The sequence below is a fragment of the Acinonyx jubatus genome, chromosome A3, assembly GCF_027475565.1.
Source record: "Acinonyx jubatus isolate Ajub_Pintada_27869175 chromosome A3, VMU_Ajub_asm_v1.0, whole genome shotgun sequence".
In the NCBI taxonomy this organism is placed as follows: Eukaryota; Metazoa; Chordata; class Mammalia; order Carnivora; family Felidae; genus Acinonyx; species Acinonyx jubatus.
The window spans coordinates 46,891,773-46,952,720 of NC_069388.1; the positions used below are offsets into that span (position 1 = coordinate 46,891,773).

At 45.4% G+C, this 60,948-nt stretch overlaps 2 protein-coding genes across 3 annotated transcripts; one reads left to right on the forward strand and one right to left on the reverse strand.

The window, feature by feature from the left end:
- Positions 1-42,661: 42,661 nt before the first annotated feature.
- On the forward strand, positions 42,662-45,852 carry SSTR4 (somatostatin receptor 4). 2 transcript variants are annotated; one of them, XM_027069462.2, is made up of 2 exons: positions 42,662-43,140; positions 43,337-45,852. In XM_027069462.2, the coding sequence occupies exon 2, from the start codon at positions 43,421-43,423 to the stop codon at positions 44,579-44,581; it is 1,161 nt and encodes a 386-aa protein (XP_026925263.2). In that variant the 5' UTR covers positions 42,662-43,140; positions 43,337-43,420; the 3' UTR covers positions 44,582-45,852. The 2 variants fall into 2 exon arrangements, with proteins under 2 accessions (XP_026925263.2, XP_053057336.1); XM_053201361.1 differs by lacking the exon at positions 42,662-43,140 and having other exon boundaries at positions 43,179-45,852.
- A 9,675-nt stretch (positions 45,853-55,527) lies between these two features.
- Positions 55,528-59,634, reverse strand: THBD (thrombomodulin). Its single transcript, XM_015086628.2, has one exon. The coding sequence runs from the start codon at positions 59,476-59,478 to the stop codon at positions 57,460-57,462; it is 2,019 nt and encodes a 672-aa protein (XP_014942114.2). The 5' UTR covers positions 59,479-59,634; the 3' UTR covers positions 55,528-57,459.
- Positions 59,635-60,948: the final 1,314 nt, after the last annotated feature.

The following is a 60,948-nucleotide window of genomic DNA, read 5'->3' on the forward strand; positions in this document are numbered from 1 at the left end:
AGATCCACACACAGACCACTGAGCAGTGCATGTGGGTGCAGCTATATGCATATATGAGGGTAAAGTCACCAAAGGGCTGATAGCAATTAGCTGTAAGATTGTCGAGGAGGACAGCTGACCCAAGCAGAGTCACTCTCCTGGTATTCTGAGACTGGGTGTCCTTGGGTAGCAGGACACCACCATATGTAAATTTGGTTGCAGATGGGAGAGCTGTCTTCCTCCCACCATGTGATTAGCTGAGAAGTGAATCTCTGGAGCATAAAAAAAGGAAACAGAAACAGAGAAGGGAGGCCCAGGAGATGGAAGTGCTGTTGTGTGGGCACCAACTTTTCATCTAGCTTCCAACCTCTTCCAATGTGTAGCATATTCCCACCTTTGAGAGTCACTGCTCTGAGTCCCCTGGAAAACATGGGATAAATTACTTCCTCTGTGTGTGGAGATGCTTAATTCAACCCAAGTTGTTTCTATTACATGTAAACACATTTGCATCTTAGTATATGTTAGGGAGCTACTTCTATTGATTGGGGAGCTATTTCTAAGTCTCTTGCAAAGTATAGACTCATTGGTTATTCAGCGTACTATGCCCTTCTCTCTTGACCTTTACTTTTATTTTATCTTTTCCATCCATAGTACTTAATGTGGTGCTTGCTGCTCAGCTGGCATTTAATAAATGTTTTTGGTGAATGAAAAAGTAGACATATTCAAATGAATCAATGATAGACAAGGACAGCCAGTGGATTTATCATATTCTAACAACATCATCCAGTGACTACAAGCACCTTTAATTGCTGAAAGTCAACTATTTTCACCACAAAATGGAAATTCCACATGCTATTATATTTTACAGTCTGTAAGGCATTTTCACATCCTTTGTCCACCAGTTGATGGGGCCAGGCTGTAAAGGAAGGAGGGATTCTTCCCAACACACTGAGTGGGATGGATTCAACACTCGATTCCAGCCCCCATGGTAACTTTGGCAATATTCTCCTTTGTTAAAGAACAAGTAAAGAGTAGCTTGTGCTGTGTTGCAACTTGGCCCTACTTTGGCTGAGCACACTGAGGAGATGGGGCAGAATCCAATATCCCCAGAAGCCACACCCACCACATCCACTGTAATTCAAGAGACACTTGAATGGTGAAGTTGGCTCCCTCTGCCACCTCTCAGAAAATTCAGTGTTGCCCAAGCCCTTGGGGACTCATATTCAAAACTGAAAAGGAAGAGGGAGGCTTCTCTCTACGTACAGTGAGAAAGAACCCATTTCTCAGGGTCATAGATTCCGTTTCAAGATCTTGCCAGGAGCTTGGTTTATATAAACCAAGAGGCTTTTGATCAAAGTCAAGTTTTCCTGTTAAAGTTGCTAAATATGTCACATCACAATAACAGGCACATTTTAGCTCTGAATTGGGATGTTTGAGAAATAATTCTAATAGCTCTTTTCAAAGTTTGGATTCCCACCAGCTGAGCAATAAACCCAATCATTGCCACTTCTTTCCTTTCTCTCCGCTCCCTATCTCCGACTTGCATTTTCTGGCTGTTGCATGCTACACGTGTAAACAAGCAATTGCAGGCCAAGCTTAAATGCAATCACGTGGTAACCCTGATATTTAAGTCTTCCAACAAAAGATGACAAGTAAACGGCTTAGTAAACGGCTACCATGACTATACTGAGATGGTAAATATAACTTTTCTTGTATATCCAGGATGTTTACAATGAATGCTACACTTGAGTCATAAGCCTTAAAACTTTTATGAAGATTGAGAACCAACTATTAGTTACTTACACCCTTGATTCTTCATCCATTTTACCAGTTTTCTTTGTTACCTCCTATTCTTTCCAGGAAAAGACAACCCCAGCTTTCAGGAATGCCTGTAATATTTGGTTTCCGTACATGAGAAGCAGTATGCATTCTAGTTGGACTTTTCCGACTTGTAACAGGAATAAGACCTGTCACCTGGGCAGCACCAGCTCACCCATGTGAGCCACACTTGGCCCCATCACCTAAACCATAGCTTGTATTTGCATTTCTGTCATTATTCAGCTCTGAAACTTTCAAAATCCTTGGACGGCTGTCTTTCTAGTCACATACCGTTAACAAATAAAGTAAAAAAAATAGGTAAACAAAGGTAAAGATCAATAAGTAAGTACATAGATACACAGATGCAATACGTTTTGCTGTCTCAGAATAATGCAGGCACTCAAAATGCATATTAAATCTTTGATTACAGTCAAAGAATTAGAATGGACCTGAATGCCTGTTCAATTCATTAGTACATTTTTATTTCACTATGTCTTTTTCTGTGAGAGTTCTCTGTATTTTCTGGATATACATCCTTACAACAGTGAGCAGGCAGTACTAGGATAGACAAGAAAGTGAACAAGGTTAGAGAAACCAGAGCTAGACCCACCTGATTTACAACAAAGGGGCCTCTGAAATACAGTGAAGAAGGGTTTGTTTTTTTTTTTTTTTTCAATAAACCACTGGGTCAGTTGGTCTGCCATGGGAAAAAAGTTAACTTTGACCCCTACTTCACATCATACACAGAAATCAACATCAGATACATAGATCTTACACTGAAATATGAAAGGTAACATGATAAACGTTTTAGAAGCAAATGGGAATATTTTCATGACCTTGAGGTGGGCAATTTTCAGAACAAGTATATAAAAAGCAAGAACTTCAAAACAAAACATTAATAAAATAAACAATCTTGATGTTAATAATGTCTCATCAAAATGTATCAATACACAGATTTGGAAATAGGTTTACAATGCATGTAATATGTGTATTTTCAAAGTCAGTTCAAAACACCTTCACAGTAAAATGAAGTAAAATAAAGAATAAATACCATTTATTGAGCATGCATTCTTTGGGGCTGGCCTAAAGACTTTTCCCACCATGATCTAATTTAATCCCCATGAAAACCCCAGATGGTAGGTGCCACTAAATCCATGTTTCACAAGATAGGGGAGAGGGCTGTTTTAGGTTAAGTAAGCCCCCTAATCTCACCCAGGTAGCAAATGGCAAGGTTAGGAACCGAACACAACCCTCAGCCTCTGTGGAACTCTCAACCAGTGCACCCAACCTTCCATCTTTCTCTCCTCCTTCCATTTCTTCCGTTCATGCTCTCACCCATGTATCCATTATTACTTCTTTGCTTCTGTTCATCCATGGTAGTGTAAGGTTTTGAATGAATGTCCAACAATATGTGCTGTTTGGACATTTGATGAAATTGGGAGAGAAGAAATTGAAAGATTGACATGGAAGGATGATGAGTCAGACTTGGGCAGATGCTCTAACCTGTCCATTCCCTCTTCCCCTCCAAGCTGCTGGCTTCTCAGCTGTATGGATCCCCAGTTTTGCACCTTGAGAAAATTGTGTTGTTATTATTCCCTTAAGAAAGGTTTGAAGCCCCAACTTTGACTTTTCTACTTCAAGCAATGGGAAATATAGAGGGAAAACTCTCATGAGGAAATATGTCACTACCCTCAAAACTGTGAACATGAAAACTCTAATAAATTGGCCAAGTTTACAAGACCTCTAGTTCTATGGCAAGTTATAACAATTGTCATCAGGTCAGAGGTAAGAAGAGTTTCAATGATCATGCCATTCAAGTTTGTCAGCCCTGGAGGCATAGCAGAGGAAAATGCCAGAACCAGGCATCATGCTGTTTATAAAGTTCTCCATGTGATTCTAATATTGATGCAGGGTTGAGAACACAGAGGTACTCCAAACTTTCCTGACTACAGGAGAACCTAGGAGGACTCAGGGATCCCAACAAAATGTGGGTACAAAATGGCCCACAGTCATCTAGAAAGGAACTCATGATGAATTAACCAGGTCAGCATTTTCACTACTCTAGAGAATTCCATAGCTCTGCTCTAAGTGATTAATAAAGAACACCAATGGGGCCACCTGTGTGGCTCAATTGGTTAAACATCCATCAGCTCAGGTCATGATCTTGTGGTTTGCAAATTCCTGCCTCTCATCAGACTATCTGCTGTCAGCGTGGGACCTGCTTTGGATCCTCTGTTGCCCTCTCTCTCTGTCCCTCTCCTCTTGCTCTCTCTTTCAAAAATAAATAACCATTAAAAAATATAGAACACCAATGAAATTCATCTTCTTGCTCTCCAACTTCTTAGGAAACTGGCTGACTATCCATAGATTAAAACATAAATTTATACAAGATCTAAATATTCAGCAACAAAACCAGGGACAGCGCATGAGTCATGTGAAAGAAACTCAACTCTATCCCACTCCACTGAGGATGGCACAGTTTTGTTTTGTTTTGTTTTGCCTCTTCTCCATCTACAAAAAAAAAAAAAATCAGGATGGCTTACAACTAGGATACACACACACATTTATACACAATACATTAGGAAAGATGATGTGATGAAATGGAAATAGAGATATTGAATCAGGAACAGGAAAACATTTTTTTTAAAAAAATTTTTTTAACGTTTTATTTATTTTTGAGACAGAGAGAGACAGAGCATGAACGGGGAAGAGGCAGAGAGAGAGGGAGACACAGAATCAGAAGCAGGCTCCAGGCTCTGAGCCATCAGCCCAGAGCCTGACGCGGGGCTCGAACTCACAGGACCGCGAGATCGTGACCTGAGCCGAAGTCGGACGCTTAACCGACTGAGCCACCCAGGCGCCCCCAGGAAAACATTTTTGAGGACAAAAAATGCACATACAGAGACACTGAGTGAATAATGAGGCATTATTTGTGGATTCCTGAGACTGAAGAAATAGAATACCTAAATACTTATTAAAGGGATTTAATTAAATTATGAAAGGTCAATAAGATAAAAAATGAGGTGACTCTCTATGTTACGGTATGGAGGAATTTCCAAGACAAGCTGAAAAAACTAGAAGTTCGGTCCAGAGCACAGAACCTAATACCCCCTCCAGAAGAGGTGATGCCAGAAGCAGGGGCTTCCTCTGCCTCTGGGGAGGGTTTCAGGATGGGTGGAACAGGAGGGAGTTGACATTCATAATAGACCTTTTTGATCTACTGGAATCTTTTGTACTATACGCTTTCCATTTTCCCAAATAAAAAACTAACGGAACACTACTAACACTATCATTTAAAAGAAGTACATAATTTTTAGAGAAATAGAACTTTAAGACTAAGGAAAGGAAAAACCCAAGTTATTTAGAACTGTGAAGTCCTGAATACAGTATTTTAAATCTGTCTCCTGACCTGTGAAGAAAAGGAGAAGAAAAGAGATGAACTTACAAAAATCCATGTGAACATTAAGTAATGACTTTCCCAACCTGGGTCTGGGTTGCTCAGGCAAGAATGGACATTGTCACATTGTGTGGGCAGCAACCATTCTGCCCAGATCAGCCAGAACTCATGCTCCCAGTGTGACCTCCTACTTGGGACACTTTCCTTCAAACCAAGAACCCGAGTCCTTATGGAGCCCACCTCTGGGCCCAGCCAGATCCACCCAGACATACTCTCTTAGGGAAAGGCCACCACACAGTCCCATCCAGATGTTCCATCTCCCCATCCAGATGTCCTACCTCCTTCTAAGCTTTGCTGCATGATGAAGAGACTATCTCATCTTCTGTGGTGGTCACATGCTGTTATGCTGACTACAGATAATGCTGACTTGATGTATGAGCCCTTTCCTGGAGACAAAATACTGTTTGCATTTTCAGTGCTGGAAATTTTAGGCAGAATAACACTTTGAAAGATTCTAAGCTATAGAAACTTCCAGCAGCAACTCCTTGAATCATACCATATAAACAAAGTCTTTCATCTCCCCCTTGGGTCTGTTCTGTGAAACTATGAATGTCATGTTCATTTGGGGGATTTTGATTTCTGTATTTTCCTGATGCCTCTCCCCTTTACTTCCCTCACTTAAGCTGATGGACAAGCCCCCATACTTTCGTACATTGCAAGAGGTTTGTGGCACGAGAAAGAAGAATTTGTCTGCAAGAGACTTCAGTTGCCTGATTTTGTTTCCCAAGGCCTATCCTGGTTGGAGGTTGCACCCATTGCCAGAGACACAGGAGAGGAGCAGCAGAGACTGTGTCCAGGTGGGCCAGGAAGATGATGGGAAGTGTGGCCTCGGGTGGAAGGCTGACAATGCTTGGCAGTGGGACACCCAGCAGGTGGTAGGATAAGAGCAGTCCAGACACCCAAACACTGAGCTCCAGAATGAGAGGTTAGGGCCCCATGCCCCAGCTACCCCTGTCCCTTTCAAGCTCCCTGAAAGCCTCTGAGGGGAGGGGTCCCCAATAATGCCAGGGTGGTGTCTTTTAGACATTTAGTTGAGGGCAGCAGTTCTGAGTCAGAATGAAGTGATTTGAGGGACTAGAGATAATTTTACTTCTTGCATACCTGAGTATGTGGGTTGAAATCCTACCAGTTATTCATAGCTTTCAAGAACTGTTCCAGATCAAGCCTGATAACTTCTTGTACACTGACTCTAAGTAGAATCAGAGGGAAAGAGAGAGAGAAAAATTTTGAAAGTGAGTCCTCTTTTGCCTCATGGTATGTTTTCACTATGAAAAAGGTGGTAATGGGGCAAGTTCACATTCCTCCTGAAGCCCTCATTCCTGCTTTCCTTAGGGGGCTGCCTCCACTCTCCATTGCTTTATATTTTGTTTTGTTTTGTTTTGTTTTGTTTTTGAAAATAGGAGAGGCTCCAAGGCAGGGTTGGAAAAAACTCCATAAAAAGGTCTGTCTCCTGCCACATGCCCCCTGCTTGACATGACCCAGGTTTGGAGAATGGAAGGCTGTGTGCTTTCTGGCATTCCAACGACATGTTTTATCTTCAGGGACTACATCAATGCCCATGGAAGAAACCATGAGTCTTCCAGATAAATCCAGCTGCAGGAGGAAGCTGAGGACATACCAGGAGACTTGCAAAGTATACGTATATGAAGAGGTAAACCTGTGTTTCCCAATGGGAGCAACTGAAGCAGGTGGCTCTCACTGCTCATGAGGAAGGAGCTGGATAAGGTCACAGAGAATCATGTTCAAGGACCAGAAAAGGACTGTTCTCAAGAGAAACCATAAACTGCCTAGAGATGATAGTCGCAGATAAGATCAAGTGGTGTCATTGTCATCCCATCTTTGCAGAAGTAACATGACAAAAAGCAGACTGGCTGACAAATGCAGAGCTTAGATATGAACTGCAGCCCTTACCAGGGAAAACAGAAACTTTGCTGCCAACCCTAAGAATGACTGTACAGAAGTGAATGCTGCCCCATGCAGGATTGTACTGCAAGCGGGGGTGGGGAACTAGTACCTCTGTATATCTACCTTCCAGGCTAATGGGGTTAATGACCACCACTTTTCACTTTCCCTCCTAAAGACCTGTGGCTGGGAGCACTCCCTGGCCCCACAACCCCTCCTGTGCAGACCTAACATGCAGAACCAGGGGGACAGACAGCTAAGGATGCAGAGCAGACAGCACCTACCCCCTGCTGCCCTGGCCACCCGCACCCACCACGCAGCCTCTTTTTACCAAGGCATCAGGTGGACAAATCACATCCTATGGGCCAGATGCCACCTAAACACTTGTCTTGTTTAGTCTGCACATGTTTTTAAGTAATTGCCAAATCATTTCTTGTAAAACATGAACTGTGTAAAATTGGAGAATCTAGCAAAATGAGGCCCAATATCTCCACAAGCCCACAATCCTCTGGGGCTAAAGTGCACTTCCCTTTCTAGATGTGGACTAGCTCCCTAGTTGGCCATAGTCCCCTGCCACTCTCTATTTCACTGCTAGTTTGGTCCACTTCACTCACTTGTATTATTGCCTGGCCCATGTGGGTTTGGGGAACTGTGATCTCTGGGAGGATAGAATCAAAAGACCTGTAAAGCCCAGACTTCACTGTGACCTGGCTGGATGTTTCCTCCAGCATGCATGTAACCACTCTGAACTGGGGGCTTCTGGTCTCCAAAACAAGTCATGATATCTTCTACTGGTACCTCACAGAGCAGTGGTGAGACTAACTGAGATGGTACTTGAAACACTTTTTTTTTTTAGGGTTACAAATAGAAGATAAATCTGGAGTAGGGGGTCAACAATCTTCCATTACCTCCTATTAGGTGTTCCTATGGGTGAGTTGGGCCAGAGTCTTTTCTCCCAATAAAATGCCATCTTGTTTGTGTCTGTACACACAGTGGCTTAGAACATACCCAGATGGGCAACCAAAGCTCAAGTCTTTGGGAGATGCTGGAATAAAAAAAAAATAAAAATAAAAGGAAACACCTTGCTTGGTATCCTTGCTACAACTCTTCCTCCATCCCCTCCCCCACCTTTATGCCAATTACCACAGTTAGAGAATGAAATGCGATCATTTGAAGAAGCTTAGTGTCGAATCTATAATTTCCTTTGCTGTTTGGGTTTATAGACTATGACTGTCAGGCTCCTTGAAGGCTAGCCTGACACCCCCCAGGATTCTGAAGAATCTTAGCAAATTTGTTTTCTCAAAGGAAAATGCTGAAGCTCCCATGGAGGGGATTCTGAATTTCTCAAGCTGGGACAATGACAGGCCTGTAGTGACTGGGGCTGGCAAGCATCTGCACCCACGCCAGCTGTCAGCCTTTCAGCCTCATGTCACATAAACATAATTTGTCCAACCCCGCCATTTGATCACCACAAAATAAACACTGTGAGAAATGAATGTGTAACAGCCCTTCCCCCGACTCCCACCCAGGGCTAGGGGAAAGGTCAAAAGAAGTAGGAGGGAGATGACAGCTGATCATGTTCCTTTAGCTGACACTAGTAAAGAAGGTAGTAGGTTCCAGCAGTTGGTGGGGATGTCTTAAGTGGAGAGAGGCTTGGTCTCAAGTGCTTGGTGCTCCGTGAGGATGGGAAGATCAACTACTCACTTTTAAACCTACCCCAGGGATCTCTGTCTAGCAATCTCTATGTAGCTAGCATGATCTCTAGTAACAGACGTGTTAGCATATGTACCTAATACCCATGCAAATGTTGAGTCAGGCATTCATATACATTCCCAGGCCAGATGTGAGCTCTTGCTGCCCCTTGGCATCCAGAAAGATTTCATTCAACCTTCCCTTCCCTGATTTGTGGAAAGTCTTCATCAAGGCTTTTTGCAAATTTCTATGAATCAGGGTTCTCTCAAGCACTTCTATATTGGGGCATTGTTTTCCAATTCTCATTTTTTTTTTTTTTTTTTTTGGTTTGGTCTCCATTTCATTGTTCCTCAGGGGAACTCGACACTATACTTTAATTTCATCAACAGACACACACACACACACACATTTATGTCAGTGGAGGGAACACTTTAATAAATGTTTTGGGGATAAAAGGACTTGCATGAAGAACGGCAAACTATGGACAACTTACAATTTAATATCAGATGATTCTGCTCTTTAGATCTCTCCCATCACCTGCACAACTTGCTGGCCATACTGCTGAAGCTTCCTTTGTGCTTTGTCCATTCTCTTTCCCCTCACCCCCTCCATGTCTCCAGGGTCCTTTCTGTTTCTAATGTAAAGTGGGTTAATCCAACCACTGGTGCTGTAGCCCTGGCTAGCCCATTTCCTCCCTTTTGGTCCCCAGGAGCCCACCAAGACATTCTCTCCTAACAAAAGTAATTCTCTCCCCATCAGAAATTATGGTTCAGGCTCTTAGAATAACCAGAGCACTCACTCTCCCCCAATGAAGGCTCCCCTTTCCACTTCTTAATCCTACTCTTTGGGAGCTGCTGCTGGTTGTTATAAATTTTGGCTTTCAGTACAGAGAAAGACCTGAAATGACTATTTTGCCCATGAAAATTAAGTTTTTCTCTTCTACCTATGGGCACTGCCAGGCTTCTGTCTGAAACCTGAAACCAGGAAGTAGACTATGTAAATTTTTCACAAACATTGGGCAGCTTGTTCTATTAAAGAAAGTATTCTCATATTTTGAGAATTTTGATGGTCTATGTCTTAGTTTTGGTCCCCCCACACAGGCCCTAAGACAAGGGCTTGGATCCAAGTGGTTTATTAGGGAAGTGATCCTGAGAAGCACACTGATGACTTGCAGAAGCAAGATGGGAATAAGTGAAGGCTGTCAAAATGTGGGCTTAGGAGGGTGACCTCTGGAAGCCCCTGGAGGTCAGTCCCTAGTGACCTGAGAGTCTGTGGGAAGACATGCTCAGATCTATCTGTGGAAGGGCAAAGACAGAAGATATCAACCCCACACAGGATGGTCAGAAATGGAAGGTGACCTTATCAGAGGACCAGGGGTATGGGCTGGACACTGTCTCCATCTGCTACTGAGAACTAAGGTGACTTTTTCCAGTGTAACTAGCAGAGCGCCCATGACATGTACACTGTATATACCACTTCATTTGCTTCCTCCAGCAAATCTACGGAGTTAGTGTTCTCCCTATTTGAGAGCAAGATGCCTAGAGCATTGGGAGTTTAAGCACTATGCCCTGGCTATGCAGCTGGTCATCAACAGGATCAGGGATTGACTCTTACATCTGATGCTCTAGGACACGGTCCTCAAGAACGGCCACCACAAATTCCCTCCCCGTAAGCATATGCTGTTTCATTCATCACGACATGTGGTCTGTGTCCACCACGACCCTGAATTTATACTGGCCTGTGACTGCTTTGACCAAAACAATGTGGCAGGGTTAACACCATAACAGTCCTGAGACTAGGCCTTATGTGCTTCACAGCTTTTATTTTCTCTCTTAAAGTCAGCCACCATGAAGACGGTGGGCCACACTGAGACCGCCATGCTGTGAGGAAGCTCGATTTAGCCTCATGGAGAAATGGAGCAGCACCAAGACACCAGTGATGTGAGTGAGGACTTCCCTGACCCTCCAGACCAGTCCAGAGCCTAGAGACACATACAAAATGAATGCCTTCTACAAGTGTTATGAGGAGCAGAGCCACCCAGCTGAGTCAAGTCAGCACACAGCATCATGAAAAGTAACAAACCATTATTGTTTTAAGCCACAACATTCTGGCATGGTTTATTAACTGAATAATGCTATTTTTCCCATAGTCACTATCTACTTGTATATAACTTAGATAAGCAGAATCATTTTTTAAGATAAAAAAAACAATTACATAGAAAAGATTTGACAGGAAAATCTTAAGTTTCTCTCAGGCATCATGCAATTTTGAAGCCATTTCTAAGGGCATTGTAGCTATGGAACAGGCGGCAATCATGTGCAATGACCTTACAAATGAGAACACAGCAGAATTCGCAGGCCCAAGGCCTGCCCCTGCTCTGAGTCCAGGATGGTTCATTAGTGTGCCTTTGATGGTGGATTTGCCTTGCTCTGTCTCCATTTGAAAGTGATTTATCAGGCTCAAGAGGAGAAACCTTAAGCCCAGTTGCTCCAGGCCCCATCATTAACACACAGGGTAACTGAAGGAAGGCCAAAAAGCCCGAGGACCAGCCTCACTTGTGGCTCAGGACAGCTGTGACCATGCTCTCCAAGACAGAGTCACAGTCAATGAGCTGCCCAGGCAACAGCTCTCTGGGCACTAGTAGAGGTGAGGGGTAGAGGGAAGAAGGAGGAGGCAAAGCCCTGTCCTAAAGGCACCAACAGCCTAGCAGGAAAGATAAAACTCATGTGAGACAAAATTAGGGGGCTCAAGAAGAACAAGGTTGGAGAAATGACACTGCCAGACTTCAAGTCTTAGTAACCAAAACAGGTGGTATGGAAAAACAAAACAAAACAAAACAAAACATGTAGACGAGACCAATGGAACAGAATAGGGAGACCAAAAATAGACCTACTTAAAGATAGTCAACTGACCTTTAACAAAGGAGTAAATGTTGAGAAAAGACAGTCTTTTCCAACAAACAAATGGTACTAGAAAAACTAGATGTCTACATGTGGGGGGTGGGGGCCGGGAGAACCTAGACACAGACCTTAATACTCTTCACAAAAATTAACTCAAAATGGATTATAGGCTTAAATCTAAAATACAAATGTATAAAACTCTTAGAAGATAACACAGGAGAAAATCCAGATGACCTTGCATTTGGCCAGACCTTTTTAGATACACCCAAAGGATGACCCATGAAAGAAAAAAAAAAAAAACTGATAAGGTGAACTTCATTTGTATTAAAAACTTCTGCTTTGAGAAAGACATGGTTAAAGGAAGGAAAAGATAGGTCAAGGACTAGGAGAAAATATTTATAAAACAATTACCTGATAAAGGACTGGTTTCCAAAATACACACACACAAATCTCTTACTACTCGACAATAAGAAAAGAAAACAACCTGATTAAGAATGAGCAGAATAGCTGAGCAGACACATCACCAGAGCTGAAATACAAATGACAAATAAAGATAGGAAGAAGATGCTCCATGTGTCCTTACGGAATTGCACAAGAAGACACCACCGCTCACCTACTAGAGTGGCCATAAGTCCAAACACTGACAACACCACATACTGACAAGGATGTGGAGCCACAGGAGTGCTCGTTCATGGCTGGCAGTAACGCAAATGATCCAGGTACTTTGGAAGACAGTTTGGTGGTTTCTTATGAAGTCAAACATACTTTTACAATTCAGCAATCCCACTTCTTGGTATTTATGCAAAGGAGTTTAAAATGTTTGTCCACATAAAAACCTGTACATGAATGTTTACAGCAGCTTCATTTGTAATTGTCAAAATTGGAAGGAACCAAGCTGTCCTTCAATAAGTTAATGGATGAACAAAATGTGGTAGATGCAGACAATGTAATAGTAGTTGGTGATTTTACTTATTTTATTTTTTAATGTTTATTTATTTTTGAAAAAGAAGGAGAGCACAAGCCAGGTAGGGGCAGAGAGAGAGAGGAGGACAGAGGATCTGAAGCAGGCTCTGTGCTGACAGCAGAGAGCCTGATGCGGGGGTTGAACTCACAAACCTTGAGATCACGACCTGAGCAGAGGTCAGATGCTTTACCTACTGAGCCGCCCAGGCACCCCACTCAGTGATTTTAAAAATGAGTTATCGAGCAATGAAAAGACATGGAGGAACCTTAAATGCATATTGCTAGGTCAAAGAAGCCAATGTGAAAATGTTTACATACTGTACAATTGTAACATGACATTCTGGAAAAGATAAAACTATGGAGACAGTAAAAAATTATCAGTGGTTGCCAGGGATTTATGGGGGCAGAGTTGGGGAAGGAAGGGCTGATGAACACGTGGAGCACCAGGGGTATTTCAGGGCAGTGAAACTATTCCGTGTGATACTGTAATGATGGATACATGTCATTATATATTTGTCAAAATCCTAGAATGGGAATATCAAGAGTTAACCCTAATGGAAACTATGGACTTTATTTAATAATAATTTATTAATATTGGCTCATCAGTTGTAACAAGTGTATCACACTAATGTAAGATATTCATAACAGGGGAAGCCAGGGTGTGAAGAAGGAGAGAATATGTGGAAATTCTCAGAACCTTCTGTCCCTTTATCTGTAAACCAGAAACTATTTTTAAAAAAGAATAAAATAATAAGCTCTACTAATTTTAAACAAATAAATAAATGTAGATACGTAGATATGAATGTCGAGGTAAAGAATATACACCGAATTCTTTCTCTGGGTGGTGGGCTTATGGTGCTTATTTTCTTCTCTTTTCCCATCAGTATTGTCTATTTTCCTGCACTAAACATACAAAACAGAGACAGAGAACAAGAGAGCAGGTGTGAAAGTGCCTTTCCCTGACTTATGAAAGGGGAGAAGGGCCAGGACAGGTATACTGACTGAGTAGGTTTCCAGGAAAAATTGGGAGTCTTGAGGAGGGAAGTAAACAGAAGTCTTGTTTGTGGAAGAAAAACCTGGGTGATAAAGAGAGTGTGAAACACCCTAACAATCCATCCATAATGAGATTTTAATGTGTAGTGAGAATAATAAACACTGTGTTTATAGAAATACATATTCTAGAAATTATTTAAAACTTCAGAGCCTGAATATTTTGTATTGCACTATAAGTTCACACTGCTTCTTCCACATACCCATTTGAGCATCACAGAGCAGGTGCTGTAGTCCCTCTTCTTCCAAGAGCTGAACCAAGGCAAGAGAAGCTGAAATGCCCAAGGCCACATGGCACGCTGACCCCTCTTCCTATCACCCATCACTCTTGGACTTAACAGTGCTGCTCTTGAAGTGACCACCATGTAATTAATTGAGAACTCCAGATCAAGGGGCACAGATGGGCCCCATATAAGCAAACCATGTATAAACAAAATCTGAATTTAGCAAATGTATACGATTTTGTTCAATTTGCAAAATGATTTAGTTGAAAAGGATTTGTTTGGTCCTCAATTAACATATATAGTTTCACCAACTTCTTCTTAGAAATGATTTTGGAGAAGGATGTAGAAATTAAGAAAATAGCTAGAACACTGAAGGAACTAATAGCTGTTCCCTTGTTTGGCACACATTTATCCACTCTGTGCCCATCCCCAGGGACAGAGGAATGGACAAGTAGACAAAGTTTCTGCTGTCACAGAGCCAGGGAGACAGTCAGTAAACACAGAATTACATTATTATCTAGTGCTGAGTTATTCTAATGAAATAGGATAAAATGTGGGTCCAGCCTAGCCTGGGGGGTGGGAAAAAGCTTCTCAGACTAAGAAATACTTACACAGATGCTTGTCAAATCAGAAGGAATTGGCAGATAGTAGTGGATTTAGAGCCTTGGATATGAAGTCAAGAAAGTGTCAGGTGTAGGAAGCGGCATGTGCCCTGTTGGCAGGAAAGTGCTGGCTTGGTTGGACAAAGCTGACACTTATCAGTGAGTCTGAGACAGAGCTAGCAAGGAATCAGGTAAAAGAAAAGGCTTAGGAGATAGGCAAGATCTTACAGGTCAAGGTGAGGAGTTAGGACAATATTCTCAGAACCATGGAAAACCCTAAGGATTCTGAGCTCAGGGGTGGCATCTTCCAATCTATTGTAAAAGAGGATGGAGCTAGAGTATAAATATTACCAACGCGATATTTGTTTTAAATCTTTAATTATGATTCTTCTGAAGTTATAGTAAAAAATATTTTAAAAATAATGCTGGGGCACCTGGGTGGCTCAGTCAGTTGAGTGTCCAACTTCGGCTCAGGTCATGATTTGTGTTTTGTGAATTTGAGCCCCACATGGGTTCACTGCTGTCAGTGCAGAACCTGCTTCGGATCCTCTCTCCCTCTCTCTCTCTCTCTCTCTCTGACCCTCTCCCCCTCACACTCTGTCTCTCAAAAATAAATAAAACATAGAAAAAATAATAATGCTTGGTTTGCATCCATTATTAACCTGTTTCCAGGACTCTGGGGAACAGGAGAGAGGTGGTGGTTACTTCTGTGGTCCTTGCCTGCACCTGCCACATGGGGGCAGCACTTCACTATGGCCATCACGGCAGGGGCGTCCTGAGCACAGCAGATTGCTAAAGCTGTGGATGCTGGAGGTGCCTGGGAGACACCGTCTTCCAGAAGGCCACAGACACTCTGTGACACACTTTATTACCCAGGCCTACAGGATGTGTTCTTGCCCTCATACCTGTTTCTGACGAAGTCCATCCCCAAGATGACCCCTCCAGAATCTTCCTTTTGGCTCTTTCCCCAGGCCTCTGATAATGTGGCCATCAGTCTGAGACTGCTCACAGGAGGCCTTCTGCTCCAGGGCCCAGGCTGGTCCTGGTGCTCAAGCAAAGCTGATTTCGCAAAGAGGCCTGATGGTCACCCACCCTATCAGTCCCTCAGCGGTATTCCTGAGCCCCTGTGGGACCCAGCTAAGTCTATTGTTTTCACCTCTACAGAAACGGAGGAAGTGATGTTAGGCTCCAGGCTCATATCTGGAATGGGCATTCGTATTAAATCCTTATACCAAGTTTATAAGCACAACTGCACAAATACCTACTTTACAGATGAAAAACAGACAACAACAATAACATAGGCACGAAAATACAAGATGTCAGAGTCACAGAACAAGTAAAAGATGCCATTGGGATTTGAACCAGCACCTCCCTCCACCATGCTGCCACAAAAACCCAGGAACTATGGGCTAAATCACAACCCCCAGCCACTCACCTGCGCCGACACTTTGCAAGAGGCAGCAGGCCCCCCAAGGGCAGCTTAATGTGGTGCAGGTGCTAAAAGACCACCCTTCAAAAAAATAATTCATGGGGTGCCTGGCTGGCTCACTTGGTGGAACATGGGACTGTCTTGGTCTCAGGGCAGTAAGTTCAAGCCCCACGTAGAGGTTAATACGGCATAAAAATATAAAAATAAAATCTTAAAATAATAACAATAATAATAATAATTTAGGAAGAATTTACTTTCACAAAGAAGACAATCACAAAGAAGAAATCAATGATGTCTGAACAACACTTTTTGTCTAAAATTATACTATATTCTTCCATAGATCAGTTCTGAATAAACTGAGGATCTCTTGGGGCACCTGAGTGCTCAGTCAGTTAAGCATCTGACTTAGGTTCTGGTCATGATCTCACTGTTTGTGAGTTCGAGCCCCACGTTGGGCTCTGTGCTGACAGCTCAGAGCCTGGAGCCTGCTTTGGATTCTGTCTCCCTGTCTCTCTGCTCCTGCTCTGCTCATGCTCTCTCTCTCTCTCTTTCTCTCTCAAAAATAAATATCTTTAAAAAAATAAAAAACAAAAATAAACTGAGGATCTCTTTCATTCTGTGTTGCTTTAATATCTACCTATTTATTGAGTACCTGCCTTTATAATAAGCACTTTATTCTGTAAATTGTATTTTTTGTTTTCCTAATTTCCATTTTTTATAGGTTCCATTTGTTTACCAAAAAAAGTCTCTTTTCATTTATTATGAGCATGCTTTCTTTTACCTCACAGAGAATAGTTTCAACAGTTGCTTTAAAATCCTACTGATTCTAACATCTGGGTCATCTCCAGATTGGGTTTCTATTGTTGTTATTTTCCTGTTTCTTAATATATTGAGTGATTCTAGAGTCTTTTTTGGCATTGGGACCATATGCTTTGGAGTCAAGATTGCGAATGTTCATTTGTTTTTGCAAGAAGATAACTCATTTGAGCTCTAACTGAAAGGGAAACCCCCCTTTCCCTGACAGGAGAACATATCTGAGCTCAGCATCTTGACCCTTAGTTGGGCTGCTTGAGCTGCAGTTCAGACATCAGCTGAGAGGCAGGCAGAACCATACACAGAATGTGGGTCCCCTCCCCCAACCTCGACTCTCCTTCTTAAGACTCTCATGCTCCAGCAGCTTCAGTGACCTTAAGCTCTGACCCCAGCTCTTTAAGCCAGTAAAGAGGTAAATTGTCCATTGGAGAGTTAGCCTCCCAAAATGGTGCAGACTGGGGCCTGCCCTCAGCTAGAAGCCTGAACAATACTGTGCCATTCCCTTCTTTCAAGTATTGATTCCCTCCCAGAAGTTTCTGTGGGACTCTGCTGAGAACATATGCACCCCTCATATCAGCCTTAGAGCCACCCCTGAGGAGGGTGATGGTTTAGTAATCATCCCCATCTTACGGAATAAAAAACCCAGGCTCAAAGAGGGTAAACCATGGCTTCAAGATCAAGGTCACACAACTAGTAAATGTCACAGCCAGGAATTGAACCTCATTCAGCTGGGCTCTGAAGCCCCAATTCTTAGTCCTCAAGCTGTGACATGCTCTCTGGTTGGCACGGTTGCCTTGGCTCAGCAGTGGTTGCAAGACAGCCATCGGTATAAGCTGAGTTGTATGTGGCAGAGGGCCACAAAGTGAAGGGAGGTGCTTAGGGATGAGGATGGGACAAGGAGTGTCAGCAAGTCTCCTGGGAACAGAACTCAAGGACATGGGGCTGTGGTTCCTCCCCTTTAGTTCCAAGTGGAAGCACAACAGAGAGTCATCCCAGGGGCTGAAATAAGCTAAGTTGACAGGGAAAGTCAACCTATGACTTTACAAGATGTGCAGAGAATATTCTACAGAGTATTTAGAGGAAAGGTGTAAAACCTCCTTAACTGGACAGTCGTTGATAAAACCCAGTGCTATGGACTCCTACAGGTCCCTGGGCAAGAGCGAGGCTCTTCCTTACGACACCGAAGTGGTAACTGGCATCTGATCTGCAAGACCACACTGGAACTCTGCCGCTTACTGACCAGCTTGTTCCTGTGTTGCTTAACGCTTCCACGTTTCATTGTCTGAGAGGCAGTGTGTCTTTATTGGGTAGCTCCTAGGAGAAAGGAGACAGGGTACGCAAAGCACCTTGCATGGAGCTCCACACTACCAGATCCAAAAACATGGATACAAACCCTCCCTCCATCTGCATGCCAATAATATCCTAGTAGAGAGGCTTAAAGGAACACGGGGCTGCACTAGTCTAATAAAACCCACCAATATGTGAGCCTGTGAGGTGTGTCCTGTACTGGTTCAGGCAAGGGAGGGGCTACAAAGTTAAATCAGACAGACATGTCTCCTTCTAGATATCTAGTATAGGAGACAAGGAAGCCACAGAAACTCCCGCTAATCCAGATACAGCCCGTGGACCAGCAGCATCAGCTCCCCCAGAGCTCATGAGAAATGCAGAGTCTCAGGCTCCACCCCAGAGTTGCTGAACCATGAACCACATTTTTTTCTGTTTATTTATTTGAGTGAGAGAGAGAGAGAAAGAGAGAAAGAGAGACAGAGAGAGAGAATGGGTGGGGGAAGGGCAGAGAGAGGGAGACACAGAATCTGAATCAGGCTCCAGGCTCTGAGCTGTCAGCACAGAGCCCAATGCGGGGCTCAAACCCATGAGCCGTGATATCATGACCTGAGCCAAAGTTGGATGCTTAACTGACTGAGCCACCCAGGTGCCCCAAGCGTTCATATGCATGTTAAAGAAGTGCCCACTTAGGAATCTAACTGCAATCAAATAGCTTCATACAGGTGTGTGTCAGGTGCAGGGGCATTAACACTAAAAGGAAATTGTTTGCTGGAGGAGACAGTGTTTGGGACAGTCACAGAAGCAGAAGCACCTGGTAGAACCAGGTCTTTTGGGTCTTGAGGGATGATGAGCAGCATTTATCAGAGGGGAAGGTCATTCCTGCTGGTGGGAACGGTGTCCTAATAGATGGTATGAAACGCTGGGGAGTGAGGGCAATACTAATTGTTTGCAACTGGTGTAGGGTTTGAGGGGTGACAAAAAGTAAGAAACAGACAGAGACCAGGACATGAACCCCTGGATCCCATGCAAAAAGACAGAATTCAGTCCAACTGCTGTCCATTTCTCGCTGTCCTGGAAGATCACCATCCATGACTCACTTCAGGGTGTGAAGATGAACACCTTCACCGAATATAATAATGGGAGTCTTATTTAGACGGGAGAGAAAAAACAAGTCAGAGCAAGGAAGAGCATGAGCTGAAGTGAAAGTTGGCAGAGAGGAGCAGAGTCACAAATGCCAGTAAAAAGTGTAAGGCAGGAAAGATGAACCAGACCAAGGAGGTAGGAGGGCTTTTGACATCCTGGTCCTGACATTCAGGAATGATGTCCACTGAGGGGCAATCCTCATCCCAAAGGTCCTGCAACCTGGCACCTTCCATAAAGGATGGCATCTTCCTGTGCCTTCTGCTCGGTGGATGGGGCTCCTCTCCCCCAATGCCCTGATGGTGCAACATCATGCCCTAAGGGACCCATGTCCTTTCCTGCCTTGGGCTGGCCTCATGGGAAACCTTCACGTGGCCAGGCCAGTCCACAGACATCATTTTCCTCCTGACTCCATGCTTCTTGTTTCTTGTTGGGAGAAATGAAAGGCAGACAGCAAAATCTAGACTTAAAACAAGAAAAACCCCACTGGCAGGTAGATCCCATTGGTAGGGTCACTTTCCCCAAATCCGGAGGACCATTTCCTTTCTATTTTATTCATCTCCCTTCAACAGATGCAAGCATGACTTTAAATATTTCAGTAGCTGTATTTTAAAAGGTAAAAAGAAACAGGTGCACTTGATTTATATAATATATACATGTGTATATATATATATTATGTAAAAGGGATTTCTTACTTATCTGAACTTCTAATTTAATTGGGCATCTTGTATTTTTATTTTTTAAATCTGACAAGTCCTTTTTGTGTCTGTTTTGAATATATATATATATATATATATATATATATATATATATATATACATATGTAAATTTACCAGTATATCCCAAATATTGTTACAGCATATAGTGGCTATGAAAAATTTTAAGGACACAATTTACATTTGGTATATGTTTACTAAGGTTTTGAAATCCAGGTTGCATTTTACACATAAAGCACATCTCACATCCAACTGGCCACACTTCAAGGGCTCAATGCCACACCGGTCAATGGCTCGAGTACAGCCCTAGGTATTTATCATGTAGCCTTGTGCTCATTTCTGATACCTCTTGGTTAATTTTGTAACTTAAGCTTGTTATGAATACCAGTATATTCCATTTTAGCCAGTATCCTTACCAGCTTCCCATCTAGTCAGCTTTCTGGCTTTTTAAAAATGTTCATTAATTGGGGTGCCTGGGTGGCTCACTCAGTTAAGCATCCGACTTCAGCTCAAGTCATGATGTCACGGTTCATGAGTTTGAACCTTTCATCAGGCTCTGTGCTGACAGCTCAGAGCCTGGAGCCTGCTTCAGATTCTGTGTCTCCCTCTCTCTCTACCCCTCCCCAGCTCATACTTTGTCTCTCTCTGTCTCAAAAAAATAAATAAACATTAACATTTTTTTAATGTTTGTTTATTTATTGTGTGTGTGTGTGTGTGTGTGTGTGTGTGTGTAAGAGAGAGAGAGAGAGAGAATATGCACATGAGTAGGGGAGGGGCAGAGAGAGAGAGAGAGAGAGAGAGAGAGAGAATCTCCAAGTAAACTCCTCGCTCAGTGCAGAGCCTGATGGGGGGTTTGATCTCATGACTGTGAGACATGACCTGCACCCAAATCAAGATTAGGACACTTAACCGACTGAGTCACCTAGGAGCTCCAGGTTTTTGGCTTTTGAGTGTGGGCAGGACCAGGAGGGGAACAGGCCATGTTAGGGAAAGCATGAATCATCTATTTATTTCTTCCCTGTCTGTTCCCACTTGTTCCAAAATGCTTCTTAGGCCTTGGTCAGGAAATTATTCCACTTTTTGGGAAAACTTGTGCTATCCAATAGTTTTCTGAGAGTCTGCTGATTAGCTTAACTGGTGCAGTGGTTAAAAGCATCAACCCTGGATGGTGTGAGTTTGGAGCCCACCCCACTGTACTTACCAGCTGTGTGGCCTTGGATAAGTTGCTTCTCCTCTGAGCACCTCAATTTCCTTACCAGTATTATCAGAGCTACTACTGCAATTATTAATCATGGGATGAAGCTGGCTTCTGACAAATGTGTTCATTCTCAAGTTCTCCATCAATTCAAAACAGACCCAAAAAGGACTTGTCAGATTTAACAAATAAAAATACAAGATGCCCAGTTAAATTAGCAGTTCAGATAAATAACAAATCCTTTTTAAGTGTAAGTACATCCCATGCAATGCTTGGGGCTTACTTATACTGAAACATTGTTCATTGTTTACCGGGAATCCAAATTGAACAGGATGCCTTGTATTTTGTCTGGCAGCTGTATCCAGGAGATGGTTGGCAGTTTGCTCCTTGGGTTTGGTGCTCTGGGCTCACACACAGCATGGTAGGGGCACTGTTCTTGTGTCCAGTTTTTGTAAGGGGTAGCGCTGATGGCTGGATTTCTAGAAGCAGAGACTGTAAAGGAGATTCTGGTTTCTTTAGGACAAGGAGAAAGTCAGTGATGGAAGAAGGGTAGAGAAGATGAAAGCTAAGTGAGTATATGGTAGCAGCAGGAAACCGGCTTCAGCCTGATCCCATGGAGAGCTGTGGAGCATGTCTGGTACCCGAAGCAGATCTTTCCTGCAGGCAGAGGAAACCTGCCTTTTGTACCCTCCCCCATAAGTCACTGGCCATGGACTATGAAAGAAGGTAAGTCACCTCTGGTCTGAAGTGTCCTGGCATCTGCAGGCTTGCATCCAACTACCATAGTCATACTTAAACCGAACTGCTGCACAAGGATCAGATGCCTTGCTGAGAGTGCCACTCAATGGCTGCCAGTGCAGATGCTCACAGCAGCTCGCCCAGGTCTCATCGTGGACAACGCAGCTGTTTTCTCCATGCCTGCTTCCTCACTTGGGCAGAGAAGCAGTGAGAGGGCCGTGCTGTGCAGGGCACTGCCTGAGTGCCAGCTAACTCCAGTGAGCTCTGCTGAGAGGGCTGAAACCTTCTTCCCACATAGAGGTTTGAGGAATGCAATACAGACTTATGGGTGAAAGAATTGGTTTGGTTCAAGAACTCTGAAAAAAATCACCTGCATCTTTTTATTTATATATTTTTAATCCAGCAAGTCATAAGCATGGGTTGTTTATTTTGAAAAAAAAAGTGTCTGGACATCTTGGTTGTCAGATTTCAAATGAAGAAACACAAAACCAGAGTTTATTTAAATATGTACAAATCTCCATTTTTCAAGGCCTGAATATTGCAACAACTAGAAACTTCTTTATGACTAATGAAAAGGTACCTGGTACTTTTTAAAGAAGGTTTGTTTCCATTGAATACCTTATTTTTAAAAAGAAAACTGTCATATTTAAAAGTTTGTGGTAAACACACACACAACTTTAAAGCTTCTCCCCCACCCCTACATTGTCAGTGAAATAACCCAGAGTCTGGCTCATGCCCAGCCCCAGGCACATATCCTCCAGCACCTCTTCCTCACATGGAGTTGGTCAACCTTGGTGTTCCCATAATTGGAACTTCTTCACGTAAGCAACATTATTACTGCTCGCAGTAACAGCACTTAGTCCTGGAGCATTTATTCTGTTTCAGGAATTGTATTAGAAGGAGTATATGTGTTATCTCCTTTGATACTTACTATATTTGGTATTGATACTATTTGATAGTAATAATAGAGCCATTTCTACTATTAGCTCACTTTACAAATGCAGAAACTGAGGCAGAGAGAGTGAATGGTGAGTTTGCAGAACAGAGGGAAGATGGGGAGGAAGGACCACCAACCAGGTCTCTTCATGCCTTGCCATACCTTGGCTTGGCTCCTGCTTGGATCCTTTGCCAGGAACCCACAGTGAACCTGGTATGGTTTGATTTTTCTTTTTTTTTTTAATTTTTTTTAATGTTTATTCATTTTTGAGAGAGAGAGACAGAGCATGAATGGGGGAAGAGCAGAGAGAGAGGGAGACACAGAATCTGAACCAGGCTCCAGGCTCTGAGCTGTCAGCACAGAGCCCGACGCAGGGCTCGAACACACGGACCGCGAGATCATGACCTGAGCCGAAGTTGGACGCCCAACCGACTGAGCCACCCAGGCGCCCCTGATTTTTCTAGTAAATGTGACATTTGTCAAGCCTGGTGTTTTGTTACATAGCAGTGGTAACTGGAACCCCCCCCCCATACACACACACCCATACACATAATCCAATGATCATAACAAATTAGGAGGAGCTTGGGATCAGAAAGGATTCTTTATTGTATGCAAAAAGGAGGAAGTAAGGTAGAGCCAGAGGGGCATGGATGTGAAAGAAATCAGATGTCCCTACAAGTCCTTCCCTCACTCCTCATGTGCACTTGCTGACTCCCCAGAACCCAAGCATTACCTGCTTAATCTATAAGGTGGGATTAGTAGCCAAATGCTCGGATTCTGAGAAGAAAAGAGATCCATATGTACACACACATGTATACACATACATATGTATATGTATGCACAGATTCACATGTATATACGGCTGACTCTTGAGTGACATGGTGGTTAGGGGTGCTGACTCCCAGCTTAGTAAAAAACCCAGATGTAACTTTTGATTCCCCTAAAAACTTAACTACTATTGGTCAGAAGTCTCACTGATAACAATACATTTGATTAGCACATATTTTGTATGTTATATGCATTATATACTGTATTCTTAAATAGAGTAAATTAAGAAAAAATAAAATATTATCAAGAAAGCCATAAGGAAGAGAAGATCCATTTATAGAACTGGACTGTATTTATTGGAAAATATCCACGTGTAAATGGACCCATGTGGTTCAGACCCATGATGTTCAAGGGTCAACTGCACATGTATAGGTTTGTGTACACGTACACACACATACACACACATATACACATGTACATCATGTACACACATGTACACCTAGTGGGGTGTTCAGAACAGATTCGGGCTGCAGTCAGTGCACATTTCTCCTCCTTCCACCAGAAAACAAGATTTACCACAACCCCCTTTAAATAACATCCTTCTCAAATATATTTAAGATGGACAGCACTTTTAAAATACCTTTTGGAGGAGTACCTGCCTACCCTGTGTCCAGCCTGCTCCTCACCCAGCCTTTCTGTAAGCCCTGCCATCTCCTCCCCTCACCACTGCAGGTGGGAGTTGGCAGGAGCACCCGCATCCTTCCCTGGATGGAACCCAAATGCCCTGGGGATCCAGTTCTGATTCAGAAGGTCCAGGCTGGGGCCTCAGTTTCTGGATTCCTGACAAGCTCTCAGCTGATGGCAAAGCTGTGACTTTGCCACAGCTTTGGCAAAGCTGTGACCTCGACCCCTTCTGTTTGACCTAGAAGGTTGCAGGGGTCCCTGCTACTCTGGATAATCCAGGAACCCCCACTCTGCAAAAGAAATGTGGCTAGGAACATTTCTTAGTAGCTGGTCAGACACTCATCTATTTATCTATTCAACAGGTATTTATTGAACAGATGTGCTATAGGCCAAGCATAGCCATAACAGCTCTTTTATGATACAAGGGTCTTGTTTTATGATCAACCTATTAAGTAGAGTGTGTTTTGCAGCTGTCACTATTTGGAGCCTTCCTTTGGGCATGGGCACAGAGATTTAGAAAGTTACCACAAACACACAAAAATAAATTGTGTTATTTCTAACAACTGGTAAAGTAGGAATAAAAATACATCAAAAAACAAAGAAGCATACATAAAAGAAGTCAGGCGTGGGCTGGCATTAGCCTGGAGGTGGCCCTTTAAGAGGAGGACTGGGCGTCCCAGCTCAGCAGTGGGCTTTGCTGGAGGCATTTCCTCCAGGCTTGATACCCATTGTTTGGAAGGAAAACCCGAGCACATTCACCACCCCTGGCAGACTTTTGCCTTTCTGACTTCACCGCACAGTGCTTCAAGCTAATCCAGAGACTTGCACATTACACTGTTTATACATTCAGAAACTAAGCTCATTGTAGTGAGGACTCTGTGATCTGTATGTGTTATCTTGGTAACCATGTTTGAAGAGAAGGAAGATCCTTAAAATAACAGTCATTATCTCAGGGATTTGGCATCTGCCAAGTATTGTCTAGATCTTCACATGGTAACAAAGTTAAAAATATCAGAAAAGATAATTATCTCCTTAATATCACGGAGATGCTTAGCAAGGCAGGAAGAGCAAAAAGAAGGTACTTTTGTGCCTCTTCAAAGACCGGAAGCCTCACATGACAGGACCGAGGAGCATACAGAGGGAAGTAGAAAGTGTGTCCTTGTGATAGTGAAACTCTCCTGGAAACATGCAAATTGTACATATGGAATAGACACTGGAGAAAATTCGGGCTTCCAAGAATAAGGGGGGGGGGGGAGGCAAAAGGAACAAATGCTTTCATCTACAGTTGCATGAGTTAAGTTCTCTTCCCCACCCACTTTTGTGTGCAGTTTGGGTCCTATTTGGTGAGGGTTCACATGTGTATCTGGCTCGATGCTACTGCAAATCCTTTAGAGAAGTAGACATGAATACCTTTAGCCAGAGGAAAGGAAAGAAAGCCACAGGTGGAGTACGTATGAAAAGAAAGAATCATCTTTATCATTTCATTTGTTCTCCTCTGATTTCAAGAAAAGTTAATACATATGACAGTATATTTGGGAGAAAACAGATTTTTAAAAATAAAAAGGAATGCTGCCTATAATCCCACTACTGAAAAACAATGATAGCAACTTGAATACTCCCTCTATTTATACACACTTAAAAAAATTAAGTGTCCACAGAAAAATTGTAAGAATTGTTCAGAAAACTCCCATATACTCTTTATGGAGATTCATCAATTGCTTACACTTTTCCCCATTATCATTCTATCAGACTCTCTTCTTCTTTCTGTCTAAGCCATTCAAGGGTAAGTTATAGACATCCTGCATACCTACTCCCTAAATATTCTACTTGTGTTTTCTTAAGAACAAGGACACTCTCTTACATTACCACAGTACAATAATCAATATCAGATTATTTAACATTGAGCAATACTATTATCAAATCTACAGACCACATTGAATGTTGTCAGCTGCCCTGTGATGCCCGTGCTAGTTCTTTCCCCCTCACCCAACATCCAATTCAGAGCCACATTTGTCAGTTCTCTTGAGCCTCCTTGATTTGAAATAGTCCCTCAGCCCTACATGGTGTTCTTGACCTTGATGTTTTAAAAAGTATAGGTCAGTTATTTTGAAGAATGTCCTTCAGTGTGGGTTTGCCTGATGCTTCCTAATGGACTGATTCAGGTTATGCGTTCTGGGCAGTAATGCCACAGACATGCTTGGTGTTCCTGTCAAGGTATCATCTTGGGTGTTATGTGACATTGGCTTGTCCCCATCTTGCTGATTTGAGCTTCTATCCTTGGTTTAAGGTGGTGTTCATCAGCTGTCTTCCCTCAACAGTTCCTAGTTTCTCCTTTCACATGCCAATTTTTTTAAGTAAGCTCTTTGCCCAGTGTGGGGCTTGAACTCACAACTCTTGAGATCAAGAGTCTCATGCTCTACCTACTGAACCAGGTACTCCTTTCACCCAATTTTTAAAAGCAAAAATCTTAGTCTGTTTTTACCTTGCATTAACCAACAATGTTACTAGGATGTTAAACAACACTTTTATTTCATAAAAGATAAAGAAGTTCACCTGAATCTGACAAAAATGGTAAAAGGTGGCTGTAAAGGATATGGGGGCATCACAACTGGGAATGTGTCCCAGTGTCTCTGTAGTGCAGCAGAAGGTGAGGAGATCTCAGTTTTCCATCTCCCATCCTATCAGGAGGCAGTGAGAGAGAGGACACATTTGAGGTCATGGAGATGCTCATGAGACAATCTCCAGATGTCCACCAAAGTCAAAAGTATGGTTCTCAAACTTGAACATGATTGAAATCCTCTGGAGGGGTCATTAAAACACAGCTTCCTGGGAGCCAGAGTTTATGATTCAGATTCTGGGGTGCAGAGTTTGCATTTTTAGCAATGCTTATGGTGATGCTGGCACTGCTGTTCCAGGCAACCATCCCACTTTAAGAACCACTAGTCTAGACTTCTTTAGAATGACAACTAGTAGCATCCTGCCCAAACAGGGAACCCAATTCTCTGAGAAGTCCTTGGCTACCATCTCAAGGTCTACTGACCTTCAGCATTTCATGTCCCTTCAGTTTGCTACTGGCTATGAAAATTACCTCACTCGAATCATGAGGTCTGACACACACACAAACACACAAAAAGATTTATGACATTAGGAAAATTGAAAACCCATTCCAGCTGCTCTGCTCGAAAGTCATTCCTTCCTTAGTTATAAGAAAAATGCTTATATACATATAAAATACATATACATATAAAATATACATATATAATACATATAAATTTTTATATGTATTTTTTATATACATATAAAATATGTAGACTCTGAGCTCCAGTTCCACAGATTCTGCTTCATCCAGCCAGGGGTCCAAGGATCCAGGCTTTAACCAGAAAATCTCAGAAGCACATTATATAAACCCTACCCATGGTCCCATCAGCTACAGCAATTCCCAGTCTTCTTTACTAGATCCTTTTACCCAGTTTCTAGAACAAGGTTCTCAAATTTAGGCATTCATTAGAATCATCTGGGGAGTGTGTTAAAAATGCAGATCCTGAACCGCAGCTCCCCACCTTGTCCCAGCATTCTCAAGTCACCTGTGGGCCCTGCACCTGCACTTGACCACATGCCCCATCTGATTCTAAGAAGCACTGTTCCCCCGAAAGTGATAGCTCCTGTCTTGGGGCTCTGCACAATGAGAGTCAACCCATCACTCAGCAAATGTTGATTTGCAGCATGAATTATGTTAGCAAAACAGAGGAGTTGGAACTTGCTGGTGTAATTGTTGCTAATGGTATAAAAACACATATCCTGGGGCTGTTCCAGATGCTGCCTTTGAAGACCACCTCCACCCAGCTTCTAGAGAGCTGACAGAGAAGAGAAGAGAGTGCACACATCAATTTTAAATACATGTTTACTTACTTTGAACATGGTCCCTGCACACTTTTCTAGTCATATTAAACTGTTCAGACAGTGTCAACATTCAAAGGTCCTCCAGGGCAGGTGCTGCCCAGAATGTAACTTGGCTGCCAAAGTTGATAAAGAGAAATGTTCTCCTGTAAGGTAAAACCAACCAAGGTATCATCAGGTCCTGGAACAGACAGGAGAGGGAAGCTCTCTTCTTTAGGCTTGGGTCTCTGGATTGCCTCCACACCCCTACCCTCCTGGCTCCATCTCGGCTACTTCTTCTCTGATCTACAGAAGTCTGAGCAAGTCTTCAAATTCTCTCTCATTGTGAAATCTGCCCCAGGATCACCAAGCTGAAGGGGAGGCCCATGCTCCTTAAACCCTAATGCAGTCCCCAGTCTGGCCTGCATGCTTTTGAAGAGCACCTTGTTTACTTGCCTGTCTCTCTCCCACAGTGGATGGTGAGCTCACAAGAGAAGACACCAGGCTTTTGTCTTCATCCCTGTAACTCTCAAAATTCTTAGCCTAATGCCTGGAGCATGCAAAAACAAACATGGATGGATGGATGGATGGATGAGTACCCAAGCCCTAGAAAGACAATGGGCATTGGAGGGGGAAAGCCGCTGTCTGACAGTCAAGCTGTAGGGCCCAGAGCAACATGTCAAGGAAGAGAGAAAATCCACGGGCAGGGGTATGATAAGGGTTTGCAGTGCAAGGACAAGGACAAGGCAAAGAAATTCCTCCTACATGTGTTTAGAGGAAGTCAGACTCAATGCTCAGAGTCTGTTGCAGGACTGTATGGGGACAAGTATTTCCAAAGCTTGGGAGGTGGTTAATGAATGGGTAGAGGTGAGGCCTTTCTGATTACGGGCCACAAGGCAAGGAAGCAGTTGGGTTCAAGTACTTCCAAGGGCAGAGGAAATCAGCCTACTCCCCTCACTTGAAACTTGTCTGTTAAATGTTAGTCATTGACATTTTCTAAACTAGAGACTAGTGCTGACTGAGTATGCACAATTTACTCTTTCTTTGTTTAAAATTTTTTAATGTTTATTATTTTGAGAGAGAGAGAGACAGAGTGAGAATGGAGAAGAGGCAGAGAGCAAGGGAGACACAGAATCTGGAGCAGGCTCCAGGCTCTGAGCTGTCAGCAGAGAGCCCGATGCGGGGCTCAAACCCACGATCACTGAGATCATGACCTGAGCTGAAGTCAGATGCTTAACCAACTGAGCCACCCAGGCACCACACAACTGACTCTTACTCTCTGACTTGTCCTGAACAACCTTCAGTTGGGCTTCTCTCTTTGGATGGCTCTTTCATTTCATTATGAGAGAATAATGAAAATGTAGATAAGCCCATGGAGGATGATGCAGGATAAAAATTCATTCAACACTAAAGTACACATTCACTAGCTCAGAGCTTTGTTTTTTGAGAGGCCAGTGAGGAGGAAACTGGAAGAGTTTCACTGATGAAGATACAAAGAAGAAAGGCTGTGAGGAGGAGAACCCAATTGTCCTTTCTGACTCTCCATCCACATTCAGCAAAACAGGACAGAGAGAAGCCTGGTAGGACAGCTTCTTGCAAATTCTCATCCTGTTGAGACTGACTTCTGCTTTCCAAAACTCCACTGTTTTTCCCAGGTAATGCCTTTTCAATGGGCTACCTTTCTTCTGGCTGTTGGAGTGGTTTTGCAATTGCTTTTCTGTTTTTTGGAGTAGGATTTACATAAACAGCACATTTGAGTGACAGTACAAATGATTCTGGCACCTTTTAAAGAGCATAAACCCAGCAAGCCATCAGCAATAAAAAGAACTGTCAAGCATTGCTCTGAACACACACAGCAGGGCGATACAATACAATTTTTTGAATATTCAGAATATGTACACTGTGTAATTAAATGACTTTATTATTGTGACTGTTTTCTGCTGAAGTTATTTGAGACATGTTTGATGGCTCTTTTTAAGTGATTTATAAGACTTCTAAAGAGGCTGCTGCTAATGATGATAACACCAGTTATGCAATAAATGTTTGTTGGATGAGTCTTTACTAAAGCTGTCTTCCTGCCCTCAGCCTTAAGTGGATCTGGCCCTTCTGCCCATTTGCAAAAGGGAGCAAAGTGTTGGTGTCAACTGACCTTGCCTACCAGCCACAGCTCAGCGACACCTCCTCCCCAGAGTACTGGACCCAAGCTAGGCCAATAAAATTCTCTTCCCTGGTAATCTGAGTGGGGGCCACTGAGAATGTGATTTATTTAGAAAGTGATGGGTCACCAAAAGGTAAAATTTGTGGGTGGGGGGAAGATTGGAGCCACACACAAACAGCAAACATCTCTGCTAGATGCCAAAATGGTGTACATGAAGAGGGTGGTAGAGGTGAGACACTGTGGGGTCTCTACTCTGCCCCATGAGATGAGCAAAGTGTCAGGAGATAATTCATCACAGTCTCTCTCATCTCTGCACATCCTGTGCACCCAGGCCTTTGCCTTGAACTATTTTCCCAAGGCGGTTCATATAGCAAAAGCCTTAGAAGACAGGGATAATGTCTCCTTGGGGCAGAGAGCAGATTTGTTTCCTGATCAGGATAAGAAAGATCCTATTTCCTTCTGGTGCAACGGTGAGGTAGGTTTGCTACTACTCTACATGATTAAGATTGCTTAAACTCAGAACACTTCAGCTCTGATGTAAACCCACTGTGTGTGCAGCATCCCCCTGGGCCCACTTCCCTGTCATCTTCATAAGATGGGGGCCGGAGGGTAGACAAAACAGAGTGATATAAACAGGAAACTCATGCCCCTATTGAACCCTCAGAGATAAAGTCCTTGTCTCTGACCCAGGACTTGATCCAGCTTCCATGAGACTGTGATAGGCTAATTGGTTAGCTTTCAAGTAGGGTAAATATTCAACCCTTCATAGTTCTTGACAAAGCATTAAGAACCAGGTGACTACCAAAAGCAACAAAGACTAGAAAGGACCAGAGAACACCACCAGAAACTCCAACTCTACAAGCATCATAATGGCAGTAAATTCATATCTTTCAGTACTCACTCTAAACATCAATGGGCTCAATGCTCTAATAAAAAAAACATAGGGTAACAGAATGGGTAAGAAAACAAGATCCATCTATATGCTGTTTACAAGAGACCCACTTTAGACCTAAAGACACCTTCAGATTGAAAATAAGGGGATGGAGAGCCATCTATCATTCTAATGGTCAACAAAAGAAAGCCTGAGTAGCCATACTTACATCAGACAATCTAGACTTTAAAATAAAGACTGGATCAAGAAATGCAGAAGGGCATTATATCATAATCAAGGGGTCATAATACCAAAAAGACCTAAAAATTGTAAACATTTATGCACCAAATGTGGAGGAACCCAAATATATAAATCAATTAATCACAAACATAAAGAAATTCATCGATAGTAATACCATAATAGTAGGAGACTTCAACACCCCACTCACAGCAATGGACAGATCATATAATCAAAAAAATCAACTAGGAAACAATGGCTTTGAGTGACACACTGGACCAGATGGACTTAACAGATATATTCAGAACATTTCATCCTAAAGCAGCAGAATATATATTCTTCTCCAGTGCACAGGGAACATTCTCCAGAATAGACCATATACTGGGACACAAATCAGCACTAAATAAGTACAAAAAGATTGAGATCATACCGTGCATATTTTCAGACCACAATGCTGTGAAACTGGAAATCAACCACAAGAAAAAATTTGGAAAGGTAACAAATACTTGGAGACTGACGAGCATCCTACTAAAGAATGAAGGGTCTAACCAAGAAGTTAAAGAGGAAATTAAAAAGTATGGAAGCCAATGAAAATGATAACACCACAACCGCAAACCTCTGGGATGCAGCAAAGGTGGTCATAAGAGGAAAGTATATAGCAATCCAGGCCTTCCTAAAGAAGGAAGAAAGATCTCAGATACACAACCTAACCTTACACCTTAAGGAGCTGGGAAAAGAACAGCAAATAAAACCCAAAACCAGCAGAAGACAGGAAATAATAAAGATTAGAGCAGAAATTAGTGCTATTGAAACCAAAAAACAGTAGAACAGATCAATGAAACCAGAAGCTGATTCTTTGAAAGAATTAACAAAATTGATAAACCACTAGCCAGTTTGATCAAGAAGAAAAAGGAAAGGACCCAAATAAATAAAATAAAGAATGAAAGAGGAGAGATCACAACCAACACACAGAAATAAAAACAATAATAAGAGAATATTATGAGCAATTATATGCCAATAAAATGGGTAATCTGGAAGAAATGGACAAATTCCTAGAAATATATATACTACAAAAATTGAAACAGGAAGAAATAGAAAATTTGAAGAGACCCATAACCAGTAAGGAAATTGAATTATTAATCAAAACTCTGCCAAAAAAACAAGAGTCCAGGGCCAGATGGCTTTCCAGGGGAATTTTACCAAACATTTAAGGAAGAGATAACACCTATTCTCTTGAAACTGTTATAAAAAATAGAAATGGAAGGAAAACTACCAAACTCTTTCTATGAAGCCAGCATTACCTTGATTCCAAAACCAGACAGAGACCCCACTAAAAAGGAGAACTATAGACCAATTTCCCTGATGAACATGGATGCAAAAATCCTCAACAAGATATTAGCCAACCGGATCCAACAATACAGTAAAAACAATTATTCACCATGACCAAGTGAGATTTATACCTGGGATGCAGGGCTGGTTGAATATCCCAAAATAATTAACGTAATTCATCACATCAATAAAAGAAAGGACAAGAACCATATGAACCTCTCAATAGACGCAGAGAAAGCATTTGACAAAATACAGCATCTTTCTTGATAAAAACCCTCAAGAAAGTCAGGATAGAAGGATCGTACCTCAAGATCATAAAAGCCATATACGAAAGACCCAACACTATTATCATCCTCAATTGGGAAAAACTGAGAGCTTTCCCCCTAAGGTCAGGAACAAGACAGGGATGGCTACTCTTGCCACTGTTATTCAACATAGTATTGGAAGCGTTAGCCTCTGCAATCAGACAACACAAAGAAATAAAAGGCATCCAAATCATCCAGGAGGAGGTAAAACTTTCACTCTTAGCAGATGACATGATAGTCTATATGGAAAAACCCAAAATATTCCACCCAAAAAACTGTTAGAAATGATTCATGAATTCAGCAAAGTTGCAGGATATAAAATCAATGCACAGAAATCGGTTGCATTCCTATACACCAACAATGAAGCGACAGAAAGAGAAATCAAGGAATTGATCCTATTTATAGTTGCACCAAAGCCCATAAAATACCTAGGAATAAATCTAACCAAAGAGGTGAAAAATCTATACACTGAAAACTATAGAAAGCTTGTGAAAGAAATTGAAGAAGACACAAAAAAGTGGAAAAATATTCCATGCTCCTGGATAGGAAGAACAAATATTGTTAAAATGTCTATACTGCCCAAAGCAATATACATATTCAATGCAATCCCTATCAAAATAACACCAGCATTCTTCACAGAGCTAAAACAAATAATCCTAAAATTTGTATGGAACCAGAAAAGACCCTGAATAGGCAAAGCGATCTTGAAAAAGAAAACCAAAGCAGGAGGCATCACAATCCCAGCCGTCAAGCTATACTACAAAGCTGTAATCATCAAGACAGTATGGTACTGGCACAAGAACAGACACTCAGCTCAATGGAACAGAATAGAGAACCCAGAAATGGACCCACAGACGTATGAGCAACTAATCTTTGACAAAGCAGGAAAGAATATCCAATGGAATAAAGACAGTCTCTTCAGCAAATGGTGCTGGGAAAACTGGATAGCGACATGCAGAAGAATGAACGCGGACCACTTTTTACACCATACACAAAAATAAACTCAAAATGGATGAAAGACCTAAATGTAAGACAAGAAGCTATCAAAATCCTCGAGGAGAAAGCAAGCAAAAAGCTCTTTGATCTTGCCCGCAGCAACTTCTTACTCAACACATCTCTGGAGGCAAGAGAAAAAAGCAAAAATGAACTATTGGGACCTCATCAAAATAAAAAGCTTTTGCACAGTGAAAGAAACAATCAGCAAAACTAAAAGGCAACCGACAGAATGGGAGAAGATATTCACAAATGACATATCAGATAAAGGGTTAGTATCCAAAATCTATAAAGAACATATCAAACTCAACACCCAAAAAACAAATAATCCAGTGACGAAATGGGCAAAAGACATGAATAGACACCTGTCCAAAGAAGACATCCAGATGGCCAACCGACACATGAAAAAATGCTCAACATCACTCATCATCAGGGAAATACAAATCAAAACCACAATGAGATATCACCTTAGCCAGAATGGCTAACATTAACAGCTCAGGCAACAACAGATGTTGGTGAGGAGGCAGAGAAAGAGTGTCTCTTTTGCATTGTTGGTGGGAATTCAAGCTGGTGCAGCCACTCTGGAAAACAGTATAGAGGTTCTTCAAAAAACTAAAAATAGAACTACCCTACGACCCAGCAATTGCACTACTAGGCATTTATCTAAGGGGTACAGCTGTGCTGTTTTGAAGGGACACATGCACCCCCATGTTTATAGCAGCACTATTAACAATAGCCAAAGTATGGAAAGAGCCCAAATTTCCATTTATGGATGAATGGATAAAAAAGATATGGTATATATACATATATATACAATGGAGTATTACTTGACAATCAAAAAGAATGAAATCTTGCCATTTGCAACTACATGGATAGAACTGGAGGGTATTATGCTAAGGAAATTAGCCAGCCATAGAAAGACAAAAATCATATGACTTCACTTATTTGAGGACTTTAAGAGACAAAACAGACAAACATAAGGGAAGGGAAACAAAAATAATATAAAAACAGGGAGGGGACAAAACAGAAGAGACTCATAAATATGGAGAACAAACTGAGGGTTGCTGGAGGGGTTGTGGGAGGAGGGATGGGCTAAATGTGTAAAGGGCACTAAGGAATCTACTCCTGAAATCATTGTTTCACTACATACTAACTAATTTGGATGTAAATTTAAAAAAATAAAAAAAAATAAATAAAAAAAAAAGAACCAGGCAACTGATTGAGATGCTAATTCTGCACAAAACAATGTGTAGTGTACCAAAAAAGCAAAACCCCATTTCTATCTATGATCAAGGAGCTCTTTCAGCTTCTAAATAGATTTGTGGATACTTTTATTATGAGTCTATTTTTAAATACACTCATTATAGCCTGAACACTGGGAAGGCACTTTTCCATGTATTGATTCCTATGTCAATCAATTGGGAGAGAATTTGAATTTCTAAAAATGTCCTAGGGGCAAAAACATTTTTCAAATGCTTGTCTAATCTTCCTGGAAAGGTGGGAGAAGAACAGGAAAGGCTACTTCTTGCCACAGTAAAGAAGATGTCTAGGAACAGAATGTCTGAATTAATCACCTGGTTCCTGTGACAGTGACACTTAATGATAAGTGCTGAGGATATATTAGCATTTTATAAATAAAAAACCACTTGTAACTGTGACATAAATGCCTGATAACGTTATTATCCCATTATCTCATATGATGAGGTAAGCAACTCTTGTGTTCATATCCTAGAGATGAGAAACTCAGGCTTAGAAAGGTCAGTGACTGGCCCAAGGATAATGGGCTAGAATGCTTCTGGTTGAAAGTAACAGAATATGCATCTGAAAGCACTAAAACAACAACAATGTGCATTACTTTGCATAAAAAGAAGTTCAGTGGGAGCAGGTCCAGAGTTGGCTGACTCATGAGCTCTCACTACTGTCAAGTACCCTAGTTCTTTCTTGCTTCCTGCCTTACCATCTTCAACATACTGGCTCTCATATCAGATAAGCTTTTTGCCTCATCATCACTAAGTGGTTGCAGCCCCTCCAAACACTATATCCCTGCCAGACAATAGCCAAAACTTTCCCAGAAGTTGCCCCTGCAACTTCAATAATGTACCCTTATATCTCTTTGGCCAGAGGAAGGGCATATGCCCATGCCCAAACAAATCACAGATTCTGAGGAGAACCTGAGTACATTTAAAGTGGAGTCCTAAGCAAAATCAGAGATCTATACATAAGGAAGAGGAAGTAGTGGTATTTGGGAGGCATATAACCATGGCTGAAACTTTGTCAGAACCAGACTGGAATTCTGGGGCCTAAAGGCCCTACACTTAAATTCTAATGCTATATTTTTCATGACAATGGAATGTTCTAGATTTCCACTGTTCTGTATGGTGGCCACATGTGACTATTTAGCACTTGAAACATAGTTAATGTGACTAAGGGATTGAATTGAATTTTTTACAAGTTTAATTCAAAGAGACACATGGGTCTAGTGACCACGCGGGAACAGCACATTAACAGCATTGCTGGGGCATCCAGTAGGGTTCTGACGCTGGAGAAATATAATGTGAGACACAAATGTAACTTACATTTTCCAATAGTTGCATTAAAAAAGGTAAAAAGGAACAGGTAAAATTCATTTTATAATATGTTTGACTTTACTTTCATATCTAAAATATTATTTCAACATGTAATCAATAAAACATATTAACATGATGTTTTACATTCTTTTGTTCACCCTCAGTCTTTGGGATCTGATGTGTCTTTTACACTTAGCACATATCTACATTTCAGGTGTTCAGGAGCCATGTGGCCAAGGTAGTCTAGAGATTTCAGAGCATTCATGCCAAATGATCTTTCCTGATACTGGTTCACCACTCTAGGAAGACAAGAAAGTGAGGCTCAGAAAGGCTATGCCAGTGGCTCTCAGACTTGAAGGTTGTCATAGTCCCCTAGAGCTCTGGTGAGCACTGTGGCTGGTCCCCACCTTCCGTGTTTGTGATTCTGCAGGTCCAGGATGTGCACTTCTCATAGGTAGTGCGGGTGCTGCTTGTCCCGGGTCCTCTTGAAGCAACAGTGCTCTAAACGAACCGCCCACACTCACACCTGTCATGAACAAAGCATTCAGAATGAAACCCATGTTTTGTCTTCCAGTTCATTCTCTTCTACATGCAGAGTGATGAGGCCAGGATGCTGGGACAGCCGGAAACAACTCCCAGACAACAGAACAGCGCTCAAGGTGCTCAATTTCCTTGATCCAAACAATTGACAGCAGAGTCTGGACACATCATATGGATATTACATAAACATTGTTCCTATCCCAGACTTGTGCCCTTCTAATGCCGACTTTCTGCTTAGCTCATATGATTTCAGGCTTACTTTCTTCCGAGAAAATCATTGAATAAGTAATAAATTCTTAAAGGAATTCCTTGCCCTCATATTTAATGTCTTTGGGGTGGAGTGGGGATGTATTATCATCACATTGTCCACATATCACTAGAGTTCAGATGGGAATCTGAAGAAGAGGCAATTATGTAAATCACTTCTGACAATGCCATGCACTCAGCCCCTGGTAAATTATGCTTTAGTATACTCAGCAGAAGCTATCAAAGCCCAGCTGAGATCCTGAGACCTCTTCAGATGATTTTCTAATCAGCAGGTGACAGAAGTGGCTCTCGGGACGATAGTCCTCATACTGCTGAAGGTCAAGTCTCTTCAAGGTGCACTGCTATTTGCAGAAGAAGCTGTTCTTGCAGACCTGCTGCCCAGATGCTTGGAGGCCAGATGACTCCTGACCAGGGGGGCACACCTGAAGTGTGGAAATAGAGGAGGTAGTCACATTGCCCACAAAGGAGCTGTTCCCCCTGGCTCGAGGAGGGGCTGTGAGGCCCCCACTTCACCCTCTCAGCTGTCACTCACACTGAGAAATTCCAGGTGCCTACCAGCTACTGGGGCCAGCCATACCCATGGGTGGCCCTATCGTGACCTGGAGGAGAGAGAAGGACCCTCAGATCCAGCCCAAACCCAGCCCTTTGCTGCTTATAACTATGTACAGGTGAGCAATTTGGGTCTGATGCCAGACATTGAATCAACAGACCCAAAATAGGCCCCTCATATATACATCCTACAGCAAAGGGACAGGTGAGCTAAAAAAAAACAGCTTATAAATGCACTTTGTTTCCCCCGCTTTTACTCAGCATGAATGTTGCACTCTGCTTTCTCTAGTGGCATATTTAGTGCCTTGGGAGAGGACAGCTATGGGGTCCCAACCGCCCCAGCCTAATCCCATCTGGTATGCAGCAGGTTGAACCTTGCCCCTCTTGAGCTGTTTCTCTGTGCAGAGGGGTCTCTGGTTTCCTGGATGCTTCTTTTGACCTGTCCCTTCAGCCTCCCTGGCGGCCCAGTGATTTCCACACACTGTGGCCCCCAGGTTGCCTGTCTCTTATGGTTCCATTTAATTGAGCAATGCATCAATACACTTTAGAATTATCTGGAGAGCCTTTAAAATATTCAGATGCCTGAGTCCCCCTCCAAACCAAATGACTCAGAGTGTGTGGGAATGGGGCCCAGGCATCCGTGGTTGTGAATTTTCCCAGGGGTGCCAACCTGCAGCAGAGGGTGCCTGGCTATCAGGGAAGTGAGCTCCCAGAAGCTGAGGATCCTGTGTCAGATCCTGTGTCCTGGGCTCCAGTGAGGGATGGGACCTTCTCTTCGCTGCCAGTCTGAGCATGTTTGTGCCTGGTTTTTGACACCCCAGCAGCACACGTGTTCCATGAGTGATGCCTGCGCCTTCCAGCTCACCGATGCTAACAGAGGGGGTCCTCTGCTTAATGTCAGAAAAACCAGATGTGCCCAGGAGCTTTGAGCTACCAAGCACCAGAGACTTCAGATGGAATATTAATAATAATAAACATTTTATTAATAATAAACATATAGTGTTTATTGGAGCCAGACCCTGTTGTAACTGCTTCACATATGTCAACCTGTTCAGTCCCCACAACAGCCCATCTGTGGTAGGACTAGAATTAAGGCCACTTTGCAGGGGATGAAGTAGAGAAACAGAGAGGTTGAGTAACTTGCCCAAGGTCACATAACTGGCAAGCAATGAGCTGGGACTCAGATCAAAGCAGTCACATTATGTTATGCTGCCTCCCAAAATGTGTGCCATTCAAGAATTACCCCCTCCACCCCACACTGTCAGCTCAAACACAAATCCTAGTAGCTCAGCCTCATGACTTTCTTGACTTGGAAGAAGAACCTCCATATCAGACCTCAATTTCTAAACCTGTTCTAGTCCATGATATTTTACCATTATGATGATGCTGCAGTGAAGGCAGTGATTCTCGGTATAAACTCAATCTTGTTTTCATCATTATGGCAATTTTTCAAAAGCTAAGATACTCTCTTCAATCCCTGAACCCCACTCCCAACCTAGGCCTGGGGTTTGAGGCCAGATAGAACTTGAGAGCAAAGTAGAGAAATGGGATGGGCAGGAAAGTGTTCATCTCAGGATGAGCCGAATATGACCTAGGTGCACATGTCCCTCCAGAGCCATCTCAGGAGGCGGTTCAGCACTGTGAGTGCTCATTCTCTCAAGAATTCACTGTTGCATGAGTGGTCCACACTTCAAATGCTTCTCTGATCCTTCCCTAAATATAGAAGTCTGGAGAGAGTATTTTTGGAAATGGCATGATTCCCTGCTCTTGGTCTTGGACACATAGATATTTCAATTTAATCTTCAATATCTCCTGGTGTTGTCAGTGAAATGCACACCTCACCTTTACCACTGCAAACCCTTTCCCTATGATGCTCTGAGGAGATGTGTGACAGCCCCTTAGAAGTTAATCTGGTGCTTCACAAACTTTATTTTCTGCCACTTAAAGTGGAAATTCAAAAGTTAAATTGGAGAGTCCCCCATAATTAGAGGATCCTTGTCCTGGTTTGCCTGGAAGAGTCAGGTGTCATGCTGTTGGTCAGCACAACTGCTAATAGAGCTTCCTTTCACTCCCAGGAGAATCTGGTTTGAGCATTACCCATCATAAAGGTGTGAGTCAAAGCAGAATAAAGGTCAGGCTGTGTCTGCAAAGCTTGCTCTGTTTGGATCATTTGCACAAAGTTGGGATAGAAGTAATGCTCTCCCCATGTGTCTTAGGATTGTTTTCAATACAGGTTAGATATAAAAACACTGTTAGTAGAAACCGATACATCTGACAATAAAACCTATAATAATAATTAATGGGGGAGTGTGTCAGTGGCCTCCACCACCCCCTTGACCCTTTACCCTCTGAAGGGAACTAACCAGTGGAACATCAGACAACAACGTGGGGCCAAGCGGGAGCAGGCAGACCTTCTCTTTAGTCTCATCACACAGAGAGGGTTAGAAAAATAAATAACCTTGACAGCTGACACTCACTGAGTGCTGATGATGGCCAGGTACTCCCCCAGTTACCATAGGTATGCCAAGGTAATGGGTCCTCATGGCGCCTTACCAAATAATTACTACCATTACACCCACTTTCCAGATGTGGAAACAGAGGCACAAAAGATGGAGGGACTTGCCCAAGGCTGCATATCTGGGAGGAGGTGAAGCCGTATTTGAACCAGGCAGCCTAGTTTCAAGGTCAAGATGCCACAGTGCCGAGCCTACCTGCCCTGTGTGTACCTAGAATGCACCAGTATGCCCTCTCTGCTTGCCGCTGCAGCAGTCCTGGCACAAACATGCAGCTCTTGCTTGTGCTGTTCCAAATGCTCCAAAGGCTCTTTGTGTAAACCTCACAGACCTGGACCCCGAGGCCACCCTCTGTCATGGTAAGGAAGCCATGCAGACCCCAACTCTGACCCTGACAGTTGGCTTATACACACTCCCAGCTTCTCCACCTCCTCAGATGACGGCCCTAGGCCTCCTCCAGGCACACAAGGCATACCTTATCATCACCCACTACATTCTGCTCCCCTGCCAGGCATCCAGAGCTGCTGCCACTTCGCAGTTCATTCCCCAGGCCCCCAGCAGCATCTGCTCTGCCAGCTTCTCTCTCTGAAGTACACCTTCATCCTCACTATCATGCTTTGTCTCCTTCTTTGCCACCACCCTTCCCCTGTGATCCCAGACACTTTCCAGTAGGTTTCCAATGTGGGGCGGTGGTGAAAATATAAGCCTTCCAAGGCCCTGCACACAGTAGGCCATCATCCCATATAAGACAACATATGCAACCATGCTTCGCAGGGGACTCATACTCTCCACTAGCATTTGTTGAATGAATGAATGAATGCTCAGTCTCCCTGACTTCTGGACTCCAGAAATGCTGGGTTTGGGTGTCCCCAGTGCTACATGCAGCACACTCATAATGTGGGCTGTTTTCTAAAACCGGAGAAAACAGCAATACATATTTACCTTATTAAATGCTAGCTTGATTTGCTGTGAATTGTATGTCTGCATGAGGGGAGAGAGGGCAGAGCCAGGAAACGTTAGGAGAAAAACTATCCAAAGTAGAGGTGGGAAAGATCCCAAGGGCTCACGTGTTAGGCAAGACACCAGGAAATATTCAGAGATGAGAGGGGGCTGGGCATTAAATGGACAGAGAGAATGATGGTAGAGGGGTATCCAGGCATGCAGAACAGCTGTGGGACACCTCCCCTATTGGGCCTCGAGGGGAATCATTTAAAGATTTCCCCCAGTGTCCAGGACTAAAAAGAAAAGCCCCTGTATTTCTCCCTCCACCCAAATCTTGGGTTTCTGTCACCCCCCCACAAACACCTGCACCCTAGAATGACAAAGCCACCATCTCTTTCCCCATAAGCATCTCTCCCTTAGAGACAATGAGGAAAATGAGAGCAGAGGAAAGAACAGACTAATTTAAAGAGTGTCCATAAAGGGGAGGAGGGTTGCTAAGACAAATCTTTTATTATTAATTTTTTTAAGACAAATCTTTTAAAGGAACCATTTGGGTGGCAGAGACTAGGGACAGAGATTAGACTCAGCCACTATGTTGCACAGGGGCTGATCACCGGTCCCTCCCCTTTCCCCCCCCCCCCCCACCAAATCCTGGATAAATAGCAGTCAGACCTCTGACAGGTCACCTCTAGCTGGCCTTAATCATCCCGACAGCCTCCCCTCCGCAGCTGCTCCCGCCATCCAGCATAGGAGATGGGACCCCACTCCGGGGCACCGGGTAGCCACTTCCAGATGCATCAAAGACATTTCATGAGTGTGCTGAAGGGAGGCTCAAGGAGGCCACTGGCCTGCAGAGGTGGTGTTCCAAAGGGCCAGCATTTCCCTGCCGATTATCTTCCAAGACAAATCCCCACTTCACTAATTCTGCTGTGCCCTGTGCCTGACCAGTAGGGCCAGGGTTGTGAGACTGCCTGCTGGATCCCCAGACCCGGACTGTAGCCCAGAATTATCCAGCTCAAGGGTGTTAACTTGCACTCTCTGGAGTTTGGGAGAAGGAGGGAATCCAGCCCCGAACACCGACCTTTCCAGAGCACCCTTTCCCAGGCACCTTTCAGAGACCTCAGTGGGGACGCCTCAGAAGTCAGCCAGCTTGGCATAGGCTTTGCGGCATCTAGCTCTGGGGTTAGCTGCCGCTGTCGGTGCTACCCCGCGCAATGAGCATCGGACGCAGAGGCTGGCCTTCTTTTGTGGCATCTCTCCTCCTCTGTGGATCCTCCTCTGTGCCTCCTCCTCTGGCATCTCCGTTCCCGGCGCCCACCCACCTCCATCCTACAGAAATCTCACTGAAAAGGTCCTGGGATTTGCGATTGCGCGGAGTGAAGGGAGGGGGCGACTGGGACCCGGGCAGACCGGGAATTCACAGCGACGCCTTTGGGAGCTTCAGGTTCCGCTTCTAGGAAATGAGTTTAATGATGGGACAGACCCTGCAGGTCTTCGAGAAGATCATAGGGGCAGGGGGGCGCGGTGGAGAGGAGGAGGATGTCAAGCGCCCGGCTAAGGGCTCTGCACGCTCAGCATAGTCGCTACCACCCCAGGGCCGCGTTACCCAAACGGAGGACTCTGGGACCCCTAGCCCCGCGGCTGCAGAGGGCAGAGCAGGGGAGTGGGAGGCCAAAGGTCAGACAAGACAGGATCTGAGGTGAGCAGCTGAGGGGGCGGGAGGTCCATCTGGGGCTCTGGACGACCTGGGGCGGGGCTGGATCCCAGGCGGGGGCGCGGAGGTGGGCAGGCCGGGCGGGGCGCGCGGGCGCTCGGACTGGGGTGCGAAGGGCGCACGGCGCGGGATTGGCGGGCGCTCCCCGCGGGGCCCACCGCAGGCTTTTCAGGCGGAGCAGGCAGAGGCGCACGCACCTGCACCGGAGTCCCAGGGCAAGTACTCTCCACCGCGCTCCCGCCGCCCCGGGCGGGCACCCCTGGGCATGAGCGCCCCCCCGACGCTGCCCCCAGAGGGCGAGGAAGAGCTCCAGACAGCCTGGTCCCCTGCGGTCAACGCCAGCTGCGCCCCTGCTGAGGAGGAGGCAGCGGCGGGGACCGGGGACGCAGGGGCACCGGGCATGGTCATCCAGTGCATCTACGCGCTGGTGTGCTTGGTGGGCCTGGTGGGCAACGCCCTGGTTATCTTCGTGATCCTCCGCTACGCCAAGATGAAGACGGCCACCAACATCTACCTGCTCAACCTGGCCATCGCGGATGAGCTCTTCATGCTGAGCGTGCCCTTCGTGGCCTCGTCGGCCGCCCTGCGCCACTGGCCCTTCGGGTCTGTGCTGTGCCGTGCGGTGCTCAGTGTGGACGGCCTCAACATGTTCACCAGCGTTTTCTGTCTGACGGTGCTCAGCGTGGACCGCTACGTCGCCGTGGTGCACCCTCTGCGCGCCGCCACCTACCGGAGGCCCAGCGTGGCCAAGCTCATCAACTTGGGTGTGTGGCTGGCATCCTTGCTGGTCACCCTGCCCATCGCCATCTTCGCTGACACCAAGCCGTCTCGGGGCGGCCAAGCCGTGGCCTGCAACCTGCATTGGCCTCACCCGGCCTGGTCGGCGGTCTTTGTGATCTATACTTTCCTGCTGGGCTTCCTGCTGCCCGTTCTGGCCATCGGCCTGTGCTACCTGCTCATCGTGGGCAAGATGCGGGCGGTGGCACTGCGAGCCGGCTGGCAGCAGCGCAGGCGCTCAGAAAAGAAGATCACGCGGCTGGTGCTGATGGTGGTAGCAGTCTTTGTGCTCTGCTGGATGCCTTTCTATGTGGTGCAGCTGCTAAACCTGTTTGTGACCAGCCTCGATGCTACAGTCAACCATGTGTCCCTCATCCTCAGCTACGCCAACAGCTGTGCCAACCCTATCCTCTATGGCTTCCTCTCAGACAACTTCCGCCGTTCCTTCCAGCGGGTTCTCTGCCTGCGCTGCTGCCTCTTGGATGTCGCAGGTGGTGCTGAGGAAGAGCCCCTGGACTACTATGCCACTGCTGTCAAGAGTAGAGGTGGGGCAGGATGGATATGCCCCCCACTCCCCTGTCAGCAGGAGCCCTTACGACCAGAACCCAGCCACAAGCCGGTCCCTCTCACCAGGACCACCACCTTCTGAAGAACCCTTTCACCTCCTCCCCAGCCTGGCCACCTGTAAGGGAGTCTGTGCTACCCTGACACCCCAGCAGACTGCCAGTCCTAGATGCTCATCTAAGAGCCACCACCTGTTCCCACCACAGCCACAGCCACCTTTTCCCAGCAGTCTATGGGCCAGCCCCAAGAGCATCAAAGCTCCTTTCCTTTGTTCTGTCCTCAGGACTCTGGTTTCTAGGGGGGCACCTTCATGGGGGTAGGACTCCTCTGACCACCAGTCCATGATGTTAATTATTCCTGGATCTCTGACTAGTTTCCGAGGGGTGGGAAGCAGGAGGATGCCAGGCAGTAATGGCCATCTGCATGTGACGTGTTACAGAATCTCTGCCTTGGAGAGGGCTGTCCAGAGGGTGGAGGCAGCCTGTGCCCTTGCTCTCTGCAGACTCTGCCTGTGGTGGGGACATAGCATGTTCGAAAAGGGAAGGGAGGAAGGAAGATGCCTCCAAGCACACCATTGGCTTCCATTCCTGGGATCTTTTCTAACTGAAATTGATGCATGACAGCCTGGGGCACCTCCAGGCCCAGTGCCTGCTTGCAGTCAGAAATGTCACTCCAGTTTTCTGGGGCTAGCAGCAGGCTTCCTGTGAGTAGGAAAGGTTTGGAAAGTCATGATGTGGGATTTGTTATGAGGCACAAAACCAGGTCAGTAATAATAATAATAATAATAATAATAAAGCAGAAAGGATGAATCTCATCTAGCTCCTATGGTGTGATTTTTTGCCATGACCCTTTGTCATGAGAACATGAGACCTCATTAAGTTGACCAGTTTATACCGCAGTGGTGAGTGGGAGGGAACTGGAGGTGGGAGGGAAGAGACCAGAGAATGCAGATGGAAATCAGCCCAGATTTTGGATAGAGGAGGCAGCTCTGTCACCCACTGTTAAAAAAAAAAAAAATCGCAATTCAGTAAAACACCAGCCAGATGAACATAATAAACATATCTAGGCTGAACATGGTAAACAGCTGTAACTTCTTGCCTAATGTTAACCCAAGGATAAATTAGCTTTTCCTAAAGGAAAAAGTCAGCTTATGAGAGCTTTAATCCTGTTTTCTGTGAATAAATCCTTGCAATGCTTCTGTAGGGGCCTGGAGTGAAAACATGCAATTAAACATATGTGAACAGCTGTGTGGGAGACTCCACCTGGCTGAGCAAAGCAAAACACCCTTCTGGGTTTGGCCAGCCCATCCCGGTGCAGAAAGGAAGATATTCAGGGAGGGAGGTGAGGACAGCTGGAGAGAGAGCCCCTCTGCTCTTCAAATGGGGTCAGCCTTGCAGCTTCCTAGCAGGAGGGCTTCAAGAGAAAACACAAGGGACCTGCCAGCCTAGCAGAACTTGCCTGACTTGAGCCTTTTGGGGCAGCCAGCAGGCATCCCAAGGTGGACACAGAGGGCTTCTAGGAGGCTAAAGAAGATTGAGGAGGGCAGAGCAAGGCCCAGGGAGATGCTCTGCTTCCACCATGGGCAGGGGCTCCTCTCTGAGGAGGAAACAGAACAGGGCTCTTCCCTGAAGTGTTAGGGCCAAAACCAGAGTCTTATTTGATATGAGCAGGTGCCTGGTGTATGAGAACCAGGCAAGAGAGCTGACTTCTGGTCCTAGATATAAACATTGTGTGATCCAGGCAAGTGACTGAACTCTAGGGTCCTCAGAGTTCTGTCTGTAATAAAACGAGGTCTTCCAATGTCAGCACACCGTGACAGAGAACTAACCGTATGCTCTTTTCCATGTGGCTATAGAATCTAGCTTCTTCCCTACTGAATGAAAAAAAAAAGCCTTACCTACGTTGTGTTTGGGCATATAACCATTGGATCCTTACTCCTCTACATGGCCAGCCAGCAGTATGATCTGTAGGCGGTAATCAGTGTTGATCCAAATGTGTCTCATAGGGCTGGGTGGGTGAGGTAGAGATGAAGGCCATTAGGGTCTGCACATTGGGGTGGTCTACATCTGTCTGAGAGAGAAAATGTGTAGCCAATCTGTGTTGTATCCCAGAGACATGGCTGTGGTTTGGGAGCTCCTAACTAAGGTGCAAGATCCCCTTGAACTCACAAACATGTGTGCACACATGCACACACATGCATGCATGTAAACACACAGACATCAATTGTCCCAAACCTATCATACCCACTCGAGTTGCCTTGGGCATCTGGAGTAAGCCAGTACTGGTGTTGACTGCCCTTGTGTAACCATAATTTCTTAGTAGTCTTTAAAACTTAATTATTTCTTTGTTCCCCAGTGCCTGGCAGCATGCAGCAGTGTGGTCACTGAGTAAATGTGGTGGAGGGGCCACTGGAAAAGATCTGACATGGGCATGGGCTGCTGGGCTTTTGCCTCCTCTTGGGTGGGGGGCTACAGTCCTTGTCTTCAGTGTCCAACAGTGATTCACACCAGGCCAACTCTCTGATGAGCAAGACGGAGCACTGACCAGGAGTCTTGGCAACACTGGGCTGGGCTGAGTATTTGAAAATGCAATGTTTTTAACTTGGTGATGGCTGAAGTAGAGGTAGCCTTAGGTGATGAAAGGAAAAATCCCTGAGAGGCAGGGGCCCTCCATCGGCCAAGCCAGCCAGCAGTGAATGCTATAATTTCTCTGAGCCACAGTTTCTCACATGAAATATGCACAAAGCAGGGTGTGGGTTTTGAGTTCTTCTCAGCTGTAAACTGCCTTTTCAAAAGCACTGAAGAGGCATGCTGAGGCAGTGGGAGGGTGAAAGACAGTATTCTTCTATGCTTAGTGCTTTCTCTATCCCTTGTTAAAAATTAGCATTAATGCTGCCCCTGACCTGGGAGTCATAAATCACGCAGTGGAGGGGCAGGCTAGGGGTGGAGAGTGTGCTGCTGGCCAGTGTCTTCCTCAGCTGCAGAGCCTTCTCACTTCTTGGCGATTAGCAACTCAGCACCCACAAAGTATCCCGGGCATTTGTTGGGGGACACATTTAGAGTCCACCAACAGTGGTAGTTAGCATCAACCCTGAGGCCTTTGTTAACAGCTGATTACATGAACCCCTCAGGTTCCTGAGCAGAAAATTTGCAGAATTTGTGAATTAAAGTCAAAGATGGAAGTAGCTGGGGTCCTGAGAGCATTTCACATTACACATTTCACCTGACTCAGGGGTCAGTCATGAAGACATGCAGGCAGGCTGTGGCCTGAGTCCTGCTTCTACTGACCATAACAGCTTTTGGCTTCAAAGTGAATGAAAATATTTTTTACCTGGGCAGAAACAGCCTTCAGACACCCCTCAATCAGTGAACTGCTTTGCATTTTAAAGCTGTCTTTAACTTACTGTTCAGTGACAAGCCAGGTATTTATTTTCTCCAGATGATTGTAAAATGGTATTTGAACATGAAAGGTGATCACTCATTGGAATTCTTGCCCAACCTGTCAGCTCTATGTCATTGAACAAAGATGCATACTATTTTCATTTTTTCTTTAAATTCTTGGCTTCACTTTCATTAAAAACAGCATACCTAGCACTCCTTAGGTGCCGAAGGCTGATATCAAAGGAAAAAAACAAAAAACAAATGTATGTTTCTGCTGTGCTATTCAGAAACCCGACATGGAAGACTGACCAGTCTAGGCAAATTCCTATAAATTTGGGTTTTGAAGCTCTTCTCTGACACTCCTGTCTCTCACCACCCCTTACCCAAAGCATGTGACAGAAAAGCTTCAGATTCCTTAAGCACAAATATCAGAGTGCTAAGGCACTGTCCTTGAAGCTCTGCTTTGTGGAAGTGTGTGCTGGGAGTGTGCATCAGACAGCATGCTGAGTGCTGCTTCTGGCAGCTTTGAGGTAAGATGGGGAGTCTCCACAGACAGCACCCCTGTCCTCATGAAGCTTGGAGCTTAGAGGCAAAAGATGAGCCTTCATCAGAGAACCACAGAAATGATGGTACAATTTTAAGCTAAAATAAGAACACACAGGAATGGACTCTGGTTTCTATGAGATGATATACTAAGAGAACCTGACATCGTCATAGGGTAGGTTTCCCCCGGAAGGTTGCTGGAGATGACATCCTCATAAAGATGAGTGGGAATCAGCCAGGAGAAGAAGGGGTGGAGTGGAAAGTGCAAAGGGCTCAAGGCACAGCATGTGCGAAGGACCTGTGATGGTAAGCACTGAAGATGCCAAAGATGACTGGAACAGAGGACGGATGATGCCCAGTCAGCAACAGGCACTAGGAGACAGACCAGCAGTGCCTCATAAGTCCCCTTGAGGATTTAGGACCATGCCGCATCACAGCAGTGGCAGACTTTAATGAGAGGGTCAGGTCAACCTGGCAAAGAAACCCATCAAGGAGTCTTGAGTCCTTGTAAAGTTTGGGCACTTGTGCCCTCCATTTTTCAGTGCGAGGCTGGCAGGTGGAACGTGTTCTTTCCATTTCAACAGTCATCAACTTTTTTCAACAGAAAGGCAGAGTTCCCAATCATATGAATGGATTGGCCTAACCAGGAGGGGCACCTTTGAAAGTGGGGGAGAACTAATGTTAAAAAAATCCAAGATCATTAACTGAATCACTCAGAATGGAAGTACTGACTTGGTTAAAATAAAAACCTTTGGCTTTCTATTAGCGAAAGACACAGTGGGTACCCACTGATGCCACATAGAAGTGTGGTGCCTGAGTCTAGATGGGCTGCCTGAGGTCAACGCTGGCACAGTGCAGGTGTGCAGTGGCCTGGAAAGAATAGACTTGGGGACACACAGACCAGGGAGAGAGAATCCACATACCAGCCTAGTGGGACCGCAGGAAAAGCTCTGTGGCCCCTGGAGAAAGGCCAGAATGACAGTATCTACCCCCTGATTGTGCAGGGGACTGGCCCAGAAGAAGGCTAAACATTCAGAGAGTGACCAAATGACAGAGAAGGAAAACAACAAGGTCGATGCAGAGAATTGGCATGTTTTGTTGTATTTTGTGATGTTTTTAATTTTTTTTAAATTTTTATTTTATTGTTGTTGTTGTTGTTGTTGTTATTCTAGACAGAAAGAGAGAAAGCAAAAGAGTGCAAACGGGGCAAAAGGGCAGAGGGAGAGAGAGAATCTCAAGCAGGCTCCCTGCTCAGCATGGAGCCCAACTCGGGGCTGGATCCCACAACTCTGGGATCATGATCTGAGCTGAAATCAAGAGTCAGATGATCAACCGACTGAGGCAGCCCGGCACACTGGTGTTTTTTTAAATCAGGATTTCTTTAGCCTGTGATTTATTTTCAATCTATTTTTATTGAAGTATAATTTACATAAGGCAAAGCTCACTCCTTCTAGGTGCTCAGTGCTATGAATTTTGACAAACCTACACAGTTACGTTATTTAACTGCCACTGCCACCCCAAGTTAAGATGGGGACTGTTGTTGTCACCAAGCATTTTCCTCATGGCCGTGACACATGCCTTGAGAGGGCAGGTTGCCAATAGCATGGAGGACATGAGGGGATCAGATCCGGGGCAATGTGATCCCTAAATTGAGGGAGGCCCTCCACCCGATACCATTTCCTAAGCTCCTTTACACAGGCAGGGATCCCTCAGGAAACAATACTCAGGAAACGTTGCCCTTTCGACCTCCCATATCTGAAAAGAACCACCCTGGGCTCCAGAAATCCCTCACCCACAACCATGGGCTTGAGTATGTCTCTGGGCAAGGTGCCAGCTTCTTGATGACCTCATAGGCTTTTACTCTGAGCTCTGGAGAAAGAGCACGGCTTTCCCTCCAAGCCAGGGGTTCGGACTCCCTCCAAAGCCTTGCAGAGTGGATACCCCTCAAGACCCCACAGAAGCTTCATTTCCATTGATCTCAGGCCCACAGGCTTGCTGCTGGGTAGCTCTGTGTTTACTGAAGCCTTGTCCTGAGCTCTGGACATTCAGACAAATGAAACAGAGAGGGCAGGATTTACTCCGGGCCCTTCTCAGACTTCCCTTTCTTGTCGTGTTACTATTAGACTTATGAAGCCCCACCTTTAGGAGAAGGGCAAAAATGTTTGAAGAAAGACAGGAATCACATTCTGGCAAAGAATCACCAAAAGTGTCACTTTTGGATTCAGTCATTATTTCAAGACAACTTTAACAGTATGTGCCCCTATTACAGGCAAGATGGTGTGCAAAGTTCTAGTTCCCCAGAGTCCGTGGGAGTCGTGGGCCCCTGTTCTCAAGGAATTAAATGGAATTGAGGTGGAAAGCAGAAGGAAGAGGGGGAGGATTCAGGATACTGTTGCAAAGCCCTTCTTCCTCACTGGGTGGCTGAAGGAAGGTCTGCTGGGGTCCTACAGCCCATGAATATGCAATTGAGGTCAGCCTCAGTGTGAAGCCAGAAGAAAGATTCCAGAAGGACAACAGAGAGAAGTTGCCACATGTCCAATATGCGGAGGGGAAGAAGGATAATCAGTCATGGGACAAAATCAGTCGTGATATGTCCCATTAAAAAAAATAATAATAAAAGATTTATTTCAGACAGAAAGTCAGAAAAGTATCTGGCCTATGGCCTGGGTGTGGGGGGCATTATCATCATGGACCCCAGTTTGGAATCTCAGTGTTTATCACTGGATCCTAAAACCCTTCTGTGGCTAGCTGCCCTGTTTCCTGTGGGTGTGACTTTGAATTAACGCATCCCCCAGGGTTCTTTTGTCTTTCGTAATCACACTTTCTAAACAAGCTGAGAAGGATTTTGATTCTGTTAGAATCTGATGTTAAAAAAATATTTCTTTTCTCTTGTGAGAGGAAATTGGTTGTTTGCCTACATCTGAACCTACTGACCAAGACAAAAAGGGGGTGGGGGCGGTGGAGAAGGACTTTCTCAAAACAAAAAGAGATAGTGCTGAATCTGGGCACACATTCTGAAAACGAAAGGAAGAGTCAGGCATTGCTTGTATTATTTTATGAAGAAGCGCCTGCAAAGGTCAGAGAATATGTTTTCAAATGAGCTTGGGTACCCCCCCACCGAGTCTTGACCATGATGAAAATGTGCTTTCATATGTTCTTTGTAACATTAGTTTTCCCTGAAGATGTGAAATAATAATCAACCCCTATTTAACATGAGACCAACAGAAGCCCACAGAGAGCGTGGCCCTTCTTCTGTCACCTGGCCCTCCACATCCAGAATGGCAGACCCAGGGGCCCAGGAATGGGAGTGGCACAGCAGGTGGTTGGCACAAGGGGTAGGAGGCAGCAGTGCCCTGATTTCCCTTTGCACACACCTTCCTTACTTCTTTATTGCACCCTCAAGCCCCACCCCCGAAATTGTGGAGCAGGGGATTCACCATCTAGCTTTTTTGTGTCTTTGCGCATCCCTGGTGGGCTGCCAGAAATTTGGGCAGCACAAGTCCAGAACACAAGGCAAATGAGCAGGGCACTGGGAGACCTAGGAGCCGGATTTCATTGAAACTTGTTTGCTGAAGGTTAAGAGAGTCGAGCTGTCTGGTCGAAGCTCAGAAAAGTTCATCCTTGTGATTTAATCATGAAAACACAGGATTCTTGGTGCAGAGAGACCCTGAAGAGGTCGAGGGAGGGGTTAGCGAGTGTCATCTGGTGTGTGTAGACAACTCCAGTGGCATGCAGGGGAGTGGCCTAAGCAACCTCTCTGGTGTGACCAGGATGATCTATGTATTGATGATGGTGGTAGTTCCCAGAATGCATGTATTCTTCAGGACTTACAGATTGGGTCACCAAAAAGGGTGAATTTTAATGTATGCCAATTATGTTGTGGTTTTCTTTTTCTTAAAAAAAAGAGATAAAATAAAATGCACTGGCCACCATTTGGCCCAAGCCTGCTCTTCCTGTGACTTGTGGTCTTAATGGCGAAAACTTTCCAGGTCTCTAAGGCCCTGTGTAGCAGGTGAGGGTGAAGGTGCGGGTAGTGCTGCCTTTCCCACAGCTCCAGGGTCTGCGTGGGCTGAGCCACTTTTGGGCCCTGAGAAAGCAAGCTTTGGGGTGTGTTCTCTCCTTCTCTCTGGCCTCCCCGGGAGCACAATGGAGGGGATCTCTGAACCCCTATGCTTTGATGGGATTAGTGAGCAGGGAAAATAGAACTTGGAAGCAGGATTTTACAGCTCCCAAGGGGCTGCTTCTCACTCTGCAAACATATCCCTCCTTAAGGAATCCCCACATCCCACCATGATGCTTCCTCTAGAGGGGGCAGCAACCCTTCCAAGTGACTGCACCTTGCCTGGAAAGAGTACTTTCCACTCTCTGCACCACCCTGAATTTGCTCGCAAGACATTTGAGATCTCAACATAATCATTTTTAATCCACTTATGCATCTACTAATTTATTGGCAAATATACAAACATTTATTGGGCACCTGCTGTGTGCCAGAACCTGTGCTAACTCACTTCATTTAATGTTCATGGAAACCCTGTGGAGTGGCTGTGCTAGTACCCCATTTTACCACCTTATAGGGGTTGCATGGTATCCATGGTCATGTGACAACCACATATCAGGTTGGGATTCAAACCCAGGTGTATATGACACCCACAACTCATGTTTGCTCTGGTGGATGCTTACAAGGGAAACTGTGCAGGTGTCTGCCTATGGGGGTGTGTAAATAAGTCTACAAGTAGCTGTTATTATCCCAACCAATTTTAGTACAGAAATTGAATACCAATATGCTCTTAATAAAACTCGAGTGACATGAGATGCCTGGGAGGCTCAGTCGGGTAAGCGTCTGACTTTTGGTTTCAGCTCAGGTCATGATCTTATGATTCATGGGGTCCAGCCCTGCACTGGGCTCTGCACTGACAGTATGTGGAGCTCTCCCTCTGTCTCTGCCCCTGCCCCACTCATGCTTCTCTCTCTCTCTCTCTTCTTGTCTCAAAATAAATAAATAAACTTAAAAAAAAACTCGAGTGACATACTTGCTTCTGGTATAGAATTTCCCATCTGTAAGCTGACCTGGAGTCCCCTCACCCCATCCTTCTCCCCCCTTACCTCTCCATTCTACCTCTTCAGTTCCATCTTGGTGATCTTCCACCTTGTTCATCATGCTTCATGCCCTGCCCTCTGCTAAGACTCTTTCCTACAAGGGCCTTTGCACATGCTGTTCCTTCACCCAGACTGCTTTCTTCTCCACTCTCCATTTGTCCAACCCCTGCTCCTCCTTCACATCTAGTGTTAAGGGTCAAAGACACCTTATTTACTCCTGCAACCTAAGTCCCACTCTCCTATTGTGCTGAAGTTCTCCTTCTAGCTCCTACTACTGTCTCTAAGTTAAATACAGTTTGGGAGCAATTTGTTTTATATGTACCTCCCCCATGGGAATGTAAGCTTCTTAAGGCAGGGCTTGTTAACATGACAATCACCAAACCAGGCACAGAGTACGTGCTCAATAAATATTTGCCAAAATAGTCTAACAAAGGGGCTAGAGCTGAGGAGGGGAGAAATGCCATTTCACTCATAAAATCAAATTCTGAGTTATCTAGAAGTATGACCTTGGCCTTCTTCCCCAGGCCCCACAAGTTGTGGCACATCATCAGCAACCATGTACCAGTTGCTGAGATTTGGAGTTCTCCCTCAGACCTGAATATCCAATAATGTGAACACAGAGTGAGACCATATAAGATGACCCACAGCCCCTGTTTCATAAGGTTTACTCTGATTCTAAATGCTGGGGAATTGTTCTTACAGCTGACTGATTTATGACCCTGGCATCTTTCTTGGAGTGAGGCTGTGGTTTCCCAGTTGTTTTGAGAATCTCAAGTTCAGACGAGTCCTATAAGCAGGGATGCTGATCTCCCACTGGACAGGGAATGAGGAGGATAGGGAGGAACTAGGACCCCACCTTATTAGTGCCCTGGGCTCCAAGATGCCCCAGTAAGGGTTTTTGGCTCTGAGTCTTAGAAGTGTGTTTTGGTCTTCTTATATTCCTTAAGAAAAGCCCCCTCCTTTGGAGGAGGAAACGCTAAAGCAATAAGCCTTAAGTCAATTTGCTGGCTACTTGGAAGCAAACCCTTTTGAAAAACGGAAGTCCAGTAGTAAGGACAAATTTGTAAGGTATCACTCTCTCCTCTTGACCCCCAGCACAATTCATGTGTACCAGCTTTGCCTGCACACATCAAGTTTTTCCTTCATATGTGCCTCCTACTGAATTTGGTTTTCCGCTAGCCTACTAAACTCCTAAGGGCAACATTGCTCAAATGTGTTATCTCGGGAGGGCACTGTGCATAGTAGCCACACCCCAAAGCTGTCAGCTTCATCCAGGATGGATGTTGAAATCTCCAACTTCATCTTCACAACTGTAACTATTCAGATGAGAGCTAGGAAATTCAGCATTATCCAGATGTATAAAAATACGTGAATATTTGATCAAACTCTATTCCCTTCCAACTTCTGTTTTATGAAAATTTTCAGAGCACTGCATATAAAATTTAGCCAGTGCCACCATGTGAGGAAAAGAGGCCGAGGAAAAGACAATGTTTCTAATCTCCAACAGAAATAAGAATGGCTTAATACTGCATGAGACCTTGGTATGTGGAAATGATGGTTTGAATTTGAGTCACAGACTGAGACCCCTCATGACTGTTGTGTTTACATATCTCAGAGGGCAGATAATGCCAAACCATTCACAGGAAGGACACAAGCTGGGATTCTAGAGATGCCCCAAGAACTGTTTCTTTAACTCATCCCAACAAATAATCCTATAATGTGTTTCAAAACACATAGACACAAGTCCTGTGTATGAAGTTGTTATGGTTACAGAGAGAAACATAAATATTTGTGCACACAGACATAACATGAAGTCCTCCTACAGGGAAAACAATCTCCTCTGGAGAGAACTTTGAAGTCAGAGATGGTGCCTTGAGCAGATGGAACTAGTGATAGGGTGTGGAGCAGCCTTTAAATGCATGGCATGGAGTTTGCATTGTTTGTGAGCCCTGTTTAATGACAAAATGAGGCGGTTGGGGAAGCCTAGGTGAACAGAAACAAAACCCAAGAGCACACTGTTATTTGTTTATTTTCTACATGTGATGTCATAAGCAAGAGTTTTGCCTGTGTTCTAGTTTGTCTCCAATAAATAAATAACTATGTACAAATGTGCCGAGTTTACAAAATAGAGGAAAATCTTTGTATTACAAAAGATACACTCGTATGATACATTTTCCCCAAACAGTGAAACATGATTTCGATTTCAGATTTCGATTTCGTTCCTAGCTTAGTTGAACCAACAACCCTGTGTAGCAATGTCTAAAGGTGTGTACCTAGTCTTTTCTATCAGAAAGCAAAGCTATAAATGGAAAATTCCTCAGTTTCTTGAGAATATAGGTCCTGACTTGGCCTGCTACTTATTACTGATCCACATTTAATGTATTCCAGAAAGTTGGAAGCTGTCTGAAACAGTTCTCAAACTATACTGGGCAGACCCCTGTAGATCTTGTTAAAATATAGATTCTCATGCAGCCCAAGTTTCTGCATTTCTAACCAACTGCCAGAGGCAGGCAGCTCCTAACTCTTGTCCAGCGACCATGTTCTAAGTGGCCAGGGTGAGAAGGCTTCTTCGAAGTCGGAGAAATTCTTAAGGGCTTGATCAAGGTGAGGTCCTAATTGAGCATCCTCCAGGCTCCATTCCCAAGCTCCCAAATTCCCCACCCCCACTCCCTACAAGGCCAGCAGAACTGGTTTTATTTTGGAGCACAAATTACTAGAAGAGTAAAACTCAAAATGGTAACTGGCATGAACTGTGCAGCTCATAACTTTCTTAAACTGTCTCGTGGGAGATCCTTCATTCCCTTCTCAATCTAGAGCTATCACGAGAGCATTTTCAACATTGTCAAAAATAACCAGTAACAACAACAACAACAGCAATTGTAATAATGGGAAAAAGAAACGGCATAAGGAGCAATAAAGACCTTTTGGTTCAAATGAAAAGTGACAACAATAAAACCCAGGCTCACTGTTTAAAAAGTTAAAAACAAACAAACAAACAAACAAACATCCCTTAGCTTGAATTTCTATGACAGTCCAGCAAACATTAGTTAAATGAGTGTCTCTCACATCTTAACTTTTGTTAAAATGATATTGTTCTGGAAGTCTGAAGTTTCAGGATAAATTAGCAAATCTGCTTCAAGACCAAAGGGATTCCCAACCATCCTTGTTTGTAGTGTTTCTGTTTCTGTGTCACGGAGGAGTTTTGCCTAGGCAGACATGGAAGGGTAGAAGCAGGGTCTAGGGTAGGGTGGGAGACTCCAGGTGGGTTGGCTGAGTTCCAGGTAGGGGAAATTTGGGAGAAAATGAATAGGGAACTGGGGCTTGGCTTTATCAAGGTGAGCCCACCAAAAAACCTACCAAGATAGTTTTACCGCCACCTGAAGAGTGGAAGTACATAAATATACAAAAAGGGAAGGGGGAAGCAAGGAAGGGAGAAAGAGCAGAAGGGATATAAAGTGGGTATTGGACACATACAGGTAGGGAAAAATGCAAAAGCAAAAAATAACAAAATAACAAAACCATCCTAAATACTTAAAAAATAAATATCTTCGTCATTACTGACACCTCGATTACACTCACTAGTCCACAGGATCACAGTCTGCCCCATAGACTGTCAACCAACAACGCTCACCCCTCCTGTGCCCCTTGGCGAGGGCATGGGACACTCTATAGTCTGTGTCTCCATTATAGTCTGTGTCTTCATTGCCATCTCTGCCCAGTTGTCCAATGACGTGTGGAAGTGGCTGGGGCGCATACTCCTTCCAACCCCCACCCCTCCCCAGCAGTGTGCAGAATCAGCAAAAGGGGCAGGGAGGGTATTCTCCAGTTCCGATGCCAGTTAAAGTGCTTTGGGTTAGGTGGCCAAGGAGTAAGGCTGGGGCAGGGGAGAGGCACAGGAGGGAGGGAAGGCCTAGCCAACACCAGGGTCCAGGGAGGCAGCCCCTCAGAGCTTCTGAGGCGTCCGCTCGGTTCGCACTTGCTGCAGCACCACCTCCTTGGCTGGGGACCCACACTTGTACTCCAGCTCTGCCCGAGTGGTGCCTTGCTTCTTGCGCAGGTGGCACAAGAGCGCCAAAAGAGCTACAACCAGAGATAGGCTGGCGATGGAGATGCCGATGAGCACTCCAGAATGCAGGGGCCCTACCGGCGAGGGGATGGAGGTGGTGCTAGGAGTCGGGCTGACCGGGGGCTCCCCAGAGCCACTGTCACTGTCACTGTCACTGTCATTGTCACCGTTTATCTTGGGGTCACAGTCAGTGGCAACCTGGCCGGCAAAGGGCGAGTCAGGCCCGCAGATGCACTCGTACGCGCCAGGGAGGTTGCGGCACGCATCGGGGCAGTCTCCATTCTCACACTCATCGATGTCCGTGCAAATGTAGCCATCGTCCAGGATGTAGCCATCAGGGCACTGGCAGGAATCCGGGTTGTTGGGGTCGCAGTCAGCTGGGCATGTAGTCTGGTTGCAGAACATCTGGCACCTGTGCGGGTCCTGAGGGCTAGGTACGAAGCCCTCGGCGCAGATGCAGCGATAGTCATTTTGGCCCACGGACTGGCACTGGTACTCGCAGTTACTCCCGAAACACGGGTCCACGGGCTCCACGCATTCGCCGTCCACCATGTCGTAGCCCGGGTAGCAGTGGCAAGTGAAGGCGCCCTGCGTATTAACACAGAGCTGCGGGCAGGGACTGGGCATCTGGATACAGTCGTCCACGTCCTCGCACCGGTGCTGGTCTGCAGCCAGCTGGTAGCCAGTCTCACACATGCACGAGTAGGAACCAGGCACGTCCGGGCTGGGAATGCAGAAATGCTCGCAGAGTTCGTAGCAGGACTGCTCCTCAGGCGCTGCGGCGCAGGAGCGCCTGTCCGCCTGCAGGGCGGCGTCAGCTGGGCAGAGGCAGTGCGACATCCCGGCGCTCCGGTTGCAAGTGTGCTCGCAGCCGCCGTTCTCCACGCTGCATTCCCAGGCGCCAGGCGCTTCCCGGCCCCAGCGCGCCTCGGCCTCTCCCCGCGGCGCCACGCACTCCAGCTCCACTCCGAAGGGCTCTACAGCGGCGGAGCTACCCACCGGCAGCGCCTGGAAGTCAGCGCCAAGGGCCCGGAACGGGGTGCTATAGGTGATCGCTACACCGGCGGCCGCCACCGCGCCAGAGTCCACGAGCAGGGGCCTGCAGGAGGCTGCGAAGTGGAACTCGCAGAAGAAACCGTCGGCCTCCGCGTCGCACTGCTGCTCCTCCCAGGCCGGCTCGCCGGATGCTAGGGCCCCGGCCTCTGAGACTGCGACGCACAGGGGACCGCAGAGAGGCGCCCTGTCGACGTGGAGCCGCGCCCACCTGCTGTAGCTGGTGCGGTTGTCTCCTGTAACCCACTGGAAGCCGCGCAAGGGCCCGAGTTGCTCGGGGTCGTCGCAGCCGTGCTGGAGCTGCAAGCCGATCCAGAGGCGCGGGCTGTCGCCGCTGTCGCCGCTCAGTAGCAGGGAAATGACATCAGCCGCCACTGAGGAACGCACGGTCATCAGGTGGCCCCCCAGCTGCTCGCAGGCCTGGCTGGCGGCGGGGAAGGTCGCGGGGCCGGGGAAGAGCGCGAAGCAATCGTGCTCCACGCACTGGCTGCCGCGTGGCTGCGGCCCTGGAGGTGAGGAGAGCCCCAGGCCAGCGGGGGCCAGAACACCGAGGAGCAGGACCCGAAGCATGCTGTCCCGGCACGCCTTGTGCAGGCGCCGGGGAGAGCGCAAGCGCCGCGACGGGGCCCAAGTCCGATCCGGGCTGAGAGGCGCAGGGCGCTGCTGGCGACAGCCGCTTGCGTTGGTCCCAGCCCAGACGCGTCCAGCCGCGGCGCGCAGCCCTGCAGAGGCAGCCTCTGACATGCCGGCGGGCCGGGGCCCGGGTTTATAAGTGCGCGGCCCTCCCTCCTGAACGTTCGGGAAAAGGAAGGAAGTGCCTAGTGGGAAGGGCTGATGCTGCATTCTCGGATTACTGGGTTCTTCGGGAGACTTGTGCCCGCCCTCGCTCCTGGGATCACCTCGCGGAGATGAGTAAACCCGGCGGGGGAGCTGGGAGGTCCCCGGACTGGACCGCCAGGCGCAGGCGCCACGGGAAGACAGCACCTCTGTCAGCTACACTCAGTGTCCGCCCCCGCCACTAGGGCCCTCAGGCTCGCAGTTCTGGGGGGGGGGGGTGTCTTAATCCGCAGCCCCTCCTAATCTCTTGCTCCTGTTTCTTTTTCTTATAAATGTATTGTTACTACCGATTTCAAAGGAAGCCTGGATTGCAGAACCTTGGGAAGTGGAGACGGGGGAGGAGGGTTTTGAATGAGGGGTGGGGGGAAGTAATGCCCTGGACCTGTAAGGCTCTAGAGGGAGGTGCCCGCCAAGAAGAGGATTTCGGGAGGAACTGCCAAGAGCGTGGACATCCCTGAAGACACGATCGGTAGAAGAGAACTGGACTCCGCCCCGGGCGCCTAGAGCAGGAGACGGGTGCGCTCGGCCCCAGAGGGCAGAGGGCGTGGCTGGTGCGAGGATAGGCAGAGGGGGAAGACTGGGGTAACACAAGCACTCCCGCGCACAAGCCAGGACCCACGGGTCCCTGAGCGCGAGCTGCCTGGCTGGATCTCATCTCGTCGGGTGGGAAAGTCGCGAGGATACTGTCAGGGTTCCAAGGTCTTGTCACCCTTCAGAAGCAGCGGCAGGCGAATTCCTGCCGAACCCTATAGGGGCAGGCGAGTTGGGAAGCGCGCTAGCCTGTTTGGTCTGTTTTTGTCCAGCTTCACAAAGGGATAGCCTATCTCGCACCCCAAAAGGGGCACACGGGAGACCTCGCGGGAAGACGCTGCTGGCTCCAAGAGGATCCCACTTGGGACTGTTAAGGACTTTTGCATTTGGCTGAGATGTCAGAGTGACATAAAGGTGCATATAAATGCCACTTGCGTTGCAGAAGAGCGGTCGTGCGGACGGGCAGGGTGGGGAGAGCAGCGAGGAGGAGATGAGAATCTGTCACTTTCACGACCTTTTCCGCTTATTCACGTACCAAGAATGCCGGGGGTGGTTCCAAAACTTAACGGAGTGACAAACTTTTTTTTTTTTTTTTTTTTAACCCTGTGCCATCTCCGCTATGGTCACTCACAACAAAGCACCAGGGGGCGGCGCTGTTGAACTCTAAACAAAGGCCCCAAAGTTGGAGCTCTCTAAACTTGGGCGGAAAAGAGTTAAGGGTGTGGGGGCCTTAACTGCCTTAAGCCTAGGCAGGAAACTTGGCTCCCAGGGAGTCCCAAGCAAATTCTGTCGCTTAGCTGGGTATCTTGCCTCTTTGGTTGGGCAGAGCCCAGACCTTGTAAGAGAGAAGTGCAGTGTAGCGTCTTCACTAGCGAAGACAAGCACCTGCCCACTCCCACCTCCAGACTGTACTGACGGATAGTTACCCAGGGGGTGGGGCGTGGA

Excerpts from the sequence above, each read along its gene's own strand:
- SSTR4 (XM_027069462.2), top strand. The coding sequence starts at position 43,421 with ATGAGCGCCCCCCCGACGCTGCCCCCAGAGGGCGAGGAAGAGCTCCAG.
- THBD (XM_015086628.2), bottom strand. The coding sequence starts at position 59,478 with ATGCAGCATCAGCCCTTCCCACTAGGCACTTCCTTCCTTTTCCCGAAC.